A 67,650-nucleotide genomic window follows, 5' to 3' on the forward strand; every position below is an offset into this window, starting at 1 on the left:
AGGAGAAAAAGAAAATTGGCAAAAATGAGCCCTCGAAGGCAGGGCGGCCGCGGGGCTGGCGGGTGTTGTGCGTGTCGCCCGCTCCCAAGCCTGCTTTTCCCTTCCAATGAAAATGAACGTTTTGGTGGGAGTTGGAGGCACGGGAACAGAGGTCACTTTGTGTGCTGCTCCGCTTCCCAAGGAAACCGTGCTTGGTGGACTTCTCTTCCTGCCCTAGCCCTTTGCTTTCCAGAAGAGCCCGAAAGTGTCTCCCGTTCATAAAAGCGGCCACTGAGAGATGTTCTGTTTGCCTGTTTCTCCTTCCAGTTTGTCTCTGGCGCCCTTGCACAAGCGCGCAGTGTTCGGGCTTATAAGCGAGGGAAAGGGAGGCGATCGGGACTCAGGCTTTGAATTTCGGGACCGGTTTTGATGCCAGCTGTGGATCGCTGGAGCCGGGCGGCCAGATCCACTCGGACGCCGGAGCATGCGAACGGGACTTGGCTTTCCTGAGCGGACCGTCACCCGCTCGTCCCCCGCCTGAGCGGCGGCCAGCCAGCATCGCTGCCCCTGACGAGGGGCGAGCACGCTTCCGAGCCGAGGGCGCCCGCACCCCGCGCTCCGAGGGCTGCCTTCCCCGACGGCGGCCGCGGTCCCCCCGGAGCCCGCGGAGGGCCGCGGCCGGGCGGGCTGGGCGGCGATGCGGGCGGGGGCTGCGCGCCGCGGGGCTCCGCGCCGGGCTCGGCGGTGGGCAGGCGCCTGCCCGGGCGGCGCGGCCCCAGGTGATCAGCCGCACCACCGACGTGTGTCTCATCGCCTGGCGGAGGGATGAGGGGGAAAAGCGGCTATATTTGTGCAAACGCCGCGCTCGCCTGTCTCTCCGTGCTGGGAGGGCTCTTTGGAGAGATCTTGGGAGCCTTTCCGAGGGGCTGATATAGATATAAGGACATTTCTACATCGCGTCACGTGACATAATTACCACTAGAATCAATCAAGATGAATTGCACGTCAGCACACGGTGGGGATTTTTTCTTAGTTGATCCTGTCCAAACCCTCTTGTGCAATAGATGGATCTTGTTCAATGCATTGAAGCCTCCTGGTTGCTTGCAATCGCAAAAAGGAAGACATGACTGAGTTTGACGATTGCAGTCACGGCACATCCAATATGTATCTGCCAGGGTGCGCTTATTACGTCTCACCCTCAGATTTCTCGACGAAACCCTCTTTTTTGTCGCAATCGTCGTCCTGTCAAATGACTTTTCCTTATTCTTCTAATTTACCTCATGTCCAACCTGTGCGCGAAGTAGCATTCAGGGAATACGGATTAGAGCGCAGCAAATGGCAGTATAGGGGCAGTTACGCTCCTTATTACTCAGCTGAAGAGGTGATGCACAGAGACTTTCTGCAGCCTGCGAACAGGAGGACGGAAATGTTATTCAAAACGGACCCTGTCTGCGGCCACCACGGACCGTCTCCCGCCGCCTCCAACTTCTACAGCTCGGTGGGGAGGAACGGCATCCTGCCGCAAGGCTTCGACCAGTTTTACGAGGCAGCCCCCGGACCCCCGTACCAGCAGCACTCCGAGGGCGAGGGGGACGCGGACAAGGGCGACTTGAAAGCCCAGAACAGCACTTGCAGTAAAACACCTTCCAGCCAGGAGAAGAAAATGACACCAGCACACAGCGCCGATTCCCCTTCTGGTGAGGCTGTTGCAGAGAAGAGCAACAGTTCAGGTAGGTATCAGTAGTAAATTGGGGGCAAGAGTACAAGGCCAACACTTTGTCAAGCCGCATTTTATGTGCAATTTTATAAGCATCCAAAGGATTTTATATATCCTATAAGATTTCCTTTACCGTTGTAAAGCGTGTTTACGATAGGAAACCAATTTAGGTGGGCTTAAGGTATTCTTGGAAGAGGATATTAATTGTTATTAAATTGTTGATTTGGCGGGGGGGAGACGGGGAGATTTCACAGGTAATGCTCAGGGCTGCCTTCGGTTTAGAGCTTAAGATCTTCGTTTGTTTGGGGCGGGGGGGGGGGTGTGAGAGGAGTTTGAGAAACTTGGAATTTTTCCAGCCCATTTAAATATCTCTCTGTATTGCTCGAAGTGCTCTCTTTTAAGGAGAAGTTGGGAAATATTCTCTTTCTTGCTAAGTCACACAGAGAGCAAAAGACCCAGGAATATTTTTTTGAACTGCTAGAGGGCTGCTTTCCAGGCAATGGGATATTGTCAAAGTCTCTGATCTCTGCCTAGCTGAGCATGTTCGTAGCAGCAGCATAAATCAGTTTCTTCTCTCTTGAATTTCAGCAATTCCCCAGCGATCAAGGAAAAAGAGGTGTCCCTATACCAAGTATCAGATAAGAGAACTGGAACGGGAGTTTTTCTTCAACGTGTACATAAACAAAGAGAAAAGACTGCAGTTGTCCAGAATGCTCAACCTTACTGACCGGCAAGTTAAAATCTGGTTCCAGAATCGAAGGATGAAAGAAAAGAAACTGAACAGAGATCGACTCCAATATTTCACTGGGAATCCCTTGTTTTGAAAAAAAAAAAAAAGAAAGAAAGAAAAAGAAAGGAAAAAAATTTTAAAAAGAGAGAGCAAGAGAAAAGGAAGAAAGAAGAAAAACAAAGAATGTCTCGCTTTCTCTGACCTGCCATCCGAATGCAAAAGTAAATTGGTTTACATGACGCATCCACCCTGCGGAACTCAAAGTTTCATTTTCATGTGCAACTCCACACACTGAATGGCCACTGGAGATTTCGGGGCTTGGCGGAGCAGATTCCTGATAAGGGGAAACTAGGGTAAATCCAACTGTCCACTCTCAAGTGTTTCTCGCCAAAGGTGCTTTTTTTCCTCTCGCACAGTACCAGCAATGGACCTGCAGTGTGTCTGGTAGTTTTTGCTTACAATTCATTGAGTTCGGGGGGGCTCTGTTGTTGCTTTTCAGCTAGGATAACACTTTCCTCCCTTTAAGTGAATGCGGTTTATTTAAGAGATGGTAAATGTACGTTCGCTATATATAAATATATATATATATGTTTCTATTGTCATCCAAAAGCATGGGCCACTGTCTTTTTCATGTGAATAAATGGTTTCTAGTAAAGTTAAGGTTATAACTTCCGTGCACTGTATGGATTTCCATCTCCGAAGGATCCTAGCGCTTCCCGGGCTAGAGCCAAGTTCAGTTAAATAGTAACGGGAGGAAGCCTAGTCGGGTTATTTTAAATGCATTTTAAATAAATAACAGTTTAGATGTCTAACTCTCCCTTTGTAGGTGTGCGCAACCTTCCCTGTTCGCTGTGAGGCAGAGCCAACATGGCTGTCTGCAGACCATCACTTCTGATGGTGCTACAATTACTGTAAACAACGAAAAAGGCTTTTTTTTTAACTGGTCAGGCTCCCAGTAAGCCCAGAATCCCCAACGCCAGTCACCGTTTACTTGTTAGTGAAGAGTAAGGCAGAAAGACCGAGGGCTCGGGGCGAGTCAGGCAAGAGGGAGCCATAAACAATTGGCACTCGTGGGGGGGGGGGGAAGCAGAAAACTTTGGCGGCAGAGGGGTGGATCTCTGAAAAATCCTCCCTCGGCAGGGCGAGCGGAGCGCGGCGCTCGGCCGGGAGCGCAGCCCGCTGCCCCGGGGCGCGGCCCTGCGCCGGGCGGTGTCCGGCGGGGGTCCGCTCCGCTCCGCGCCGCTCTCTCCTGCCTGACCTGGCTGGGCTGTTTACAAAACCTTGAACTGTCTAGACAACACCATAAAACCCGAGGTTCTAAACAGCTTAATTGGGTGATATTATACACCTTCTGGTGGGTGAAAAAGAGATTTCCGCAATGTGCAATAAAGGCGAGGAGCGAGGAAAGAATTTGCCTTTTTTGAATAGGACGGAGCGGCTCTCGCTACGCTCGCAGGCAGGGAAGGCAAAAGTGCCCAAATAAGTCAGGAAAAGCCCAAGAATTCAAAAAACCGAGAGGTGGCAGCGGAGGGAGGCATGACTAAAAAAAAAATTTTTTTAAACCCTTTAGCAAGAAAAACATAAGTGTATGCCTTTGAACTTCCAAAATGTCAAGGTCATCACCTTTAACCTTTCTGAATAATTAGGCGCCTTAAGGTTCCTCTGTTATTTTCAACCACCACCCACTCTCTCTCTCTCTCTCTGTCTCCCTCCCTCCCTCTCTCTCACACACACGCACAACCACACACACGCTTATTACCGCATAGCTGGCCATATTAGCAAATGCACCATAACGCAACGAAAATCCCAGCTGGGTCGAGGTGAGCTCTCCGTGGCGTGGCGGGGAGCGTGCCCCGCTCCGGTCCCCTCCAGCCGGAGCCCGGCGGGCTCCCCGCTTCCCTCGCCTTTCTCTTCCGCGCCCTGGGAATTGTCCCCGAATCTCCTTTTTTTTTAAGCTCTTAAAAAAAAAAAGAAAGTTTTTTCGCTCAAAAAAAATGATGCGGGGGCTGTAGGAAATGCTTCCTAATTTAGGGAGAAAGATGCTGTTTCCACGCAGCTTTTCTGCGGATGCGCGTCTCCCCACAAAGCCCATTAATTAGAAATGCGCAGAGTCGCGGGGAATGTCTCGAAGCATTTGGCCTGACCTTACAGCAAAATTCTCGCGTCTCTCCCGAGCCTTAATCCACAGGGCGAGAACGAGCCGTGTGATTTTCTCTTCCCCGCAGCGCTTTAACAGCCCCGCCGACGCCTTTAAAAGGCTGTGGGGCACCGCGGGCCGCGGAGGCCGAAGCGCCCCGGCATTAGTCTTGCCGGAACGCTGGGTCACAGCAGGTTCGGGTGGCTACTCGAGAAGGAAGGGAGAAGCCCGGGAGGGAGAGCCGGCCGAGCGGGGTGCCGGGCGCGGCGGCAGTCGGCCGGTGCCGGCGGGAAACCGCCACCGGAGGGCGCGCGCGGGCCCCGCAAGGCCGCGGCCCTCCCGCCGCTGCGCCCCGCTCTTCCCCGGCGATCACCCCGCCGCTAATAAAATGCCTAATATATAAGTAACGATAAGATTTCAGGGCCTTCCAAATGAGAAAATAAAGCATCAAAAAGATTTATTAAACAAATAACCCGTCAGCGGGACGGGAGGGAGAAATATGCCGCTTTAAAAGATTTTTTTTTTTCTCTTTTGGGTCGTAATCTTTTATAATGCATCCGAGCTTTAAAAAAAAAGCCCATAATTTTAAGGGGAAAAAAACCCCCACTACCCAGTGATATTCGGAATTCGTTCCCTAGAACGAAAATCCACTTACTTCTTTAAGGACAGTCTTAACGCGGATGGAACAAAAGTAATATAAAACCCATGCGTTTCCACAGTTTATCTTTCGATTCTTATTCGAGGCTTTTCTTAAATAAACCTCTAGGTGCAGAAAACATAATTTTAAAAGCGTATTCTATTTAAAGGCGAGATAAGCGTTAGATCCTGAGAATGCTTGGGTTTTTAGAGAGAGACAGAGAGACTAAAGCGAAAAGAAGACATTTTTAATATCCGAACATCACCTTGCCAAGGCTTGGCTGAATGAAATCCCTCTCCTTTAACAGTACTACGGAGATCTATTAAAATGAAACTAGAGATCAGAAAATTAAAGCGAAGCTTATGAATTTCCTGGACGCTCTCCAGTGACCGAGCATGTTCCGTTTTTCTGGTTTTCTGTTTGATTTTTTTCCCTCCAGTGCGCACTTCTGGTCAGAATCTGAGGAAAGAAAGGGCTCCGCTGCTTTCTGCTTATTTGCAGAATTCATCGAAATCTGTTTCACGTTGGCTCAGCCATATTCCGCTTTTTTTAAAGCCCCGTCTCTCGCGAAAGCAGTTGTTGGCACTTTGTCTGCTGTGTTGTTGGGTTGGTTTTTTTTTTAGAAGTTCATTGTTAACAGTTTCCTAGAAGTAGCCTTTCCGTCGGTAATAAAATGGCATTGTACAGTCTGAAATCCCCGGCATCCCTGACGCCCAAGGTACCCCTTGCAGGCGCAGCCGGAGCCCGAAGGAAAATCCCCTGGTGTCTCGGTGGAGGTACCCACTTCGAGAGGGAAACGGCCAGCGAAGTTTGCGTGTGTGTTTGTTTTTCTTGGCGTGAGAGTGCTCCTCCCGAGAGCCCACGCCAACCCCAAGCCCGGGAGGCTTCATACGAGGTGCTTTAACCCCTCGCAATGACAGTGAGGCCGATCCCCGCGGGTGCGGACGAGTGGTGGGAGCTAGGGTGTGATCTTCATTTAAAAAATATACCGGAGTATGGAAACGCCGCTTTCTTCTTTTTTGAATCATCGTGTAAATGTGATGATTCTATGCAAGTCTATAGTGCCTTCTATTCTTTTTTTTTTTTTCTTTCCCACCCCTTTCTCTGTTTTATTCCTTTAGACAGAAAGGGCTGAGAGCTAGTTCCAGATGTCTTCGGGCTTGTCCTTTAAGGGGAACGAAAAGGGCATTTGCTTATTTTCTGATTAAACTACAAATGCGGCAGGAATCTGCCGAGAGATAAATGTGCAGCCCGAACACTGAGGCTGAGGGCAGAATCGGCCACCCGTCTGCACGCTGAAATCTCATCACACCAGAGACGCACTTCTGTGTCCAGAGAAATATAGAAATAGAGGAGAGGAAGGGCTGAGGCTTCGGGCGAAGCTGGGAGTACAGTCAGCACTCCTGTGCGAGCCCCACGCTCAGAAACAACACCTTTGAAGAAATGGCCAGCGTGCTGTTTTGTTTATTTTATAAGCGTTCATATTCAGGGAAAAGCATAATATCATCAGTATGTTGTTGTTTGGTGTGTGTCCCCCCCCGCCCTCGGTCAAAAAAATCCAGGGAATCTGAGCCCTCAGCCCAGACGCCGACTCTTTCTATGAAAATATGGCACATAGAGATCTGGGCAACGTGACAGTTGCATTATTAAAAGAAGACAGGACACAATATTGTAGCCAATTCTTTTCCCGTAAATAAAGGGTATTCTTCAATCTCCCCGCAATATAACAGCGTGGCATAAAATATACAATCCGCCCGTTTAAAGGCAACCTAAATAAAATGCTGGAATCGAGTAAATGAAAGGATATTTCACGAAAAGCTTCCTGGGTTCCAGCCTGTTTTTAAAATAAGGTATTTCTCGCAGTACCTTTGTTACTGAAGGCATCTGCAAAATATCTAGCCTCTTTCGTACCTCGCTCCCATCCCCCTCCCATAATGAGACACAAACACAGCAAATTGCAACTGTGAGAATCCTCAGCACAGCCGAGAAAAGAAATAATCATATCACCAGTAATAAGGTTTAGGAAGATAAGGCCGTGAAAATTAAGCCCCGCTGCCACGTCTGGTAACCTCAAGTTTTTAGCCCTGACATTTGCTAGAGGAGAAAACCGTAATGTCCACCTATGCTTTATTAGAAACAGTAATTTACATCTGCATGGACCCATTGGTTGGGGCTTTTTTCCCTCCCTCGTTCGGAAAAATATGGGGCTCTGAGAGCAAAACCTTTATATTAATGTAGATTGTATATCTCATTTATTGCACAATATTGATTTATTTATTAATGTTAATTACTTGATTCCATTTTAATATGATTTAAAACAAGAGTGACATTAAATGCCCAGAGCCTAAGTCCCCGGTTCCCCAGTGGCTCTCGCATGTTTATTCAACTTCTATTTACATCAAACTTAAACTTTCCTCCTGTTCATTTTCAATAAAAAATTGCTGCCCGTTTCTAAAACCCCTCATGATTCATGGTGAGCGAAGGGTCTTACGGAGCTGTTTACCAGTCCTGAATATGATATTTAAATCCTCATCATCACAGCCACCATCTGAGCTTCCGCGTAGGGACATGCAGAAATTCATATTTTCAATTAAAAAAATCAAAGAGCCCTCCTGTCTCATCAGGAGCCGAGCAGCGGGCTTCCCTAGCCCAGCGAGGCTGGCGTGGAAGGCAGCTCAGCATTTGCTGACTCTTTTAACTTTAGTGCTGGGCGAAACCCGCTGCAAACCTCCGGGCTAACGCTTCGGCCGGGATATTTCTGGGACCCCCTTTTCCTCAAGTGTAAATAAAGATTATGAAAGAGCCATTTGATGGGCATAAAATTCCTGATTAGATTTAACAGTCCGGTCTTAAACCGCGTTCAGGAAAATAGTATTTTCTTTCCTTAAACTCTGTGGGTCGCCCGGGCTGTTGTTGAAGAAGAGGAAATTGCTAGAAGGCGAGGGGGGGATGCCGCGCTCGGAGGGCGCGTCGGGCTCCGCCGCGGCTTCTCTCCCGGCGCAGGCAAATCTTAGCAATGGCTCTGATCATGATCTTAAACAGGCTTCTCGCCGGAGCGCCCGTCTCTCCGCTCGGCCCCCGGCGGCGGCGCGGCGTGCCCGGGGAGGGCAGGGGCTGCACCGGGCGCAGGGGTGCTGCGGGCAGGGCTGGGAAGCGGCGAATATTGCCGAGGTAATATTTAAACTCTCCGGCAGCCCAGGAGCTGGAGACTGCGGCCATAAAAGACGCTGGCTCTTAACCTGACAATGATGTTGTATTTGAACAGCTGCGATAAGGTTTTAAAAGGTCTGTCTCATTGCCACAGCGAAATTTCAAATAGGGTTATTGTTTCCAGCAGCGTAAAGCGTACGGTAAAGTGCAAAACGCCCAAATGCCAGGAAACGGGGGAAAACGCAAGCCCACGCTGGTGGAAAAGGCATGTTTTCAGCTGTGCGAAAGACGCAGTTGAATTTTTTCAGATCCTTTCACGTGCTGCCTGCTCCTGGGGATCTGAAAAGGTGTTTTGATGGTGGAAAGGCCCAAAATAAACAGGCGGATGAGCCCGAAAGAAAAATTATCAACAAGTTCACTTTGTCTGGACGAGAGTCCTTGACAGCATTAGTCCCAGATAAGAAATACTCCAGTTTGAGAACAGTTTAAAAAAAAAAAAAAAGAAAGAAAGAAAGGGAAAAGAAAGAAAGGAAAGGAAAAAGGGTAATAAACGACTTGTACCATCATTATTTAAAATGTAATAGCTGCGGGTGTAAATATGGGTACGAAGTGGGGGGAAAAACAGTAAAACGCGTTTAAAATGTTGGGACGGAAAAATCTGATTTGCCATGTAGACGGTTACTGTTGCCTTCGGTTTTGTTTGGTTTTGTGGTTTGTTGGGGTTTTTTTGTTTTTGTTTTTGTTTTTCTTTTTGTGATGCAGATGCATTTATCCTTCTTCTTCAAAAAAAAAAAAAAAAAGGAAAGGAAAGAAAATAAAAGAAAAGGGAAAAGTTGCTCGAAGAGTTGCAGTGAGGATATGAGTTTCTGTATGTTTTTTAGTGAGCGAGAGTACAGAAGGAGGAATGATCTTTGTGATGCTTTCAGTGCCCAGGGCAAGTGAAAACCCCACTTTCTTTCCCAGGCTGTCGGGAGAGAGCGTTGTAAAATAATTTTAGGAATGCAGCCTCCCTATAAAACTCGAGTTATGACAAAAGTCTAGCTTTTAATATTTGACGATTTGTGTTAAAACAAAAATTGACCTTCTGGGCCAGCAGCGAGGAAAAAAATCAATAGCATAACTTTCAATAATTCATAACGCGAACGCCATTATGCTAAATCTTAACTATTAATCTTATCCTTTACAAAGTCTCGATTGATTTGTTAATAAAATATCTTCCCGTGCGCGGCAACAGAGGGTATAACTCTTGAAAAAGCTTCAGAAGCAAGAAAATTACCGGGTAGCCCAAGAATGCAGATGAGGCTTTTATCGATCGCCCCCGATTCCCCCTAATACGCATTAATAAATCCCGCAACCTTTTGTCCCCGCACTTGTCAGAAGCGGGGCTGCTGCCGGAGCCGCGGCGGGCAGGCGCGTTTCTCCGCCCGCCGCGCCGCCGGGGGGCCGGGCCGGCGGAGGCTCCGCGGCGGCTCCGCGGGGCGGCGCGGGGCGGCGGGGCCCGGGCCGGCTGCCGCAGCGCGGCCGGCGGGGCGGTGCGGGGCGGCGGGCGCGGTGCGGTGCCGGCGCGGCGGCCTAGGGGTCGCTGTTGACCGCGGCGGGGCGCGGCGGGGCGGCGCGGCGGGGCGCGTCAGCGGCGGGGCGGCGGGGCGCGGGGCGGCGGGCGCTGCCATTGGCCCGGCTGTCATGTGGTCGCGCGGAGGCATCCGCAATTACACGGGAATGTTTTCCTAGAGATGTCAGCCTACAAAGGACACAATCTCTCTTCCTCAAATTCCGCCCCAAAATGTCCTTTCCCAACAGCTCTCCTGCCGCTAATACTTTTTTAGTAGATTCTCTCATCAGTGCGTGCAGGAGTGACAGTTTCTACTCCAACAGCGCCAGCATGTACATGCCACCTAGCACAGACATTGGGACGTACGGGATGCAAACCTGTGGACTCCTTCCGTCTCTGGCTAAAAGAGAAGTTAATCACCAAAATATGGGTATGAATGTACATCCGTATATACCTCAAGTAGACACTTGGACAGACCCGAACAGATCTTGTCGAATAGAGCAACCTGTTACACAGCAGGTCCCCACTTGTTCCTTCACTACCAATATTAAGGAAGAAAGCAATTGCTGCATGTATTCCGATAAGCGATCCAAACTCATTTCTGCAGACGTCCCTTCCTACCAGAGGCTGGTGTCTGAATCATGCCCCATTGAGAACCCCGAGGTTCCCGTCCCAGGATATTTTAGACTGAGCCAGACCTACGCCACTGGGAAAACCCAAGAGTACAATAATAGCCCTGAAACGAGTTCAACTGTAATGTTACAGTTAAACCCTCGCGGCAGCTCCAAACCGCAGATATCTGCTCAACTTCAGCTGGAAAAGAAAATGAATGAAAACCCGAACAACCAGGACAGCACCGCCAAAGTCTCTCAAGTGGAAAGTCCCGAGCCCAAGTCCACGTTGCAAGACGAGCGGAGCTGCCTGCCCGAAGGCTCCGTGTCCAGCCCAGAAGTCCAGGAGAAGGAGAGTAAAGGTCTGTATTACCGAGTTTAAGCCGTGCCGTGGTGTAACTCCAACACGCCAGCACCATAAAGCACGCTCGAATATACTCGCGAGCACCACAGCCATCACATTTAATGCTAAGGAGTATCGGGCTGCAGGTGCTGTCTCTCTGAAGATTTTGGCAGGCAAAAATGCTACACAAAAGGGTCCGAAGGTTTGCTGTAGAGCTCTGCCTCTCTCGTGCATGCAGACCGCCTCCGTGATGCGGGGAATATAGCCGTGTGCTCCGTAATGCGCTGCAGCAGCCAAAAGCAGCCCCATACCTCTAAAAAAGCAGGTCTGGAGGTTGTAAAATACGACCAGCTCAACTTTTCTCTCGTAATATTTCGCTGATTTGGGGTTTTTTAAAATTATTTTTCTTTCACCGAGCCTTACTGCCGTTTGATTGCATTTAAAGTTAATTACGATCCTATTAAAATAGGTGAGGAATAGGTGCTACCAGGCTGGGTAAAGTTGGAAACAAATGCACGATGAAAGCAGCAGCCCGCTATCTGCCTGGTCCAGAGGTGGAATATTTCAGTGTGGTGCTTTAGGTAACCTTGGGTTGGTCTCCAAAAGTGCAACAGTATTTTGAATTGCTTTTGAAAGCTGGAGGTGGTGGCAATCTGATTTTATTTTCCCTTTAAAAGTGCACTAAAGCCTTCCTTTCGAACGGCGTGTGTCGAAGAATCCCAAAACGGGTAATTTTCTCCTAGCAAAATGTACTTTGCAACCTCTAGGTCGATTTTTTACCCTACGTGTGCATGGAGATTCTTTTTATCTGAATTATATATTTAATAGCCCAGGTCTAGGTCGATGTGGGGCAGATTTCTTTCTGGTGGGGAAAAAAAAAATCTAAAAGGAAAATTTAAAAAAAGAGACAAAAAAAATCCGAGGCAGGGGGTGTTAATTTCTTGTGCATCTTTTTGGCTGGGAAAACGTCTGCGTCTGCTCCTAGGTGTGCTGGTGTGATTCAGCTGATGGCTGGGGGGAAGCTGCTTCAAAATACAGGGCGAGTGTATTTTGTAATTGGGATATTTTCGTAGCAAGAGCCGTGGGAGCCCGAGGCGGCCATGGCGAGGCTAGACCCGTTAAAATGTGGCCGTGGGGCTGGTGGCAGGTTAAATATTGTTGAAATGCCAAACGCCAGCTGAAAACTTGAGAGGCCGTTTCTGGAAGGGCAGGAGAGCGGGGGGCTGCAAGGCAGGGTGCTGTGTGGTGGGGACGGGCGAGCCCAGCCTGGCAGCAGGTCCCCTCTCCGTGCCCACACCTCTCCCGAGCTGTGTTTAATGCCCACATCCACCATATCTGCCAGACACTGCAGAGGAGGGGTCATGGCCAAGGGTACACTCTAACAGCCTGAGGTATTTTTTATTTTTTTTCTTCTTCTTCTTCTTTGATTTTGATAGAGGAAATCAAGTCTGATACTCCAACAAGCAATTGGCTAACTGCAAAGAGTGGCAGAAAGAAGAGGTGTCCTTACACTAAACACCAAACACTGGAATTAGAGAAAGAGTTCTTATTCAATATGTATCTCACTCGAGAGCGCCGTCTAGAGATCAGTAAGAGCGTAAACCTCACTGACAGGCAGGTCAAGATTTGGTTTCAAAACCGCAGAATGAAGCTCAAGAAGATGAGCAGGGAGAACCGAATCCGGGAACTGACCGCTAATCTGACCTTCTCTTAAACCCTAACCCCGGGGCGGGCACCAGTGAGGAATGGGCACAGCACCGCCACTGGGTAAAGGCAGGAGAGACTCTGGCAAAACCCGGCATTTTCCAGTTTTGGTTTGGTTTGGTTTGTTTTTTTTCTGATAGAATGTGACTCTTCGTCCTTCTTTTAGCGCTGCAAGTGAATATGTATTACTATGATGAGTATATATAAAACCTAGCACGTGTAATTTATTTTTGTTCTCATCGTAATGCAGGGTAACTATTATTGAGTATTATCATTTGGTCTTAACTTATTGGAACTGTCGAACATCCAAGCAATGTGACTTTTTCATGTTTTTACTAACAAAATGGTATTTATGTGGGGCTGTTACACGGGCCATAACGTTTTGACTACATTCAATACTTTAAGAAAAAAAGGGGGGGGAAAACTTTGGGGGCGGGGGGAAAGAGAAGCACATTATAATGTAACTATCCTCGCAAATGAACTTAGAGATTGTCCTTCGTAAAATGGAATATTTCCTTCTTCTCCATTGTAGACATTTCCTTGTGGTGCATATGTGGAATAGTAGTCGTTCAGCAGCAATATGTCCTTCTTGTGCATGTTCTGTTCGCATGTATAATGCAATAAACTCTGTAAACTACTGCGGTTCCTTTGGTTTTCTACAAATGGTTAAAATACGGATGCAGGTTGGTCTCCTGATCTTTCCCTATCAGCAGCTCTTCGGACTGATGTACCTTCTTGGCCATTTTCTGGTCTTTGTGTGTGTCTGCCTGGTTTTCTTTCTTTCTTTTTCACCCTTTTCTTTTTTTCCCCCCCTTCCTTTTTTTAGGGGTGGGGTGGAGACTGGGGCGGGAAATGATGTAAACCTAATTCATTTATAATTGTGCCTGTAAACAAACTATTAATTGATAAAATGTTGTGTGATGTTCGCAGTCTGACAAACTAAATGCAAAAAAAAAAAAAAAAAAAAAAAAAAGAGACACAGAGAGAGAGAAAGGAAAAAAAAAAAGAAAACCGTAGTAAAATATTATGACCTAAACTGGACATCCTCATCCAATCAACTCATAAATGGTAAGTGATAAAAAATCTTTCTACTACAAGCTGTCAGCAATATGTGTGTCATTTTGTTTGACGTTCGTATGTTGATTTAAAAAATATCAGTCACTGCGTGCTTACAATGTGCAGACTTTGATTTCGTGTCTTTACTCGCTTAAAAAAAACCCATCATACCGAATGCAAAGCTGGGTATAAGTAAATGTTAAGGAGTTCGATTCTTGGTCAGCTCAAGAGCTTTCAGAAGATGGTGGCTGGGAAAATATTCCCTCAAACATCTGGCAGGGCTGGCTTTTTTGAGCAGAAAGGCTCCCAGGCGTGCTTACAAAAGTACGCCAGCCTCTTCAGACCTACTTTTGTCACCCTGCACCGTTTCTGTTTGCTCGGAGATCGTTTTATTTCGCGCAATTCCATTTTAGTAGCACACATCCAGATAATGAAGTTCACGACTCTTAACCCTTTCTGTACGTAGCTGAAAAATGTTATTAGCAGGGCTCTGCTCTGGAAGCTGAGGAAGGGCGTGTGTGTGCGAGAGCGGGTGAGTGCCTGTGTGAGCAGAAATACTAAGCAGAACTGCAAATGGCTTGCAAATGAACATGACTCCAAATTGAAGTGCAAATACTTGGGCATGCTTTCACCTTCAAACAGTACTGGAAAAATAGCGCGGCTACTGTTTGCGCTGGGAAAGCAGCTCGCTCACAATCAACGCCCATTCCTCCCCTAAGCACTTTCTAAATCGAGAAATTAAAGGCAAGATAGTGCCAATGTTGTCTGACTTGGTGACACTGATACTGCTCATATTGCAGCTGGTGGCCTTGTATTTTGCTCTCTTGTCGATGATATTTAATTTAAGCCAATACTTTCTCGTGGGCACCTTTACTCGCAGGGCAGAGGTATATTTTCCTCAAGCTAAAGCATCACCATTTTGAAGCTGCGGGAGCCGCAAGCACGTAGGTATTTTGTGCTCGCTCTCGTTTCGAAAACAAATAACAAAACGGTGCTCAAACCCTCCCCCCCCTTAAATATTGCATACATTTGAACCGTCTTTTCTTTTCCTTTAAAGATACTCGCTACATTACCAAAGAAGTTTCAGTAGTGGGAAGTAATTAGCTGGCTCCATACCAAGTGTTTAACGTATATAAAAAAGGAAGGTCACTATAATGTGCCTGCTTTATCAATTTATATGTGTGTGAAGCCAGGGGCAATTTTTCGCCATGCCACAAACCCTACTTCTGGAGAAAAATATAAAAGAAGTATGAAAACGCAAAGGAAAGTACTAAAGGGAGATGACAAAAAAAAAAAAAAAAAAATCCCCCAAACCCAACCCACTTTAAAAAAAGGGGAAAGAAAAAAAAAAGAGAAGAAAAAAGGAAGAAAACAACTTGAGAGAGTAATAAATCATTAAATAAACAGGAATTTCAGTCCCTTCCTCATCCCGGCCCGCGAGTAGGAAGTGTTTGCTCCGCGCTGTTGTTTGTGCCCTCGGCGGGCTGTGCTGCGGGCTCTCCACTAACTCTGTGCGTTTCCTCCAGATCCCGACACAGCCACCGTCCCTCGCTCGGGAGAGCAGGCATGGGCAGAAGACCATGGGTAATCTAGTTTTCCATACTAACCGGGCACCGTTCCGCTCGGGGAAGGATAACCGGGCCGGGGAGGGAGAGGAGAGGAGAGGAGAGGAGAGGAGAGGAGAGGAGAGGAGAGGAGAGGAGAGGAGAGGAGAGGAGAGGAGAGGAGAGGAGAGGAGAGGAGAGGAGAGGAGAGGAGAGGAGAGGAGAGGAGAGGAGAGGAGAGGAGAGGAGAGGAGAGGAGAGGGGATGGAAGGAAAAGAAAGCAAAGCGGGCGAAAATCCCACGTAGGCATTGAACGTGGCCAGCGCGGCCCGGCCCGGCTCCCCCGGACTAGGGGCAGAGGAGGCAGCTCTGCCGGCGAGCGGGGGGCAGCGGCAGCCCCGCGGGCCGGAGCCTGCCTGCCTGCCTGCCTGCCTGGCTGCCTGCCTGCGCGGCCCCTGCCCCGTGGCCGCGGCGCTGCCCGCTGCGGGGGCAGGCAGCCTCCTCCGGGCAGCGTCCGCCCGCCTCCCCTCCCGGGCCGCGCTGGGCACCATAAGGGGGGCTGTGTTGGAGCTGTGTAGCCCCAAAGTTTCGCAGATACAGGAGCGTGTGTTCAGCCACACGTCAGTTGTGCTCGGAGACACAGGCTTAGCTGTTTCCATCCGTCCATTTTATTAGGGACACATTAATCTATAATCAAATACACCTCATAAAATTTTTATTGAAAGGCATAAAATCATTACAGAGGTCTTCCACCTGTTTTAAAACAACACAATGGGCATCTCTTTTAAAAAGTGTATCCTTTCCATGGAAACTTTCTGTCCGGGGCGGGGGGGAGCGGATAATAATGCCCGCACATGCTCTGAAATATGGAAGTACCGCAATGTGCTTTTACTGTAACATTTTCCTGTTTTATGAGAAGTCGTTACAGTCCCAGCTTGCGATGGTTTGTTTTTACAGGCAAGAATCCCCCTTTCCCAGCGGGTTTCCTCAGCAGCTTGGAGTGTGATTAGCAAGCCAAGGCTGTTGGATTTATTTAAACACCCTGCCTCTCATTGATTAAGAAATGAATGGCAGAAATCACTCAAAGGAGGTGAAGAAATAGTCCGCGCCCGCCGCGGCCGTGGGCTGCCAGCACGGCCACGCCCGCCGCGCCCCGGGCAGGCAGGGCAGGCAGGCGGGCAGGCGGGCAGGGCAGGCAGGGCAGACGGGCAGCGAAGGCGGGCAGGGCAGGCGGGCAAGCGGGCAGGGCAGGCGGGCAAGCAGGGCAGGCAGGCGGGCAGGGCAGGGCAGGGCAGGGCAGGCAGGGCGGGCGGGCAAGCGGGCAGGCAGGGCAGGCAGGGCAGGCAGGGCAGGCGGGCGGGCGGGCGGGCGGCCCCGGCGCTGTCCGGGCGCGCAGCCGGCGCGGCGCGCTGCGCGGGGCCGTTGTTGATGATGATTTTTTTTTTTAATCACAGCAGCCCCAGTTTAGCGGATTGATTTACTCGCAGTATTGGTAAATATGATCACGTGGGCTCCGCAACCAATGGTTGAGGGTTGCAGTCTGCAAAATACTACGATTGTTCTCCGGGAGGGTATCATATACAGTTAACAGTGTAACCTTTTATATGACTAAGAGGGGAGCCTAAAATGTCGTCTAGTGGCACCATAAGTAACTATTATGTCGATTCTCTCATAGGCCATGAAAGCGAAGAAGTTTACGGGAGTAGATTCGTCCAGGGAGGTCACAGTGCGACCTCCAGGCCATCAGGTGTTGCAGAGAGTTCAGATTTTTCCTCCTGTAGCTTTGCACCAAAATCCACCGTGTTCTCCACCTCCTGGTCCACGGTTCACCCTCAGCCGTCTGCGGCAATGACCGGGATCTACCACCCCTACATGCACCAGCCCCACTTAGGGGCAGCCGACGCCGGCCGCTACGTGCGCTCCTGGATTGAGCCCTTCCCGGGCTTCCCGGGCGGCGGCGGCGGCAGCGGCGGCGGCGGCGGCGGCGGCGGCGGCGGCGGCGGCGGCGGCGGCGGCTCCGCGTCCAGCTCCGGCTCCTCCAACGGGCGCCACTACGGGATAAAGCCGGAGACGGGAGCAGCCGCCTCCTCGTCTTCCTCCTCCTCCTCCTCCTCCAAAAGGACTGAGTGCTCCTCGTCCCGGGAGTCCCAGGGGATCGGTGTGCCCGAGTACACGTGCAGCTCCTTCCTCCAGGAGCCCCGGGAGAAGGCGGCTGCCGGCAGCTCCAAGGACCCCGCCGCCTGCAGCCACAACCCCAGCCCGAGCAGCGATCTGAAGGAGGAGAAACAGCAGCAACTTGACCCAAGTAAGTAAAAAAAAAAAAAAGGAAAAAAAAGATAAAGGGGGGGGGGGAGAGAGAGGGAGAAAGCCAGAGAAAGGGGAAGAGAGAGCGAGAAAGAGAGAAAGACAGAAAAGAGAGAGGAAGAGAGAAAGAGAAAGAGAGAGGGGGGAAAGAAAGCAAGCAAACAAGCAAGAAAGAGAGAAAGAAAGAAAGAAATTGCCCCTTTGATTTATTGCCGAAACCTGTAAGGCTCGAATGTGCAAAACTGATAGTTTTACTAACCTATAAAAACGTCTAGACGCCTACCCCAGCGCAAGCAGCAGCAAGCACCCATAAAAGACTCCACATAACCACCTACCATCAAGACATCATTTGTACAGTAAACAGACTGGGGCATTAAGGCTTTTATGATAATTCCTCCAAAGTTGTGAAAACAGTCCATCCTTCGTTAAATTAATTTAACGACCTTTCTCTCCCCCCCCCCGCCCCCGCCCCCCGTTCCCTATATACCTCCCTTCTTCCAGATAACCCTGCAGCAAACTGGATCCACGCTCGTTCAACGAGGAAAAAGCGTTGTCCCTACACAAAGTATCAAACTCTGGAACTGGAAAAGGAATTTCTCTTTAACATGTACCTCACCCGAGACCGCCGTTACGAAGTAGCTAGGATTTTAAATCTCACAGAGAGACAGGTCAAAATCTGGTTTCAGAACAGAAGAATGAAAATGAAAAAGATGAACAAGGAGAAAGGCAATAAAGGAGACTAACGCTGGGGTAGAAACGCAGTTGGGGAATATTGCTTTAGTTTTGAGTTTGGGACTTTTGGGTTTTGCTTTGGGTTTGGGTTTTTGGTTGTTGGGTGGGTGGTTGTTGTTTTTTTTTTTTGTTGGTTTGGTTTTATTCTTCCCCTGCCCCCTCAGTCCCCCATACGTTTCTGTTGTTGTTCCTCCTCCTCCCGCGCCCCCCCCCCCCCCGAAGTTTAAATCAATCTGGTCTTTTTTTTTTTTAGATAGAAGTGAAACGTGGTCTATGTCAGGTATTTGGGGAAATTTTGTCTTGCTCGCCAACGTGTTTTGCAGAGTCGCTTCATCCCCCCCTCCTCCTTCCCAGACCGTTTGGTTGATGATATTGTGAGTGCACGTTAGCTTTGGGAACTCCATCTGATGTTAAATGTTTGACATGTTTCTTAAAAGTGATGTAGTCTAGGTAGTTACTTTGCCAAAATAAAGGTAAGGAAATTAATTATATTTACGATAATAAAATATATATTAAATTACAGTCGCTTAAATCAATGGGGGTGCTGTGTTGTTCACGATTTACTAAGAGGAAACCTTACCCAAAACCTCTGCTTTCTAGGTCTGAATTTCGCTCCTTCGCAGTAGATGCCACAGCGAGGCCACGAGCTATTCCCCCCCTTTAGTGCACTGTTAGGAGGTTGTCTCATCCTTGAAGCCGTTCGCAATAGGCCTACCGTCTCCCGGCCCCCCGGCTAGCCGCCGTCCCTGCCCCCGGTGACTGTTGTATTAATTAACCACCCCGTGTCTCGAACTACGGACCTGTTGTAATTGTTGTCAGTTATTGCACAATAAAGTCTGCCGTGACCGAACGACAGCGCTGCGGTGAGAGGAGAAATCTGTGCGCCCCTCGCGATTCCCTCCGCGCCGCCGACCCCACCGCGCAGCCCCCGCGCAGCCGCCGCGCAGCCCCCGCGGGCCGAGCGCTGCCGGGCCGGGGCCGCGGGAAGCCTGGCCGCGCTGCCGGGGCAGCGGCACCTCCGCAGCCACAAAGGCCGGAGGAAAATCAGTCCCTCCCCGCCCCAGAGGCAGCTGCTCTGGGAGGTCAGCGGCGGAAAGGCCGGCCTCGGCCTCGGCCTCGGCCTCGGCCGCGCCGCGGAGGTGCGCCGGCCGCCGCGCTGCTCCCAGTGCCTTAGTGCGGGCCTGGAAACGCCCGCGGTCTCCCGGGGTAATTTAGGGAATATTCCGCAGCCGTCCTCCAGAGCCAGGGAAGCAAAATGATGCCTAGTCGCTTAAACTCCCCCCCCCCCGTTTGTAACCTCTTTCATCTGAAAGTTGGGAAGCTCTGGGGGACACGGCTGCTTCCAAACGCCCGGCTTTGCTGGCGAGAGCTCGTTTAGCAAAGCGTCTCATGCCTTCTGCATTTATAAACACACATGACTTTATCAAGATAATTGAGATGAAGTTCATTGTAAAAAATGCTTTGTTTAAAGAGCAACCATTAAAATGAAGGACCCGTAAATATTTACGAGCAGTTCGGTTAATTCAAGATTAAGGGGAGAGCTGAGAGACCTGGTGTTTAATGTTTTTTACCTCTATTAAAAAAAAAAAAAAGGCAAAAGCATGCAGTGCCAGGAAAAGGTGTTGCATTGCTTCCCATCCATTGTCGAGAAGATACCTATAATTCTTTTAAAACAGGAAGAACCGTGGTATAATAAAACCATTGAGATGGCTAGACGTCTGGACCTAATGAGTTTACGATATGCTATGGCGCTTTTCTTTGAAACCACCTTATTTTGATGTTTGTGTTTGTTAGAGGGGGAAAAAAGCCAAAAAAATGCAGACAAACTAGGTCTTAAAATCTTGGACTATAAATTTCCGTGTGTCAACGGTGGGCCAAGGCAACAGACTCGAAAAAGACCCGAAGGTCACGAAACTGAGAGATTTTACAAACTCCACTGATTTGTTGAAATGTATTTTATTGGATATTCTACTGCCATGAATCCCACGATGTTAGCCTCCATATTTTCGAAAATAAACATGGAGGGGCCGATCTATAACTAACAACACATAAACAATATTCTTGCCACACAAAACTCTGTTATGTTGATTCTAGCAGAGGCTCTGGTAAGAAATCGTCACCAAGCCCACACCATCTCTTTTTAATATTTTATCTCAGGCAGATTGACAGATTTTACCTTGTATATTTTCTCCCCCCCCCCCGCTTTGTTTACCTGTTTCTAATATTGTGTGCGTTTATTTCAAAATGTCAGAAAGAAAACCAAACGTCTCGAACGACGAAACGCAGTTCTTCCACGGAAATTACTTTTAGTGTCAAACTGAACAATAATTTAATCCTACCCCTTGGTTGTGTTAATATATGTTTGTACATATGCACAGTCGCGTGCATATGCACACGCGTTATACCGAATAATTCACAGGCATCTGTGATTAAGGGGGGGTGAACAAAGATTCATCTTTACTTTCGTTTACATAAATCAATCCATAAATACATGAATGCACGGGCAAACAAAATAACATGTTCAAGACAAAAACGTATAACTCTGAAACTACCACACATGGAGAATTCGTGGTGTAATGTGTGGGGAAACATGATCGAAAACGCGATAGCAGCGGTCTTCAAAGCTCGGGCGTCTTTCCTGGCTGCCATGTGTAAACGAGGCGCATTCTTTGTATGTAGTTAATTATAGCACTGGCAAAAAGAAAAAAAAAACCCAGGGTCACGAAGTTGTGCTAAGAAAATGGCACTGTGAACGCCGATCGACCAACAAAAAGAAGAAAAAGAAAGAAAAATAAAAAGAAAAGGAAGAAAAGCGGCCCAAAAAGGGAACGCGAAGAGCCGCTCACCGCCGAGCGCCCCGCCGGAGGAGCGCAGAGCCGCGCCGCTGTCCCACAGTGGCACCGGGGCCTGCCGGAGCCCTCGGGGTCTCTGGCGGAACCACCGCCCGGCGACGGGGCCGGGAGATTCCCCGGCAGCGCAGGCAGCGCAGGCAGCGCGGGGCGGGAGGGCGCTGCCTGCCGCCGCCGCCGCGCGCCGCCAGAGGGCGCCCGCGCTCCACCCTAGCGCCGCCGCCGCGCCCCGCTCTCCGCGCAGCGCTCCGCGCACCGCGCACCGCGCACCTCGCTCCGCGCCCCCCGGCGGGGGGAGCCGCGGCTTCGCCGCTGGCACCGCAGACCCAGGCGGTGCTGGCCCGCGGGCCTGGCGCCCGGCGGGATGAGCGTGCGGAGGCGCGGGGGGCCGCGGCGCGGGTGCGGGAAGCAGCCGCTGCCCCTCCGCGCCCCTCCGCAGGGTGAGGGGGTGTTTCTCTGCCGCCGCGCCCGCCCTGCCTGGCCTGGCCTTCTGCCTTCCCGCTGCTCTCTCGCGATGGGCTTTTGCTGCTGTCTGTCCTTCTAGCACCAAAAATCCGTGTGCCCCTGCCCCCCCCCCCCGCCCCTCTCCCCCCCGCCTGGCCCCGGGCTGCACGGTGGTCACGAAGCCCCCCCCGGCTTCCCAAAGGCGTGTGGCCCGAGCCTCGGGGCCCCTGGCCGGGCGAGGGTGTCGCTGCGGGCCCAGGGCCCGTCCGGGCCCTCATGTGCGGGGCAGCCGGGCTGGTCAGCTAGACAAAGCGACTTAATTGGCATGGAGGCGGGGGTGGCGGTGAGGGGAGCGGTGTGTGATGGGGAAGCAGCCTGCGCTGCCTTTTATGTAACCACAAATATTTGTTGTCAATTCACACCAGACGGTCACACGTGGCTCTGGCGGGGGCCGTGTTATATTTCACCTACATTTTTCGTCTCTCTTCAAAATAGGGTGGACTCGAGCTCCTGGGGGTGTCTGTCCGAAAAGCTGGTTCCCACTGCAGGACGAAGCGGAGAAGAGAGGACTGGAGACCGCGCTTCTCGGAGCGCGGGGAGCGGGGCCCGCTCCGGCGGCCGGGCCGCGCTCCCCCCGCGGGGGCGGCCGGCCCGAGGAGCCGGGGCAGCGCCGAGCCTGCCGGGCAGCGCCTTCCTTCCTTCCTCCCGGAGAACAGGGCTCGCTTATTTCGGACCGCGTCCCTGAGCGGTGCTAACCGCTCACCCACACATCTATTTTTTTCTTTCCTCCCTCTCTCTGCCTCGGTAATGACGCCCACCAAGGGTGAAATGATGGAAAGTATATTCATAGGCATGATTTCCATTAAGTATCAATTAACCTGGAGCCTCAGCCATGCGTGCACGGCGTCAAGGGTAAATGTGCATCTCATTTCCCAGCGCTCTGCTCGCCTGCAAGGAAACGACCCGGAGGGCCCGCTGGCACCGGGGCCCGGCCGCTGCACGCTGCCGCCCTTCGGACCCCCCCAGCTGCCCTCGCCGACACCCCCGGCTCCCTGCGCCGGGCATGGGCTCCCGCGGCGTGTCTCTGCCCTTCCCGGCCGGCGGTGCAGGCCGCGCTTCAGTGCTGAGCCGCGGCCCCGAGCCCCGGGGCAGCTCAGCCTGGGCGGGCCGGGCGGCGTCCCCCCGGGCAGCGCGCCCGCGCTTATCGCGCGGGATCTGCGCGGCCGCCTCGCCCCTGCGCGGCGGGGGCTTCAGCGGCTGCTGGCGAGGGCGCACCGGCGGGGGGAGCGGGGCGCCGCGGCTGGGGTGGATCCGGGCAGGGCTGGGCCGGGCTTTTTTCTTGCCTGAGGAGCGGCACATGTAAACTGAAGCCAAAAGTCCCCCCTGAGCTCATGAGCGTGTGTGTGTGTGTGTGTGTGTGCGTGTGCGTGCGCGGGCTGCTGTGTGCCTAATAGGAAATAGTAAAAGCAGTGAGGCAGGTCATTTTGAGAGCGATTATATTCCAGTCCTGGTCACCACATACGCGGAGAGCAGGAGCGGGGAGCGCACGGGTGAGCGGCGGCGGCATGAGCGCGGCGTAGAGGCACCGGCGGCGGCGGCGGCGGCGGCGGCGGGAGCAGCGCCCCGTGCCCGCGCCCGCGCCCCCGCCCGCCGCTGCCCCCTCCCCGATGAGCTCCTACTTTGTCAACCCGCTGTACTCCAAGTACAAGGCGGCGGCGGCGGCGGCGGCGGCGGCGGCGGCGGCGGGGGAGCCCATCAATCCCCCGTACTACGACTGTCACTTCGCGCCCGAGGTGAGCGGCCGCCACGCCGCCGCCGCCGCCGCCGCCGCTGCCGCCGCCCTGCTCTACGGGAACGGCGCGGCCGCCGCCGGCTTCCCGCACCCCGCGCCCGGCGGGGCGGGGGGCGGCGGCGGCGGCGCGGCCGCGGACTTTTACCACCCGGCCGGGGGGAGCCCCACGGCCGCCTACCAGCCGCCTCCTCCTCCCCCCGCCGCGCCTCCGCCTCCTGCCCCCTGCAGCGGGGTTACCTGTCACGGGGAGCCCGCTAAATTTTACGGATACGATAACTTACAGAGACAGCAGATTTTTACGACACAGCAAGAGGCCGAGCTGGTACAATATCCTGACTGTAAATCGTCCAGTGCTAATATTGGCGAGGAACCAGACCACTTAAATCAGAGCTCGTCTCCTGCTCAAATGTTTCCCTGGATGAGACCACAAGGTTGGACGCAGTCAAAAATTTGCTTCCATCTCACGTCTGAGTTCGAAACTTTCTTTTCCTCCTCCTGCTTCTTTCTCGCTGCCTCTCGCTCCCTGCCTCTGCCTCCCTCTCTCCCTGCCTCTCTCCCCGCGATTCCTATCACCGCCGTGGCTTGCGATAATAAAGCGATACAAGCGATAAAGCAAGAGAAACCTCTGCAGGAGGCGGCTGCCACTCCAAGAGTAGCCTGAAAGTCGCCTCTCGGACACAGGCGCAGCTGACCCGCTCGCCCGGCTCCCGCCGCCGCTGCCTGAACGGGAAGGGTGCGGGGCCGGGGTGCCGGTTACCGGGCAGTAAAGTGACCCCAGGCAGTAAACTCGGTCCCGTAAACCCCGATGCAGGGGGAGAGCTGAGGCGCTTCGTGCATCCGGTATCGCTGCTTTTCCCGCACTCGTGTGCAAAGCTCCGGGCTGCTCCGCGCCCTCTGCTTTCTCTGCCCGCGTTTCTGCGGGGCTTCTCTCGAGGGATTTCCAGAGGGGTTCCAGCCCTCGCTCCCTGCCTGCGCCTGGTTTTGAACGACCACGCCAACTTCCAAAACCCTGTGTTTTTGTTTTAAACAGCAGCGCCGGGTAGGAGGAGAGGAAGACAAACATACAGCCGATTCCAGACTCTAGAGCTGGAAAAGGAGTTCCTCTTTAACCCTTATCTGACCAGGAAGAGGAGGATCGAGGTGTCCCACGCACTAGGACTCACCGAGAGGCAGGTAAAGATCTGGTTTCAGAACAGGAGGATGAAGTGGAAAAAAGAGAACAACAAGGACAAATTCCCCGCTTCCAGACAGGAGGGAAAGGAAGGGGAGGCCAAAAAGGAAGCACATGATCTGGAAGAAGACAGAGCTGAAGGCCAGACGAATTAAATTTTGCCCTAAAAGCCTTTGTGAAAGGCTATAAAAAATAACCAGCGTCGTAGCCCGACATCTCGGCTCGTCTCCCCCTGTACGTGGTCCTGCCGTGGGACGAGTGACCCCGTGTCCCTCCGCTTGACATTTCTCTGCTTCGGGTGCTTCACTTGTTTGTGGTTTTGTTTTGTTTTGTTTTGTTTTTAACCGTATCCGGAACAATCTCTAGATTTAACAGTTCATCTACTTCTTTTGGAAATTTGATACAGAGTTTGTAGCAATACATTTCTAATGATATATATAAATACATACTTTTTTGCAATCTTAAAAGACGGTGATTGCGGGAAACGACATAAACTTCCTAATAATAAATACCCATAAGCAAGACATTTAACAATGCTTTATTAATCAAGACAAGTGCACTTGTACTATTTTAATTCTTGTTCTTATCTTATGTTAAGTAAATTAAATAAATTTAATAAATTTGAAGAAAGATCTGAGAAATATATTTAACCTTCTGCTATTGATATTTGATTAAAATAAACCAAATTTATTCAAATATAAAATGTATCGGCTTCCTGATATCCTTTTTGTAATCCACTCCTCCAGGAACCTCCAGAGCCTCTCCGCGTCTGGACTAACTCTCTCCTGCGCCTTTCCCCCGTCCTTCCTCCGACGCTGGGCGTTTCTGTGGGGTCTGGGAATGGCACGTTGCATACAAAACCTGTATGTTTGCGCTCCCTGCCGCCTGCACACCCTGCCACCGCCGCCGACGTTTCGGAGGCCGCCGGCCACGGGCTCTGCGGGGCCGGGCTCGAAGCCGCGGCCAGCGGGGACTGCGGCCCCACCTGCGGGCTACGCCTGCGCTGCGGCCCGGCCCTCGACGTGCGCGCCTGGGCCCGGCCTTCGCCCTTCCCTGGGCGCCCCCGGGGCGGCGGGGCAGGGGAGCCGCTGCCGGCAAGCACGGCCCTTCACCCCGCCGAGCCGATCGCTGCCAGCCCGGCCGGGTGGAGACGGGACCGGGCCGCACGCCGGGCCCCCGCCGGCCCCGAGTGCTAACCCGACCGGTGCGGGGCTTCCAGCCAAGCCGCGGCCAAACCAGACCTAGCCTGCCCCGCGGATGGCAGACGAGCAGAGAAATGCAAAGTTTTTGTGGCCTTGCGTGGGGCTGCAATGCTCTGTGGTCCCGAACCATGCGTAACCGGAAAAAAAAAGGGCATTTTTGCCCTCCTAAATACTATGGCACTTTTTGGGTGCGTTTCCCAGCGGAGGCCGCAGCCGGCGAGGGCAGAGCCTGCCGCAGGGTTCCCCGCAGCCGCGGGAGAAGTCCTCTCTGATCAGTAAAACGGTTTAATTTATCTCCCCCTCTCCCCTCCCTCCCCTTTCTCCGGCTCCGCGGCGGAGTCCCGCAGACCGCGGTATCTGAGAGGATGGCCGAGAGCAGTCCTTTTTAGGAACAGCAGGCAGAGGGCTGAGGTATGAGGTATAAATCCCTACCAAGATTTCTGCGTCATTTTTTCCCCACCGCCTCACGCCCCCGTGAGTGATGGTTCCGTGAAATGAACCGCAGGGACGCTCCAGCCGCTGCGACAAACACGACAAATTTATATTATCTGCCCGAGAAACGAGCGTGCTCCCGACGGAGCAGGGACCGAGCCGGGGCCCCGCTCGGAAGCGCACATCCAGGGCCGCTTTTTGGGCCGCTTTTCTTCCTTTTCTTTTTCTCTTTCTTTTTCTTTCTGCCGTGCCCGCCCGGCGTGGGACCCTTCTCCGCACCCACGGCTCCGCTCCCGGGAACGGACCCGGCACGGCGGGAACCGCCGTCCCCGGGGTCGGGATTTGTTAATTTCGTTTCCCTTCCTCTTCCCCCCTCCCCGCCACCGAGCCAGACACGCTTCCACTCCTGCAAAGCGCCAGCTCTAGAGGGAGGCACAAGCAAGCGGAGCTATTGTTCTGGGTTTATTTTAATCGCGTAATTGGTTAAAGGTTGTAAGCGCGGGGAAACTGCAGCAAAGCGGTGAAGTAAACATTTTGCTGCATGGATTTGCATAAGTACACCGGTATCCCTAGTGTCCAAGAGGGATGTGGGGCTGGTGGCGGCAGGTTTAAGGAAGCCCAGTCGCCTGACACTGAAAAACCCCTCGCTTTTCCAAATAACACCCGCTGCCAGTGGTACCGGCAAGTTGGGTCTCCGGGCAGGGAATGAGCCTTCTCCTCCTGCTGCGCTTGCGGCCGAGGCTGGGCGCAGCGGGGTCCCGGCGGGCCCTGCCGCGGGGAGAGCCGTGCTGCTGCCGCCCACTGCAAACCCGGGCTGCCTGCGGGGGGAAACGCATGACGGAGACCTTCACTTCCAAGCGGAGCAGTTACTAGGCTAATATTTGTCCGGGAAAGAGCTGCTGCCGTAGTCGGTTTTAATTTCCCGACAAGGAGAACAAAATTAAAATACTCCTGACGAAGTTTCCGTTAGCGTCGCTCTCCCTGGGCCGACTGGGAACGCAGCCACGCAGGCAAAAACTGACTTCGTTGCGCACACATCACTTGCGAAGGCCTAGTGGTAACTGGGATCGTCCCTGTCTTTTTTATTAAGAAAAATAAAAAAACCCCCTGTAGTTGTTAAGGTATTTCCCCCCGTAGCCCGGCAGCTGAATCTCTCCCTCGTTCGCACTTGAAGTCTTGCTACGAAAAAGAAAAGCGAGCCAGAAATTGGCCCGGGCGGTCGGTAAACCCCCGGTAAAACAGGAGCCATCGAGCTCCGGAGCAAGCAGCGGTATTTTGGCAGGGAAAAGCCGCGCTGCACGGGTCGCGGCTGCAGCGGCGGCCGGAGGCCGCCTGTGACAGCCGCAGCGCGGATGTACCGCGCCTTTGGTTTCCGCGGAATTTCTCCGTTCCCACGTCGAGCAGCTCTGCGCGGGCGTGGGTGCTGCAGAGCCACCGCGAAAGGTGCCGGTGCCTCGGCCGAGGGACACGCTGCACGGGTGTGATATTCACGGGTGTGCAACTGCCTGAAGCAGAGTTTTGAAAAGACCCTACAGCTTTAGGAGTGTTTATTTTTGTTAGCTCTGTTTTCGAGGCAGGTACAATCGACGCGGAGGCCACTGAGGGAGGGCTCTGGCTATGCCCTGGAATAAAAACTGAGCACGGAACACGCACAATATTCCGCCTCCGAGCCGAGCATTCCCTGTGGACGCGGGGCGGTTTTCAATCTTTTCGAGTACATCTAAGAGTCGGATTTTCCCTGTTGGTGCCCCAGGTCCGAGCGGCCCCGGGAAGGTTTTTTCGGGGGCGGGGGCAGCACCCCCCCGGGGAGGCTGCGGGCAGCCCGGCCGCGATGACAGCGCCCGGCGCAACCTGTGGGAACCGCGCACGGCGGGCTGGGGAAGCGGCTCGGACTCTTTTTAGGTCGGCGACGGCTTCGGCTTCAGTAGTGGGCGCTGAAGGAAGTGCGGTTTCTTTTAGGGCCCGGCGGAGCGGGGGGGGGGGAGTGCGGGTAAAGCCCCCTTTCGTTGTGGCGAGACACGGACACACCGGGGCAGCGCGGTCCCCCCCTTTGTGCGGCTCCGCGGCCGCTGCGTGGGGTCTCGCCCCGCTCTCCGCTCCCCGCGCGGATCTCCCGCGCCGCGGCCGTGCCCGCGGGGCCCCGCCACCGCGCCCGGGGCGCGCAGGCCGCGGGCAGGCGGGACCGAGGACCCCGTAAAAGAGCAGCGCGCAGGCGAAAGAAACATGGCGCTGGGAAGCAGTATGTGCAAAATCCGCAAGGAATTGCAGTAAATTCCTTTTTGTTTGAAGAAAATTTACAACTTGGTAATAGACCTTTTTATGACCTATTTGGGCTCGTCATTGGCTGCGGCTGGTCATGTGCAGGCAGCGAGCGCTTTCATGGCCTTTTCCTGATTTCCCTGGCGAATTTCCCCCTGCATTCTGCCTTCAGAGAGCCTCAGCCCCTCTTTTCCTAACCTTTGTCTAGGCTGAGGTGTATGGCAGTCGCCCTCATGTTTGTGTCCCGCTCCCCGAAACCCGCGGCCGGTCCCGCCGCCGCCGCTCTGACATTTCCCCGGCGCCGCGCCGCCTCCTCTCCCGCGCCCGCGGGGGGATGCGCGGAGCCCCGCGCCCGCCGCCGCGCCGCCTCCAGCCCCCCGCTCCCCTCCCGCCGCTTGTTGCCCCCGCCGCCGCTCTCGCCTCCGGCACACGGATTGCTACGCGGGCGCAAAATGGATTACAGCGACCCTCCCGGGCTCCTCCGCAGGCGGGCAGTGCCGCGAACCGGTAAGCACTCGGCTCCCCTCGGGCTGGCCGCCGGTTCTCCGCGGCCGCGCGCCGTCCCGCACGGCGGCACGGCGCCGGCTCCCCTGTCCTGCTGCCCCGCTTGGTCACCTGTCCCTCGGAGCCCCTCGTTCTTCTGTGACTGCCATTGCTATTATTGCTATCACTGCCGTTGCTGTTCTTGTAATCACCGTTGTTATCGCTATCAGTAATAGTTGCGGGCATGCCGCGGGGGCGTGCGGCTGCTGCGCGGTCTGGCGCGGAAAGGCGCTGCGGGCCGCCATGGCACGGCGAGCCGCGACCCTCCGCGCCGAGGGGCGGAAGGCCGGGGCGCCGGGCGCGCAGGCAGCGCGGGGTTTTTCCCAGTAAAAGGCCTTTTTTGAGGCGCTCGTCCCCCTGCCAGTCGGAAGCGCGGCGTGGTGGTGCTGTGGTCTGTTTTCCCCGTGGCGGAAGGGCGCTCGCGTAACTTTAAAGCTTAACAGGTGTTTTCGCCGGAGAACCGGGGTCAGCGCTCCCGCGGGGGCGGAGGGCGCGGGGCGGCCCCGCCGAGCCGGTCGGGCCGGGGGCTGTGCCCGGGGCCAGCCCCGGGAGCCCCCGCCCGCCCCGCCGGGAGGGCTGACCACATCCTTCCCCCGCTGTACCGTGCGTGAGCCAGGGCTGCGGCTCCGACCGGCTCGGCGGGAGGCACACGGGCCGGGCTCGGCAGCGGGCAGGCGGCTGGTGCCGGGGCGGCCCCGGGCTCCTCCTCGCCGGGCAGCGCGGGGGCGGGCGGCGCGGAGCCACGGCCGGGAGCGCAGCCCCGCAGCACGGCCGCTCACCCACGCGGAAACCACGGGGGGCTGAATGGGGGACGCGTTCTCGAAAAAACACCCCGGGTTTATTTTGAAATATGTAGAGGAGGTAGAACAGTCACGTAAGCTGTTTCTGCGTTACCTACGTATGTGTATATATCCATATCCGCATTACCTATATACGCGTAGACACGTATCTGCAACTCTACTTTTCTCTGTAGAACATACATTCTTTGGAAGTGTATTATTTTGAACGTATATATATTTTACACATCCCCTCTTCATTTTCAAAATGTTAACGCACAATCGAAAACCCACTGCCTGGTATTTAGCGTTTACACCGTTGGTCAGTGATGGAAATGCACCGAGCCATTGCACTGCAGGAACTTACCGAATCGCCATTTACCTCAAAAGCAGCCACCTATTTAACGGTAAAGCACAATGTCTGGTTAAACCGTACCCAGTGAGGGTGGAAAGGTGTGGGACGTGCCCCAGGTACATATTTTGAAGCCGCAGAAGAAATTATTTTTTAATCCATCCCCGAGCACCTCCTCAGCCTGCTAAGCTCGAGCCCCGCTACAGCAAGCGATGGGATGACTCTCCCTCATGCTTTGGCTCTTTGCACTAGCCGACCGCCCTGAGCTGCTGAAGGACTTGGGGATTATTTGGGAGGAATCGTTTTCAACATAGCAACAGTCTTCAAGAGTAACTTGGAAAGTATGTATTGCGTTAGGTTTCACTCTCAGAATCCCTCGTAGGTGACACAGTAATTATAGCTGCTTGGCTATAAATCTCTCCAAAAACTCCGAAGAAATCTCGTCCTTGAGCTGTTTTCAAATTATTCGCAGCCTGGGGGAAAAGAAGAAAACAAAAGCAGGATGTTCTAACGAATTCTAATGTGCATATGTGTGTCTGCGGGTCCATATGCTGACACATACGGATACACACATGCATTTATGATCCCACTGGTTTATGTGGGAGTTCGGCCCCTCCTAAACGGCTTCCTTCCTTTTTCTATTTTTCTTTTTTTTTTTTTCTTTTTCTTTAATTTCTTGCATTAACATTGAAGCACGCATAGGCACCTGTATGCTCTTAAATACACCTATGTGTGTGAGTATTCATAACAAACTCTGTATGTATGTGTGTATATACATACGGCATATATGAGGACCGTATTTTTATATATATTTGTACACCTATACAAAGTCAGCGCCTGTATGTGTCTAGATGTGTCGGTGTGCTGTAATTTTCGGAAACAGAATTCACATTCACATTTCTCACACCTGCTTCGTTTCCCGACGTGTCCGACAGAATTTATGACTCATCTCATTTTTTCTGTTGAAAGGAAACAGCCGATCCCTAACCCACCCTTCACTGACGCAGGGCAGGGAAAGAACACCACCACAGAATAGCCAGCGGGAAACGGCAGCCTCCGCGCCCCGGCAGTGCCCAGGTGCCGCTGCCGCCGGCTGCCATTTGGGAAGTCAGGTTGGGCTCCCGCTTAGCTGCTGCAAGTTGCCTGGAGGAGAAGTGCGAGAGACTGCTCCCCGAGTCTGGCAGGGGTTTGGTGCAAGGAGGGGAGGCGGTGTGGGCTGCGGACCCGGGGAAACCCGATAAGACTGAGAGAAGAAATAAACGTCGGTTTTGCGCTCTTAAGAAGAGCAAATCCTGCCGATTCGTTTATTTCCCAATAATGTTTCTCTTTCCCCAAACAAATATAATTCTCCCGGGGTGTTTTATGAGCGCTTGGGGCAGAAAAAAACCCGAACAAAGACAGTATTTCACCCCTCGGTTGGCAGGCAGCTGTTAAAGGTATTTACGGCTCTACTGCAGTGCGGCACTCAATGCTGCCGGAGCGGGAGAGGAAAAAACAGGAAGCGAAAGGAAAAGATGAGGCACAATAAACATTGCAGCGGGGCGCGGGGGCCGGGCGGGGCGCGGAGGAAGGGTCCCTGCCAGAGACAAGAGGCAATAAAAGTGCATTCAGCGGCAGCAGGCTCTGCCCAAGCCCAGCACTCGCCTCGCATCGCCCGCGGGGGCGGGGGCGGCCAGAGGCGGGGGAGGCAGCCCGCGTCGCCCAGCCAGAGCCCCGCGCCGGGGCCACCCGAGCTGGAGCCCGCGAGGGTGCGGGGTCCGCGGGGGGCAGCCCAGCCGCCCGCCCGGCCCCGCCGTCGAGGCCCGGCTCCGCCGCCTCTGCCCGCCGGTGGGCGCCCGCCCCGACGGCCCGGGCCGGGGTCACCTGCCCGCGGCTCCCGCCCTCGGGACGGCCGGGCCGGGCGCGGAGCGGCCGCCGGGGGCGCGGCAGGCCCCGGCCGCGGCCACCAGCCATTTTGTCTCCACGGCCTCTTCCAGGAGAAGGCGCTGTAGGACAAGCCTGGCCGCTCTCCCCGCCTGGGCGAGGGGCCCGCCGCCCCCCGCCGCCTGCCCCGGGACCCGGACCCGGCCGCCGCCTGCCCACGGCAGAGGCCCACCAGCGGGCGGGGGGGCACGGGTGGGGCTCTGCCAGCCTTCTCGGGCGTCCCCGGAGCCCTCCCCAGCTGGGCCCCGGTTGTCCCACTACCTCCAGCGCTGCGGCCTCCCGCCTTCCCCGGGTCCGCGGGCCCTTACTCGCACCCGTGCGTGCCCTCCGCACTCCCTGCCCTCCCCACGGTGCTGGCGGGGCTCACCTCGAGTGCCCCGCCACCCTCCCGGTCACCGGCCCGCCCTTTCATGTCGGGCAGCCACCTCTTCCTTCCCTGCCCCTTTGATGTGGGTGCCAGAGCACCGTGGCGGCCCACACCCTCCTCCCCGCCGGCTCCCTTCCCCCGGGCAGAGCCCCCGGTCCCCGCACATCCCCCCTGCCCCCTGCAAGCCGGGGCCCGGCAGATTTCCCTGCCTCCGCCTCACCTGTTGCCTGCAGGCTTCATCTTCCCCAGCCGTGCCCGGACATGACCCTGGCGGCCCTCGGCCCCCCGGGCCGTGCCTGCCCCAGCTAGACGCTCCCACGGCCCCCGGCCTCCCCTCCCTGCCCCGGGCTCCTCGCCCTCTTCCCCCGGGGGCCCGGGGTGCCGCCGCCGCTGCCCTCGTTTGGTGTCGAGGCGCGGCTCGCCGCTGCCCGGCCCGCTCCGGGTCTCTGCTGCCGCCGGCTCTGCCCGCGGGCGCGGGGTGCTGCGGGCGGGGGCCTTTGCATGCCCACGTCCTGCTCGGCGGGGACATAGGCGGTGAGGTGACTGCTGAAAAGTCGGGGTTATAATAAAGCAGAGAGGGCTAATGCGTTGGACGCTATCAAGGCGCTCGGTAGGTCTTCAAAGTCACAGAAGGAGCCTGTCATTTTCTGGCGGTGTGGTCCTCGGGGTAGGATGCTGGTCTTCGTGTCTGTCAAGTAGCATCGAGAGCGATGGTGGCTTACACATGCGATTCAATTTTCCCAACCCTTTTATCGCAACAATTACCAGAGGCAAAACAATTATTACTGGGTTACTTCATTCCACATCTTATCCATCTCCAGATCGCCAGCCCCGAATATGAGAACTCGCATAAAAGCCTGGAGGGTGAACTGGCCAGAGCTGCAAAGTCAACTTTCACATCTGCATTTTAGAATAGGAAATGCGAAAATCCTCCGAATTCCCTCTTCCAAATCTCAGGGCTAGAATTATTCACTTGCAGAAACATTCATCTTGCCCCTAGATCACAGGGAGCTGAGTCTCTCTCATCAACTCCTCACCCTCCCACAGCCTCAACTTTCCCAGCCCCAGACTACTTGGCCCGAAGCACATGCAGGGCCCGGGCCGCAGCTCCCGCCCCGTTTGCCAGGGGCTGATGCTTCGGCCGCCCGCCCACAGCGCTGCCCCGCCGCCTGCCCCGCCACGGCTCCGCTCCTCCCGCACCCGCTTGAACAGAGCTGGTGGACAGTACCCTGTCCCGAAACCGTGAACTTCTCTTGCCCACGAGATGCGCCAAGAAGCGATCGCAGACACGTGGGGAGGGACGTGACACTCCCCGTGCCGGCACAGGGGCTGGAGCCCACCCATGGTCCCCGCTGCCCGGGGCGGGACCTCCGCCGCACCCAGCACCCGCTGCCAGGCCAGGGGCAAACGCGTTTGACTCTGCGTCGTGATTCTTGTCGTCCCAGTCCGTTTTCCCCACATTTGGTTGCACGTTCGCGTTGCACCCTTCCCCTCACCTCCCCGTCCGTAGCCTTTTCCCCCACCTTCCCAGGGGACGGGCATCCTGTCTTTTTGCAGCTGCTTGTCGCTGAAGCCGTTTCCCCGAAGGCCAGTGAGGACGGGGCGTTGGGGGGGGAGAGGGGGGCTGGAGGCTGCCAGGGAGCCTGGTCCAGCGCCTGCCGTGCCCAGGCCCGGGTGCCTGAGCAGGGCGCGGGGTGCAGCCCCGTGGAGCGCTTCCCCCTGCCTACCCGGGGCTGGGAGCACGGGCCGTGCTCCAGCTGAAAGCGACCCACGAGTCAGCCCCACGCAGGGCAGCCCACCCCTCTCCTGGGGGCGCCTGGCCGGATCTCCCGGGCTTTCATCGGCCGCCCGATAAAGTTGCTGAAATGTCACCTTACGCACTGCCCCTGCCAGCTGTGCTGGGCAGGGGAGGGCGCAGGGAGAAAGAGCCATTCCCCAGCTTAGGCCATTAATAAAGCCCGAAGGTGATGCCGTATGACTAAAACGTTGACACAGAGCAAGGAAAATAGAGGAATGCAAAATAACCCCGCATAGGAAAGGAGCAGGAAAGGAGCTTTCTTCCTCTCTGGAGAAAAACAAGTGGGTCAACTGTGATTTCAGCCACGGAAAGAGTACGGCGAGAGCTAAGCTGCCCCTTTTAGGCAATTTCAAACTCGTATAGCCAGGTTCGGTAGGAAATGGTCAAGTAAGAGCAAGACCAGGAGGGACCTAACTCTGGCGTTAGGCAGGCACCACCCAGCTGGTGCCAGCTGGTGCCACCACCCAGCAAGGAGCTGAAGCTGGCTCGCTTTTCAGAGCTGAGCCCCTGCACAGACCCGCATCCGCACCCGCGGGCCGGGGGAGCGGCCGGACCCCTCTGCCCGCGGCCGGTCCCCGACGGGGCGGACGCGGCTCCCCCGCCTCTGGGAAAGGGACAAGCCCCTCCTTGGAGGCTCCAGGAGCTGCTGGCCGCTCCGACTTCCTCCTCTTAGCCGTGATAGATTGGGAGCTGATGCCCGGGTTCTTTATGCTGTGTGACTGCCAGGGACATTTGACTTCCTGTGCTCGGGCTCCTTGAAATTCTCATTTGCTAGCTCACACCCCGCTCCCTTCACACCAGGGCTGTTTTATTGTTTTATAACCCTCCTTAAACTTCCAGTCCTCAAAGATCTCATTGTGGCAGGCTTCACACTTTCTCCCTTTCCAAAGCCCGGTGCCCTCGCTGTTTCCAGCAGTTTGGTCGCTTGCAAAGGTCCGCGGGTGCCTGGCGAGCCCGCAGCCCCTGGCACAGCTCCCCGAGCAACGGCTCAGGAGGCGAACCAGTCAAAACCATTTTCCGGGGGCGCCTGACCAAAATGCCATAAACATCCCGGGAAGGGAGAGAGGGACCCCCCTCACCGCAGTACCTCTGGGTTTTTTCCTGACTATGGGCTTCCCTGTCCCCTGAGAGCTGCAAATAAAGGTTTGAACGGGTACCCACGGCAAAATGCACCCGGATCCCTTCTCGAGAGCAACTTGGGAGCGCTACCTCTCCTCCTAGCTGCTTTCCCTACAGCACGCTCCTCAAAAAGGCCGGCATAACGCCGCGGAGCTGACCTTCCGCCCATCCCCGCTATTTCGACCCAGTCCCGTTTTACAGGACAGATTCAGCGAACCTTTATTTAGCGAATAAAAGTTTAAAGCTGAAGGTTATTTATGGTTCCACAGAGATAGGTCCTGAGTGGCTATTTAGAAGCACGTGATTCCAATAAACTTTGTTTTATGGCTTGAGAGTTGACAAGCCAAAATATAATTCCCACCATAAATTAGTTTAAGAGCATACAAGTGCAGATGCTTTCGTTCCTGGAAGCAGTAATCGGGAAAGTGTTAGCAGGGAACCGTCTGCGGGAATGCGGCCGTGCAGGCACCTCTGCTCCCCGCTCCCCCCGGCCGGGGGGGCAGCGCGCAGTAAGTCCGCGGCAGCCTGCCCACGGCCACGCCGCGCTCGGGCTCTCCTTGTGCCCCTGGAAACTCCGTGGGAGTGGGGCACCGGCGCTGCTCCACCCGGCAACGCGGAACGGCTTTGCTGGGGAAAACGGACAGGTAGAGCTCAGGTGGCTGGGGCAGCGCCGGGACGAGCGGGCTGCTCCCCGCCCGAGATTTCTGAATTTAGTGGGACATCCGAGCTGAACCTAACCTTTGCCATTAAAAAAAAAGGACAAAAAAGGAAGGAAAGGAACGGTACGGGAATGTGTAGTGCCGAAATGCTGATATTGCTCCACTGTCCTCGCAGGCTCTGAATGCTACCAAGAACTAAAAAAATATTTTTTTAGCGAAAGCAGTCTTGGGAAGCTCTATCTGGTGAACTATTTATACCGAGACAAGCGCTCTCTGTGTGATACAATAATTCTCCAAGATATCGTAGGAAGGCAATAGAAGGGGTGAAAAATCGCTTACAGAAAAGAAACCCCCAGTGTTAGTATTTTACTCTAAAATGTACGATGCGTTCCAGGAGCATTAGACTGAGCGCGTGTTTTTGTTTTCCTTAATGTGATCTTTGAAGGTATTTATCAGAAGATTTGAAGGAAAGTTCAAGTCAAATCCGTCCTTCTATAATGCAAACAAAGACGCATGTCTCGTGGTTACTGTTTGGTTAATTAGGTGATCTTAAAGGGGACCTTATCCTAGAGTAATCCGAGATTTATTCTGGTAAAATTGTAGTTCTTTCTGTGCTCAGCATGGATACGGTGCTGCATGGCATATTGTGACATTTTGTGGGTAATGGTTTAGCAAAAGTGATCTGAATATTTCATTTGTAAGTGACTGGAGTGCCACAGAACAAAAAAAAGGCCTTTGTTATTCTTTTTTTCCATCAGTGAAAGAGGGAGGTCTGACTTTTCATCCCTTTAGAAATTATCCGGTATAAAATCTAGACTATGAATATTAAAAGTGAAAGATCACACCCCGGACACAGGGAAAGCATGTGTTCATAAAAAACTGCCTGAATGCAACGTGGTCCTCATTCGGAAGGGGCTTCCACCCCACCACTCCGCTGCTCGCAGGATTTACCACCAGCTCCTCTCTGCCTTCATCTGTCAAACGTGGTCTGTAACTGTTCTCCAGAAATATCACCCGTATGTGGAATACAACAGTAACAAACGTTTTTATTGCAACAGGTTCGGCAGCATGGAAGGACATCCACGGTAAGTAACCTCTTTTTTCTTGTAGACTTTGCGATGCTTGGAAACCCTGTTTCTCCCCTTCAGGCTGGAAGAATCAAAACTGATGCATCCCTGCTGAATACTGCTACCAAAAAAAGAGGAAAAAACACTATGTCAGCACGTGAAGGCTCTTGCGGAGTCGGCTTGTGGTCCCATGCCATAATCCTGGCCGGCGTTAAAAGCAGAGGTGCAGTCTCCTGAGGGAGCTGGCAGAGCTGCTGGGGGCTGCACAGGTGTCCTCCTGCTCCGCACCGCTCCGGAGCAATGAGCAGCCTGCCCACGCCGGCTGGCGGGGCCGCGCAGCGCGTCCCCGCGCGGAGCCCGGGCGGGTCACGTTGTGTCCCCGCGCCTCAGAACCTTGGCTACTCCCCCTCTTTTCTCCAGACGGGATTCAAAGCGGAGCTGTGCCTGCTACCCAGCGCTAACAGCGTTTGGCATAGCCCGGTGAAGGAGGGAAGGGGCGGCGGGCTCTGGGGGCTGTCAGCGCCAGCCAGCCGGGTCAGCCCACGCTGCAGCCGGCTCCTGCGGGGCGGTAGCGCCGGTCCTCTGGTACTGGGTCTCTCCGGGCAAGGGAGATTCAAACGTGGATTCAAATGCTGTGAGGGCACGGAGGGGAATGGGTATCTGAGCTCAGGAGGGCAACCTTCTGCTGTAGGGGTTTTCGCATCCCCGATGGTCCCGCATGGGCTGCGCTGGGGGGACCGAGGGGAGGGCAGCAGATCAGTGTGTAGCAGGAAATGCTGTTGAACCTTTCTGGCTGCAGTAAGGAGCTAAGTGCATTAGTCTTGGTGCTTCAGACTGAGACCGGCTTGTCTGTCAAGGAGGAAATGAAAGCCTGCGATATTTGGAGATTCATTCACTAGGTCTACATCGCCCTCCCTGCTTCTGCCAGCCCCGCTCTGGCCGGGAGGGTGTCGAGGAGCGGAGCTGTGTTTGTTTGCGTTTCTCCCTGTTTCCTTTCCCTGCTTGCTGATAAGTTATCTCTTTCACTGCTTGTGCCAGGCTTCTCCTTCTCTTTTTGCCTTACGTGGAGATATTGGCTTTCGAGCCCTTTAAATACGAACTGAAGAATGCCTCCAGCGTTGCAGTTTTAATTGTGTTCCATAGGTAACTTTCCTCCCCCCGTAGCTCAGCCCTGCGCTATGTAGATGCCCTTGGCATTTTATTCCGGGGCCGGCCCTAAATGTATGGATTACTTGTTTTCTGCCAACGTACATTTAGCATACTGATTATGAAACAGAATACAAAAAGCCTGATAGATCAAAAGCATTTTGTATGGGCAGTTGAACAGGAGGTGAATATATAACGCTTTTGTTCATCAATAACTCTTTGGCTTTGACCTGTCTGAGCAAGTCGTGCAATAAGGTGAAACGCAGGTCACAGCGTCTAACAAATATGAAAATGTGTAGTATTAAGCAGAGCGGGGAGCTGCTGCTTCCCCGGCCCCATCGCTTCTCCCCGGGCAGCCCTCGGCGGGCTTGTCCGCTCCCGGGGGCTGCCCCAAACGCAAGCTCTCTTTCGGTGGGGGGTGTTACCCTGCCAGTTCAGCAGGGTGGTTAATACCCCCCCTCGGGGGGAGGTATCCCCCCTCCCCTCAGAGAAAGGAGGGGAAAGCGGGACGAGCCGCTTAAAACAGTTGGGTGGAGATTTAAATAATACGGGGGGGGGGGGGGAGATTAGGGGCACAAAGTCGTTTCGAGTTGCACTTGCTGTGAAGAAGGCACCACCGCAGTGCTAAGAAAGCAGATGTTTAAAAATAGCATCCCCCAGATCAGGCAGCTGGGAGTTGGAGGCAGGCAAACAAACCGGTACACATCGCTCGGATAAACGCAACACCCCCAAATCTGCCCTCCGCAGCGGTTGGATGTATCACACCCGCACCATTATTTGTCCTTATGGTGCCTGTTTTAAATAGTGGAAGGAGAAGAGGTTGACCGCAGGACAGCAGTGAGGAGCTGGGTCAGACACAATTCATGAACTTTTGTACTCCTGTGTGCCGCTGTCGACAAAGTAAAAATAATGAAACTTTGTGATATGCTTGTAAATGATTTCGGCTGACCTCTCGCCCTGCCCTTCACCATAAACGCTACGGCGGGGAGAACCTGGGAGGGTGCGAGGTTGCGGCTCGCAGGCAGCTCGCGGGGATAATAGCTAGACCAGCATAATGGGATGAAGGTAAATTTGGACACTCTCTTCTTCCCGAGACCGACTAACCCCAGCCTTTAATCTCCTCTTTTTCACCAATCGCTGTTTCTGCTGTCGGCTGTTTTACTTCTGTTTGATTTTTTTTTAAATTCTTTTTTGTCGGGGGAGGGGGGGATTTCTAATTATAGAGAATCTCTTCAGATTCGGGATAGCCTAAATAGATAAAGGCTTTTTTCTAAATTATTTTAACCATTACTATTCTAAATAGCGCAATTTGACCGGTAACGTCCGTTTTTCGTAGCGAGGACGTAAGCGGCAGAGCATTTAAAGTGCGCAGCAGGTCTTTCTGAGAATTTGGTAGGCGAAATTCATCGCTATAAATTGGTGGAGAGTCGAATAGCTCTGTTGCAGCAATAATAACAAGCGTGAATCTTTTCTGAAATCCCACCTTCCTGCAAATCCGTATTTCAGAACTGAGTCCCAGCAGAATAGTTTGCATTCCTCAGAAGACAGTGAGGACTAAGAAAATTGCAAAGACCTGCTATATTGTAGATGAAAACAGAATGTTATTACGTTGTCTATATATACCCTGTAGAACCGAATTTGTGTGATATTCATATAGTCACAGATTCGATTCTAGGGGAATATATGGTCGATGCAAAAACTTCACCTTTCTGCAAATGGTTAGAAGTTTAAATACTGGCGGAATCAAAAGGCATGTGCGTGCTGAACACTCAGAAATTATAAAAGTTTTGCTGCCTCGCTCCTATTTGCTAGGTTTTAGGACATCTCTTAAAATTTCAGTTGTCGTTCAGTCACAACTTTCACTGACAGACTGTGAATTTAAACAGTTAATCTCACCAGAAGTTACAAATTTCCTGAAAAAAAAAAATTATCTACCAATCAATGAATGAATCTTTAAAAAGATCCTCATAAATTAGCTAGATATGCCAGCCGTTAGCAAAATTTTCCTGTCAAGGGTCCAGATCGCATCAAAATATTTACGACAGCAGCAAAAGCAGCATTCGCCTCACTGGAATGTGTTTACTTGTGCTCCTGGAATGATATTGATGAATGAAGACCGAATTTATCTCATTAAGCCCGTGATATTTTTAACCTAATTAAATGCCGTCTTCAGTTCAATCGCTTGAACTTTAGCGGTTAAAAGTGAACGGTTTCTCGCCATCTGTATGATTTTACATACATACGTGTACAGATTTATGTATAAACGTGTGCGTTTGCGTGTGTGCGCGCATACGTATGCACACATATATATTGAGGCTGGGAAGTGAATGAGAAGTTACTGATTGCCTAATTTCATTCAGCAGAACTAAATTCTGGTAACTTTTGGATGACCTCTGCGAGACAAAGACAGGACAGACCTATTGTACATCATATTGCCCTCTTCTTTGACGGCTTTTCTCTCCCCCGCCTCCTTATCAGTTGCCCCCCTTTTCGCCCCACTTCAGCTCCGCGCTCCGCGTGCTTCTTTCGATATTTTGTTTAAGGCGAGGTAACCCACGCCGGCGGCGGTCGCGGCTGGTGGATCAGCCGGCGGGCATCACCCATCGGGGCGGAGGGGAGCCCGCTCGGACAAAAGGCTGGCCCCACCTGCGGGCCAGGGAGGCGGCCGCCGCCCGAGGGGTACCCCCGCACCTCCGGTACCTGCTCTGGGGGGAGCGACCCGCCGGAGAGGGGGGTCACTCGGTTACGGGGATATTACCGAGTGAAATTGGTGGAAATGCTGAGCTGCGGAGAAATCCGGTGATCGGCTCCCGCCTCCCCATTGGCCGGGCCGGTCACATGCCCGCCTAACTTTATTCAGTTGACAGCAAGTAGGAGGGCTCTATGGCAGGGGAAAAAAAGACAACACGAGAAAAATTAGTATTTTCTACCTTCAGAAATTAATGGCCATGAGTTCGTATATGGTGAACTCTAAGTATGTGGATCCCAAATTTCCTCCTTGCGAGGAATATTTGCAGAATAGCTACCTAGGCGAGCAGGGGGCCGAGTACTACAGTGCCTCGCAGGGCTCTGATTTCCAGCACCAGGGACTCTACCCACGGTCAAACTACAGCGAGCAGCCCTTTAGCTGTAGCAATGCCCAAGGCTCTGCCGTGCAGCCGCGGGGTCACGGACAGGAGCAATCCGGCCCAGCGAGCCACTTCCCCGGCCAAGCAGAGCATTGTCCACCGCCTCCAATGTCCAACTCGCGAGCCTGCAGCCAGCAGCCGGCCCTCAAAGCCCCAAACGGGTCAGCACTTAAGCAGCCAGCAGTAGTTTATCCCTGGATGAAGAAAGTCCATGTTAACTCGGGTAAGGATCCTCTTCTTACTTTGCTCTTCTACCCTGCTTCCGATCGTCCTCAGCCACGCTTGCTCGAGTCCCTGCCAGACTCGTGGACGAGCTTTTTAAGCCGAGGTAGCCAATTACACTCGTCATAAATTTTTATTGCTGAGGAAATAGGCCGTTGGCCATGCGGGGCTTTGCCGTGCAGGAAAAAACTCCATTTTAGGAGCCTGCTAGAGGCTCCCAGCCTACCTAGCTGCCTGTGCCTGTGGTGCCTGCCTTAAATGAGGGGGAGAGCAGCCCGTCCATTGTAAGCAACTGGGACGAATCCAGCCCGGCCACATGCTTGCAGCTCGTAAGGTTTTCTTTTGTAAAGTCGAACCGGCAAGTCAAGATTAGCTTTGTAAAGTTCTCCGTATTTTCTTCCCAGTGAATCCCAATTACAACGGAGGGGAACCTAAACGCTCCCGCACAGCTTACACCAGACAGCAAGTCCTAGAACTGGAAAAAGAATTTCATTTTAACAGGTACCTGACCAGGCGCCGCCGTATCGAGATAGCCCACACTTTGTGTCTCTCTGAGCGCCAGATCAAGATCTGGTTTCAGAACAGAAGAATGAAGTGGAAAAAAGATCACAAACTGCCCAACACGAAGGGCAGGTCTTCTTCCTCTGGTTCAAACCCCCATTTACAGACTGGTTCCAAGGACCATCAGACTGACTTGACAACTTTGTAGAAGAGGTGAAATTTTCCATTTCATCCTTTGCTTCTGACCAGTACTGTACATAACTGACACTGCCCAAGCAGAACCTGCATGTAGCAGCTAAGGACTCGAGAAACTGTCATCTTTCTTTAAGGTACTGTTGTACAAAGGAGACAAAATGACGCTACTTTGGACTTTATTTTATTTGCCTCTGCTAGCACAACCTAAAAAAGGGGGGGGGGGAAGGGGGGAAAGAAAGAAAGAAAGAAAGAAAGAAAGAAAGAAAGAAAGAAAGAAAGAAAGAAAGAAAGAAAGAAAGAAAGAAAGAAAGAAAGAAAGAAAGAAAGAAAGAAAGAAAGAAAGAAAGAAAGAAAGAAAGAAAGAAAGAAAGAAAGAAAGAAAGAAAGAAAGAAAGAAAGAAAGAAAGAAAGAAAGAAAGAAAGAAAGAAAGAAAAAGAAAGAAAGAAAGAAAGAAAGAGAAAGAAAGAAAACAAACCATCATGCAGGCAGTGGGAATTGGGAAAATATTAAATGAGACCTTCTGTCCATAAAAAGTAATAAATCATTGAAAATGAAACTGTCCTGTGTTTCAGTTTTGAATTCGAAAGTGAAGGTTTGATGCTTTATTCTGGGATTTTTACTTTTAATTGTCTTTTTATCCCATGCAATTTCGGGAGGATGCATTTGGGCAAGTTGAGGACAGGAAATTTATAGCATAGTCTTTTATTTTGAACATAAAGACTAGTAATTGTGAACTTTTTGTGCTGCTTTACCTTTCTTGGTGTAATGAAAACACTTGCTCATTTCCATAACGTCTCAGAAGATGTGCATAGGAATTAAGTGAAAACGGGTTATTTTATATGCTGGTAGTGTTAGGTATTTATTTATTTGTTACGTAGAAGAGTGAAGACAAAAAGAAAAAGTCAAACCAAAAACGGGGAAGGGGAACTGAAATACAGTATTGCTCCTTCCCAGTCTCATGAACACATGTATAATGTTTACTTGTCTTGAACGTACACAACTTTCTTGTCCCTTTTTTTGAATTTCCTTCTTTGTGAATAGGAAAAGCATCCCCGCTCCTTACCGTGTGCCATCCAGGGCTAACAGGCTTGAAATCTGTTTCCAAAGTCTGCTCTGCTCAGCGCTGTGCTTTAAACCCTCGATACCTCACTTAAAAATGGAAGGGAAAAAAAAAAAGAGGGGGGGGGAAAAGACCACAAAACCCCCCAATCCCCGCAACAAAAAAATAAAAAGAAAACCCCAGAGTGAAAAATCAATGCGATTTCTGATATAACCTGAGCCATTCAAAGCTGAAATCTGAATGCATTCTTTCAATCAGATTTAAAATTTCTTTTCTGCCCAAGAGAGAGATAGGCTATGTGGGTTGCTGTTTTGTTTTGTTTTGGGGTTATTTTGGTCTGTTGGGTTTTTTTTTGAAGAACAGTGATTGTTTTTAAGTAAACCACGACACATAACTGCAGTGGTTGGAAATCTCCGCAAGTTGCTTTCAGGGAAAGGGGAAAGGCTTGGACGGGAGCAGAGCTGGTCTAATACCCACGGATTTGTCTCTGGCTGCTGGCTGCATCGTGCCAAAGTTTTAGTGCGCTGCAACTACCAAACCCAGCCAAACCAGCTCCCTCAGCCACTTACACCTCCGCTCAGGCGATTTGAAAGCTCAGCCCTTATCTCCTGTACCCTCAGGGCAGCCTGGAGAGGGACCGTATCATCGAGATTGTAACGAGATGATCCCTTTATGAAAGAGAAAAGGGGCAAAGAAGGAAACCCAGAGCAAACGCTGAAGGGCGGTGGGCAGAGCAGGGAGTGAGTTAACGTGCCCATCTCCAGGCTGGGTGCTTCCCACCGAGGACTCACTGCTTTCTGGGCTCGCTCGGGAAAACACTGGCCAAAATGGGCTTGAATGAATTCGAAAATAAAAGGCGAGCTTTTCAACAGGAGTGTATTCGGCAGCATTAACTGTGGCCAGCGGTTAATTTCTGCCCTTTTCTCATCCCTAGAACTCTGCAAAGTGTCTTGTAAGACTTGGTCTTTTGTTTTAGAGCCTGGAGAAAACTCTTTGTTCTTCCTTAGGGTTAGCCCAGTTCTCAGACTTGCACATGGCAATACTTGAATATCTCCACGTCGTGATATTAAAGATGGATATTCCCGCATTATTCGCGTCATTGTTTCTATGACAAAAAGCACCGAGTTCATACATAGTAAAGACGTCTTTTTTCTGACGCCTTCACGTTGAGAAGCTGAAAAGGTATTTTACTGAAGTTCGGCTAAATTGCAGGAACAGGTTCACCCAGAGGACAAATTTTCTATTCGATTAGTTGTATTTCAGCCGGGAAGAGTGACCTCTAAACCCTTAACCTTTTGGACCCAAACTACCCTTCCCTTTCTCTGGCATGGAGAGCAGCTAGCAGCAGCGCTTGAGGAGGGAATTCCTGAGACAAGTTTTCAAATTTTGTTACACCCGGTTCCTGCGGTAGCGGCCTTTCGTCTCCAGAGTTGTCCCAGGCCCTTCCTTTGCTCTTCATATGAATCTAGGGAAAGAAAAAAAAAAGGAGGGGGAAAAAAAAAAGAAGAAAGACTTCTCTGGCTGCTCTTCTTGAAAATCCTCCTCCCAGACCCCCGCTGTTTACTTAAAGCCTGCAATAAGTTGGCTGGGAGCAGGGCAAACGTGTTATTCCAGAGAGAGCTACCAACTTTGGCATCTGTGGTACAGTTCTGGAAAGTAATGGCCTTGGATAAGCAAATCCTTGCTTTGTGCTTCTTATCGACCGAGATGGCTCCCGAAGTTAAAGGGCCAAATTCTGCTCCCAGATTTCCTTCCTCCGCCCACTGAAGTCAAACAGGGATGTAGCTGCGAGCAGAATTTGTCTCATTGTCTTTTGAAATGTTAATATCTCTAGGACGAGTGTTGGGTTCAGCAGGCACAGCTCTTAAAACCCAGTTTGCAAGTCCCCTTTGAGCGAGGCTGGGGCACTGTAAGTTTACATGGTTGTAATTGTGCTGTAAGCCTGGAGAAGACGTGAACTGGAGGCAGAAAGTACCAAAAGAAATAGTTTCCAGCTGCCAGTGCTCTGAAGGGTCAGGAATGTCTGTAATAACGACCAGGAGCACCCACTGGTCATTGTCTCCCGTGGAAAAAGAACCTGAGGTTTAATTTTTATTGGTTTTTAACCCTCCTCCAGAGTTTTGTGTAGGAAGGGAAGCTGGTTATTTTTGTTTATCATGGGTGAAACGTTGTGCATTGGAGCCTTTGTTAAAGGGTCACATTGTCCAGCAATACTCTCATCTCTGTTAAAGTGTGATGCTTTTTATAGACTTTGCCAATGTTTTGCTGCCATTGATTAAAGCGTTATTTATACTAATTGTCGCCTGTAGTTTTGATGTAAGCCCTCCATATACATTTGAAATAATAAAAGGTGTAGAGAAATAGATTCTGGTTTGTACCTTGAACAAACAGTCCTTACAAGGTGGGTCTCTCTTCTGTGAAAATGCTGGTCCCTCCCATCATTACAGTGTTAAAAGATGAGTGACTCTGCATAGCATCCTTCCAAATGTCCCTTTGAACAGGTTTGCTGATTGCCCCAGCCATAATGGTGTGACTCTAGGCCAAGCTGGAGTCTATATTTACATTTAGGCTGCAGTTAAAAGTGCCTGCCATCCATTTGCTACTGCTTTGCATTTAACAAGCCCTCCTAGAATGACTCCCGGATTTATGCATGTGTGGCAGGAGGCAAGGAGCCACACCTGAAGCCACCTCGATCCCCACACAGATGTGTGCCTTTTAGGTGAGTCCTGGAACTCATCAGTTTAAAAAGAAATGGAAATTTGAAATGGAAATGCAGTGAGCAGCTTTCTCTGAGCAGTAAGCTTCACTTTTTCAGCCGATACAAATGAAAGATCACAAGAAAACACGAACTTGGAGAGTTTAAACTTTCCTGTCCACCTAGGCAAACATCATTTTTTTCTCCCCTGCGTAAGCACCTCAGACAATAGCACATACCTCTGGCCAGGAGAATTCGATTGCACTATTTTTGTCACAAGTATTTGTCACTGGGGGCTTGGCCTCTCCTGGAGCCTGGTCAAGGCAGGAGGCCAAAACGACAGCCTCCTGCTCAGCCGGGGAAAGGAGCGTGGTGCACAGGATGAGGCAGTGCCCTTGCTGCCTGGAGGGGCAAGGGAGGCTGCGTGTGCGTTTCTAAGCACACACTCTCTAAGTTTAAATATCGAGGCACATTTTGTGATTATATTTTCTCTCTCTCCTGTTTAATGGCTCCTCCTGTTACTCCCGATACATCAATACAGTTCTGTATATTATATCACCACTAGTCGTTAAGGTAAGAATGAAGAGGAAAGGCAGAGTCGATAGCAAGCCCCACTCACTGTACAGTACAGTAAATAGGGACCTCTCGGTGCAGAGCCACACCGCTCCAACGGCCATGTTTGTTAGCCCTTTCCCCTGATTCCTTTTCCTTTTTTTTTTTTTCTTCCCTCCCCAAGCCTAGAGACCAAAATAATCTTGCTAGGAACAGTCATAACAGGCAGAATTTCAAAGTGCAAGGAAGATGATAAGAATAGATTTCTACAAGTCCTGACCACGTGATTTGCGAAATAATTAATTCAGCACGTCCCTTAAGAAACACGGAGTCGTCATTAATCTGCCAAGCAAAGGACTCTATCAGACTTGAAAACTGAAGAGATCCCAAGAATATAATATACAAAGGGTGCAGTCCCTCTCTCTGCACACCTAGGTCTTTGGTAGCTGCCGAAAGAGACGCCCGGTACGTAAACATTTTTTACTTTTATTCCTTCTTATTTAAGCCTTAATGAACTCAGCTGTCAAACGCTTGACAAATAGGGCACGCCGCTTCCTGATTTCCAGCTCGGCAGCGGCCGGGAGCCGGACCGGGCGCAAGCGCTGACCTTTGCTTCCCAGGGAGCGGGGGGAAGAGGGCGAGCGCGGAGCGCCGCGGAGCCCCGCGGAGCCCGGCGGAGGAGGCAGGCTGACCGCCTCCCGGGGCGGCGGCGCTGACGGCCGCCGCTTGCGTGGGGAGGCGCGGAGCGGCGCGGCCGCCCGCGCGGAGAGGCGCGGAAGGAGCAACGCGGCTGCGGGGCAGCCGCCGCCTGGCCCCGCCGGCGCGGAAAGGCCGCGGCTCCTCCGCTCGCGGGGTCGTGCGCTTCGCCGTGCGTCCGGCCGGCGGGGCTGCAGCGGGGCCGGAGCCAGCGCCCAGCGCGCCGTCCCCGCCGCCCGCACAAAGGCCGGCCGGCCTCGGCCCCGGCCCCGGCCCCGGCCCCGGCCCCGCTCCCCCGGCCGCCGCCGCCTCCGGCCGAGCCTCCGCCCGGCGCGGGGCTGCGGAGGAGCCCGGGCGCATCCAGCCTGCGAAGCGGGCGCGCCGCCTTGCAAGCCCCCGATCAATAGCCCGGGCTAGGGGGAAACCGGACTCGTATTTTTACACAAAGCCCCTCTCGGTAAACTCCATAGACCACGGACAACGGGGCTGAGGTTTCTCGGTGAGATCCCAGAGTCAGCTGGAAATACTTTCTGCAAACAGGATATTCTTTATTGTCCCTGGCTGGGGTAATTTCTAAAAAGCCCTGGATTGTAGCTTTTTATTACTTCCGTTTCGGTGGCAGGACAGAGACAAAGTTTCCTATGTTATGAATTATACATTCAAACAATAACACATTAATTCAATTATTCAAAGATGACAAATGTTTATGTGCTTTGGTAGTGACTAAGGAACAGATTTGCTACTTCGCGAGAACTCCTACATTTTTATCAATGAAGTTTTATATTATCCTGTTGGTCCGGGAAAGGAACCAAACTCCACCAAGACACGCAGTAAAATGGACCCGAACATAAATCGCAGCCCTTTCGTAAGAGCGTTTATTCCCGCATATAGCCCGGGCTATTTTATCAGTTTGACAATTGCCGGAGTTGTTGTTATAAATCATCATAAGTAATTCCTGAAAGGGTGCGAGGCTGCTGGGGGGCGGGCGGAGACTGTAAATCTTTCTGTTTTATTGCTCTATGAACATATGCTCCGATTGAAGAAGTCTTAGATCCTTTACTGGAGACAAATTCGCGCAAAGCTGGAGTCCCACCAGCCAACGGATTAACATTTCCTTAATACTTCTTCAGGCCCCTTTACGATGTCTTAATTCTGGCGGTGGTGGCGAAGGTGCTCCTTTCTTTCAGCCGTCCTCCATTTTTACATTAAAATTCGGTTTTGGTTTTTTGTTTTTGGTTTTTTTTTTTTTTAGCCCTAGCCTCTGAAAAGACACCCGAGGGCTGTGGGGCTTTTTCCAGGGGGTTCCGAACTACCCTCCAAAAAGGCATTTTCTTCTGAATCCTCTTCGTGCTCTTTGCTCGACCGGTGCCCAACTTCTCCCTCGCACTTTTGTGTAGGAAGCGAAAGACCTCTCCGTCATCCAAAATGTCTAAAGAGCGGCCAGAATTATGTTCGGCTTTGTGTGCATGTACACAAGTACGCAGAACACGCTGTGCGTGTAGGGGTTGCTGTATGTACACACAGACACGCGAGCGCGGGGGGCTCTGCAAAACTACCCAGACGCCGAAATATATGGCTGACGGAAAAGGATATAAAGAACCATTACCTCTTACTTGAGGCGAGATTTAAGTGCATCATTTCGAAGAAATATAGGATTATAAATCCGAAGCCGTACACAATAATTTACATTGAACTTATGTTTCCATCACTGGACTCCAATCTTTTTATAACTGGTTTGCAAAGTCAGGAAAAGCAATGTAATTTAGATAAATGTTACAATGCACTTACGGTTAGTATTGTAAGGTAATACGTTACTGTCACATCCCCATGCTTTGGATGGTAATGAAATCATAGCAGATGTTAGATTAGGTGTGGTGTATTTATAGCTACAGATATGTTAGAAAAATCAAACCGAGGAGCTAATACACGGGTTTTTTTACCGAACTGGAATTGTTGGGGAGCTTTGTGAGCACACATGACGGATACACATCGGGTTTGCTCTATGTCTCTTCATGCACGCAGAGAGGGAAGGCAGGCTCAGGGCAAACACACACACGCACAAATGTCATGAGGCTTTTTTCTCCCAACGCTTCTTTAGCCTCCAGACAGGGATAGTCCCCGCTGCCCCGCAGCTCCCCGGCACGGAGAAGGAGAACACAAAAATTCGCGCACGCCAGCGAGCCCCGGCGCCTCTCCGCCGGCGCAGCGCTGCTGCGGAGCCGCCCCCGGCGCAGGCTCTCGGCTGCAGCCGCTCCCAAATACCTCCTCTTTCTCCGCCGGGAATTTCCGCGCCCTGGGATCACCCCGCGGAATCCACCTTTTCCGCGGCTCCGCCGGCCCCGCGGGGCGCGTAAGTGCGGTCGCCGGCGCCACCGGCACCGCCGTGCGGAGCGGCGCGGAGCTCTGCGGGAGGAGAACGGGCTCGGCCGGGCGGGCCGGTGCGCGGAGCGGAGCGCGGTGCGCGGAGCGCGGTGCGCGGGGGCAGCCCCACTGCGCGGGGGCGCGGGCGGCGGCGGGGAGCGCGCCAGGCTCGGCCCGGCGGGCTGCCTCTGCGATCACGTGGGCGAATATGCCTGTGTTTTAAGGCAGAGCCTATATTTCTGATTATAAAGGGGTTTCTCCCGCTCGCCCACAAAACTCATCAATGGCCGCACGATTTAAAACCAAAACAAAACACGAGCCGGCCAATTGCTGCCGTTGGTTCCAGGAGGCTGATGGCTAAAGGGTTGTGTGTTGATTTTTTTTTTTTTTAAAGCCCAACAAATTCCGATTTCCACTCGCTCTCTTTTATTGGTAGTTGAGCCCGAGCCTGTTTTCGTTCTATCGGGAATTCGGGTGTGTGGAAATGTCTGTAAAACCGCAAGATCAGGTTTAGGAGAGTATTGTCTGCAGACAAAGGGTGAAGGATATATTCTAAGAACTGCAAGCGCAGATCCTGAAAAGTGAGGAGCCCAGGTTTATGATAAATTGATGCACAGGTAAGCAACTGCATGACCAAATGGGACCTTTAACCACAGGGGCTGCATTATCGCCTTTACTCACAGACTGTCTGGAATTTGTTTGCAATCTCTGCCCACGACGGCTGCAAGCGCATGGAGTGGTCTCCACCTCCTTGAACGTTTTAAGCTGTATCTTCTTTTTATTAAGCTCTTTAAATAAACAGTGGACTCCTTCCCAAAGGCTAGGGGAAGACGTTTATCCCTCTCCTATTCCCAATTTTCCGTGGTTTCAGGAAGGGAATTACAAATAAGCAGAGAAACGAGGGAGAGACAACTTTGCTGGATGCTCCCGTTGCCAAAGTAAGATTGAGCATCACGTTAATGCGTTGCCGTGGATAGCCGGGCAGGGGGTGGCCGTGTTGTTTTGTAAAGGGCTGTTTAAAATAGGCTCATCGGTAATGTAGCCCCTATATAGGGTCTCTTAAATATTCCTGCCAAGTGCCTTCCCGAACCTTTTCCCCTCGCCGTGCATTCGTGTTTCCTCAGTGGCGGTTGTTTTCCTCCCCCAGTTGTTTTAGTGTTGATATTACCGGTATGCTCATGCCTTCGAATTACACACGCTGTTTGAAGCACGGCTTGATATTTACCTACCGAGAAGTTTCTTGCCCTGCATTTGTGCGGTTTGATCAATAAGGCGGTGGGAAGGTGCCTGGGGGGGGACCGGTGCCTATTCTGGGCGGACTGGGGGGCTGGAAGCGGCCACACAGCCTCCCCGCAGACACTTGCAGCGCAGCTCCCTCCTGGCTGCTGCAAGCAGCCCGGGTCTCCCAGGAGCGCCTGTTTGCACTGGCTTGTGGCCTGCCTGGAGCCCGGGTGAACTCGCGGGTTATGTTTATTAGAGAGCCCACGCGTAAAGCCCGGCTTTGCGCTGGCGAGCAGGAGCGGGCGTGAGGCTGCGCCGGACCCTGCCCGTCCCGAGTCACCCGGGCGAGTCCTCCGCGGGGGCCGAGCCCTCCCGCGGGAAACAGGACAGGGAGGCGAGGGGAAGGGGAGAAAGTTGGGGCGGTTTTTTTCTTTCTGCTGCGTGTTGCTCTGCTCGATCAGAAGTTAAAGGCAGTGAACATTTTTCTTAGCTGTATGCCTCCAAGCTGCTGGCCTGCCAAGTTAGTCAGCTGAATCCAATTACTGCAAGCAGCATTTCATTTGGCTCGATGGAAGCACTCACTTATAACTTCACCTAAAATTTCAATAATACCTATACTGGGCCCACGCCTGAATAATTCTAAAGATTTCCCTGGGTTTAGCTCTGGCAACTCCTGCTCTGAGGTTGGCTCTGCAGGAGCGGTGCTGGGAGCAGAGCACAACCCTGGCATGCCCGGACTCCCCTCTCTGCAGAACAAACTTTGGGGGCTATTCATGTGGCTGTGGAAATCTCGGTACTTGGCCAAGCTCTCACCAAGTAAAGCATGTCCGCAGCAAGAAGGCTATCGCTTGTGAGGCTGAGGAGCTGCTTCGGAAAGGGATGAGAAGTCAATAATTAATTAGGCACAAAATGAAAACTTACCATGTTAATCAACAGCAGCTAACAATGACTTGGTTTGCAATATTATGATCTCTTCTCTCAGGGGCTAAGGTGCAACCCAATTTACGCTGCCTTCATACACCCTGTAAAGTGCTATTTCTAATGAACTCTCCGTAAAAAAAAAAAATAAAGCACTTAAAGTTGACGTATGCCCACGTGAATATATTATATAAGACGTTACCGGGACAGGCCCGGGCCAAGAACCTGAGCAAGCATCATGTGTAATCATGAAGCTCCTTTTCCCTAACTCCAGTTTGCCAGCATAAATTAAGGTGATTTGGAAGAGGAATGTTGCATCCCACTGGGTTTAGGTAGGGAGAGAGAAGACTTGGTGGAAAGTTGTAAGGTCTGTTGTGTTGTGAGCTATTGGAGGCGCTTCCGTTGGTTGTTCATTAAGTGGTGAGTTATTGCTATACGAGCCAAAGGTCACTTCAAAGGCTTATGGTGGCTAGATATCGTCTTTATAATGACCTGGGCTTCTTTGTGGGGGATTTTCTGGCACTCAAGTTCTTGAAGTCCTGAATCGACACGTTACACAGCCAAATGCAAAATGCTCGTTTCGAGCCACAACTATGTGCGGTGTATTTTCAGCGCTGGGGTTTCTCTGCTTATCTTTCTCTCTGCCGTACCCGGGGGGGGGAGGGGGCAGGAGGGAAGAGCGGTCCGCGCTAGCTCCGCTCCCGCGGAGCGCTCCGCGGGCCGTGAGTGCGGGCGGCGGGTGCGGTGGCTGTGACCGACGGGGGTGACCGCAGCTCCCCTGCAATGGCGCTCCCGTGCCCCCGTGCGCCTTTTCTCCGCGCCTCGGCCCGGGCCGGGCGCTCGGGGAGGCAGGCGCGGCTCCGCGGCTGCGGCCGGTGCGCGGGGCCCGGCGGAGCGGCTGCCGCAGGCCGCCCTGCCCGGCTCCAACCCGCAGACGGGGCATTTTGCTCGCTTCTTTGCTGCCCGCCTCTCTCAAAGCGCTATTAATAAATGAAGAGAAGCATCTGCCCTTTGTCTGGTAAAAGATCTGACGCGGACGGAGAGACACGGTGAGGGGCTGCCCACGAGAGGTGCGTGCATTAACAAGGTCCTAAGGAAGAAAGTCCAAAACAAAGCGGTTTCCGCTGAGACTTCTCACTTTCGTTGCAGGTCCGTGCCCACGGATTGTCCAAAGGAACCTGAAGATTCTACCCACACAGTTAAAGTCAAAAATCAAGAAAAAACGTAAGTGTGGTGAGTTCTCTAAATTTCCTTTTCCACCCACCTCTCGCTCCCCCGGCGCCACAGGCCCTTCGCAGGCAGCAAAGCCCAAGCCCGGGCCCGGCCGCCGGCCCGCGAAGCGGGAGCGCTGCTCGGCCGAGCCCGGTGCCGCGGACACCCGGGGCGTGCCGCGGCCCTCCACGCCGGGTGCATAAGGGCCGGCGGGAAGCCCGGCTGAAAGCAGCCCGTGGTCAGAGGGAGCCGAGCCCGGCTGGGGAGCAGCCAAGCCCTGGACCCAGCCGGGGGGAGCGGGTGGCTCCCGCGGGGGGCTCCGTAGCTGGTTTAAGAGGTCCCACGGCGGCCCCCGCTCCGTGCCGGAGCCGGCCCCCCTCGCCGTTCCTCCGTCCGCGGGGCCCCTCCGCGCTCCCCAGTGCTCTCAGGCCCCCAAGGGCGAGACCCCCCGGCTCAGGCGCAGCCCCAGCGGCGGGTGCCCGGCCGCCCGTGGCGGCCCGCCCGGGGCAGAGTCTCCCCATCGCCCGGCATCCCCGCCCGCGGCCCGGCGCGGCGGCCGGTCCGGCGGCGGCTCCAGCGCTTTCCTTATATACGGGGCTGCCCCGGGCCGGCGGCCGGGAAACGTGCCGAGCGGGGGATTCTTTTGCCGGGCTCCCTCCTACGCGCCGGCTGCTTTGCACTTCTGAAAGTGCCGGGGCTTGGGAAGTGTTTTCCTTTTCATTCCTGGCCGGAGCGTTTACTGCCACGGCGCTAGCAGTCATAAATTTTGTTACAAACCGCAATGACAGGTGCATTGATATGCACCCCGAGAGCTCCGGCTGCTTTAATAACCGCTCCGCTGGCCGCTCTCACCGCCTCTTATTTATTCGGTATCATATTAGATATTGATCCTCAGCAGAATTAAGTGTAGTGGAAGTTTTAGTAGAGAACTGCTTAATATGAAAGTGTCGGGAGGAAAGCGGCTGGCAGTGCCGGGCCGGTGTCAGCGTGGGCCGGCCGCGCTCCGCGCACACGCGCGGGGTGGACGCGTGGGCTCCCGACTGCTCCCCAGATAGAGCCGGGGGGGGGTCGGCAACATCCAAAAGCGCTGGAACCGGCGGCGGGACAAAGACCCCCATTATCGTGTGCAAGGCCCGACAGTTCAGATGAGGTTAACCTTTCCGGAGAGGAGGAAGGGAAATCTGAAACACAGACATGGATACTTTGCGGTTTCCTACCCTCGGTGCCTCCGAGCCCACCTCCCACGGCTCGGCCTCACCATTTGGATGTCACTTCTTTTTTTTTTTTTTTTTTTTTTTTTCTTTTCCTGGAGGCTGTTTCTGGCCAAACCACCAAGTGTTGAGCCCCTGCTTTGGTGTTACCTATAAAAACATTACCCCGGGCCTTGCACTCGTGGAAAATCGAAATGTGGAAAGCTCTCCCTCTCCCTCTTTCTCTCCCTCTCTCTCTTTTTAAGATCTAAAGATGAGCCACCAAACAGTTGAGCATTGTCCATGTGATTTATGGCCCATAGCCTCCTTTTTAGGTTCAAGCAGAGTTCACAAGCAGTTGGTATTTCAGAAAAGAAATAAGGCTTTTAACAGCTTAACAGCAATATTCTTTCTTAAGATTCTGCGTATTCTTTTGGGAACTATATTTTACAAGGCACATAAAAGCCTACGCTTAAGGCAGTGTTGTGCTAACAAAAGTCCTCAGTCCAGACCGCTCCCGAAAATGTAGATGATAGAAGTGGAAACCGAGCGACGGAGTCATTTTGCACAAAAATACTTTCAAGGCTCGTCAAGATTATCACAGCGCATTAAAACTCATCTGAATTGCCACCGTCCATTTCCATAGACATTTTTTTTACTAAAATTTTCCAGGAGAGGAAAATAGCTCTTTTCCCACTTCCATCAGCTTCGCAGATCATCCCAGGCTTTTGTTCAGCGAAGAAAAGGACGGCGGCGGTTTGTGACAGGGAATAAACCGCCGAGAGCGGCCGCGGACCGCAGCTCTCTGAGGTTATTCTGAGTTACACAGACGTGTTTCCCGGTGAATTTTAGAACACAGATCAGCGGTACCTGGCGGTACCAATTGCTGCGGGAGAAAGAGCAGCACTGTGGTAGTATTGCTACCAAGTATGGGCTGGAGAATGATAGTTATCGGACACTGTTCAAAAATGTCTAGCTACTCTTCTCTGGTATGTTCATGGGCTTAAACCCTGAAGAAATACAGTGAACTCTTAAGATACGTTGAGTTACAGGCTTATGTTGACAGGTGAAGTATGTGCTAATTTATAAAATTACTAAAAATGTCGGAGAAACCCCCTATCCGGCAAGAAAAATAAGAACGGGAAGTACTAAAAAGCCGCAACAAAACTGCAGACGAGTTTCTGTCTTGCAACAAGCGCAGAGCAGTTTCGGGAGCAGCAAGGGGAAAGGTAGCAGCACCCTGCCCCAAAACATCTGCCCGAAGGGGACGGTGTCTTTTCGGTCCGAGCAGCCTGCTCGGGGGGCCGGGGGGCGGGGAGGGCAGCGCCGTCAGTTTGCAGGCTGGAAAAAGAAGAGAAACCCCGAAAAGTGATCTCCAGTGTCTCAGGCTCTTTCTACTGGGGACGAATAAAAGGGACGAGAAACGTTGGGTGAGGGAGTTTAATTCATCACAGAATTAAAATAGGGGAGCTGACCTGCGACTTCTTTTATAGTGCAAAGTGAAGGAGTGAATGGCGCCGGTTACACTTTAACTCCGGAGGAATCCGGGGGAAGAAGGAGGCCGGGTTTACAAAGGGGACGGGATTTTTCTGCTCTGCCCGGCCGCAGCCCGGGCTCAATCCATCATGTCAGCCCTGCGCGGCCGTGCGCACGCGTGGCGGGCTCTCGGCCGAGACGGCCGGCGGGGTCCCTGGGGACGGCACCCAGCGCCGCCCCGCCTCGCTCACCCACAGCCCTCGCCTGCAACCGCGGGGGCCGATCCAGCGGAATTTGTGGGGGAACGGTCCAAAGACAGAACAGCAAGAAAACATCCCCGCAAATGCCTCAGGAAGTGGCCTCTAGGAAGTCCCGCCAATGTGTCCCCGTTCCCCCCAGCACCATCGCTCTCGGTGCCGCCCTCCCCGGTGCCCCCCGGCCCTTCCCCAGCGTGCCCTGCTCTCTCCCTGGTGTGTCCCGGTTTGCCCTGGCTCCTGTCTGGTAACCCTCCTCCCTCCCTGGTGTCCCTTGCTCCCTCCCTGGCGACTCTGGTCCTTCTTTGGTGCCCCCTGTTCCTTCTCTGGTGTCTCCTGTTCCTTCCTTGATGTGCCCTGCTCCTCCTCTGGTGTCCGCTGCTTCTTCCTTGATGTCTCCCGGTCCTTCCCTGCTGTAACCCCGGTCTCTCCCTGGTGCCCCCGCTCCTTCCCCGCTGCCCCCCGCTCCCGCCCCGCTGCCGCCGAGGCTGGGGGTGCCGGGGTGTGGGGCGTGCCGGGGCCGGCCTGGCCGCTCCCGGCCGGCGCCCCCCACTGAAGGTCTCTTTTGTGTCCCCGCTGTCGCCCTCCCCAGGTGGCTGCGAGTGGCCCGGGCCGACGACGTGAGGCGCGGGGCGGCGGTCAATGTTATTTGAGCGGGGGCCGCGGGCCTCGGCGATCGCAGAGCGGAGGATGCAGAAAGCCGCCTACTACGACAACGCGGGGCTCTTCGGGGGCTACACCTACGGCAAGGCCGACGCCTACCCCTACGGCGCGGCCCACCAGCCCTACGGCCAGGCCGGCCTGGACGGCGAGTACCCCGGCTCCGCCTGCTCCGTCCAGGGCTCGGCGCCCGGCCGCGCCCCGGCCCACAAAGGCAGCGAGCTGAGCGGCAGCTGCATGCGGACGGCCGGGGGCGGCCCGGGGGGCAGCCAGCCCCCGGGCATCGGCGAGCAGCAGCCCCCAGCGCTGCCGCCCTCCTCCCCGCCCAACCCTCCCCCCAGCGCACCCCCTCCGAAAAAAGCCAAGGGGGGCCCCAACTCCTCGGGCTCGGCCACCGCCACCCTTAGCAAGCAGATATTCCCCTGGATGAAGGAGTCCCGGCAGAACTCCAAGCAGAAAAGCACCTGCGCCCCCTCAGGTAGCCCGACACCCCCGCCCCGGCCCATTGCCCGCCCGCGGAGCCGGGCTGAGCCCTTCGGGGTGAATCCCTCGGGCAGAGCCCCTGGCCCTGCGGCTTGTCCCCTACTCCTCCAGCTGCCAGCCCCCACCCCCCCGCTCGGGGGTCCCAGCCCTGCCGGGCGCTGCGGGTGGGGCAGGCTGGGGGCTCCCGCCCCGCTCGCCCTGCCAGCCCCGCGGCGGCAGGCGCGGCCCCGACGGGTCCCGGCAGCGCCTGGACGGGCGGCCGCTGGGGGCCCCTGGGGGGAGGCGGCTGCGGGGGGGTGTGTATGCCGGGCAGGGAGGGGTGGGAGGCCGCCCCCGGGCCCCCTGCGCCCCCTCCTCGAGCGCCGGCAGAGCGGGAGGGGGCGGCGGGGCTCCGGGGGACCCCCGGGGGGGCTTTCGGGGGGGACCAACGGCTCTTTGTGCCTCTTCCCGCAGGAGAGAGCTGCGAGGACAAGAGCCCCCCCGGGCCGGCCTCCAAGCGGGTGCGCACAGCCTACACCAGCGCGCAGCTGGTGGAGCTGGAGAAGGAGTTTCACTTCAACCGCTACCTGTGCCGGCCGCGCCGGGTGGAGATGGCCAACCTGCTCAACCTGACCGAGCGGCAGATCAAGATCTGGTTCCAGAACCGCCGGATGAAGTACAAAAAGGACCAGAAAGCCAAAGGCATCATGCACTCCCCCGTCGGACAGTCCCCGGACCGCAGCCCCCCGCTGAGCGGCCCAAACCACGTCGGCTACTCCAGCCAGCTCCCCGGCGTCAACAGCCTCAGCTACGACGCGCCCTCGCCCACCTCCTTCGCCAAATCCCAGCAGAGCATGTACGGGCTGGCCGCCTACACCGCGCCGCTCAGCAGCTGCCTGCCGCAGCAGAAGCGCTACGCGGGCGCGGAGTACGACCCCCACCCCATGCAGAGCGGCGGCGGCGGCTTCGCCAACCCCAGCCTGCAGGGCAGCCCCGTCTACGTGGGGGGCAACTTCGTGGACTCGATGCCGGCCTCGGGCCCCATGTTCAACCTGGGGCACCTGCAGCACCCCTCCTCCGCCAGCGTGGACTACAGCTGCGCCGCCCAGATCCCCGGCGGCCACCACCACGGACCTTGCGACCCCCACCCCACCTACACGGACCTCTCCTCCCACCACACCTCTCAGGGACGGATGCCGGAGGCCCCCAAGCTCACGCATCTGTAGCGGGGCGGCGGCCGGCGGGGCCCGCTCCCCTCTCGATTACCTCACTTTCTGACGGGACAGTGTGACTTTGCTCTCGAGTGCCAACAGTGTTAGTGGATTTGCCTCCCCTAGCAGCGCCCTTCTTTCTCCCGCAGCCCCGAGTAGGTCCCCGAGCAGGAGCCTTTCTCTTAGAGCTGTGTTAAGCATGACAGTGCAATATACTGCAAACCGAGGGACTGGTAAGCTTGATGTACTTGAAGGTAAGTCTTAGAGATGCCGTAGTCTTAGCAGCGCGTCATGCTGAGGTGTTTTAGACCAGTCGTGAGCGGTGGGAACTCGCCCGCGCGTAAGCTGATTTCAGAGAAGTTAATTTATGGATTCTTCCGTAACGCAAGGATCGCATCGGACTCAATGATACGTATTTATTATTTTAAGCGAGACTTTTTTGTATCACTGATTATTTATCCTCGTCCTAATGTATTTATGTGGGTATTTGTAGAGTTTCTTCACCAGTACTTCGGGAGAGCGATTCAGGTCCGTGGCGACTTACATTTCACCTATTTAGTATATTCGGTCTGAGCTAGTTGAGAGAGTAGTCTTGAACAGTTGTAACAGTGGCTGGTGTTTGTAGTTTATGTAAGGATTAATTAAGACAGCAAGTCGTAAGTCATTAATAGAGTAAAACAAACTGTGACATCACGCGAAGAGCCGTTACACTTTAAAACAAATACCGAAAGTATTTTTAAAGTATTTATTTCCAACCGGCGGGCCCCACCCCAGCCTCGGTGGCTTGGCTGGCAGCTGGCTCGGCCGGGTGAAGCCACCTTCGCTTGGAAGCGCAGCCGCTTTGAGGAGGCGATCGGCCTCGGTGAGGTTAACATTTATTTATTGACTGGGTATCTATCGCACATATTATTATTTCGGTGGGCTATTTCTTTTCTTTTTTTTTTTTTTAAATTACACTCTGGCTATCTGAAATAGGAAAGAAATTAGAAGCTTAGAACGCAAAAAAATTAGAAACCCTCTGATAGTGCTAATTTCATTAGGGTCTCCATAGCAATCCGCGCAGCAGCTGCCGCCTCCTTTGTTATTTATACTGTTGTCTTTACTCGAACCATAAATCAATTTTTTAGACGTCTTTGGAAGCCCGAGCTTTTCCTCTTGTTTTTCATAAAAATAAACCTTGAAAGAAAATTGACAATCAGCTATCCGCAGCCGAAGGGGAGCCGCGGGGCGGGGTGCGGGCAGCGGCCGGGCGCTGCCGCCGCGCTCCCCCCGCCCCGGCGAGGACGGTCCCGTCCCCGCTGCCCGCGGCAGAGGGGCACCGCCGCCTCCCTCTGCCACGAACGGGACCGCTAGCACGGGGAAGAATAAAGAAAAAAAAATTTAAAAGGAGAGGAAAAAAGAAAGGAGAAAAAAAGAAAAAAAAAGGACCGATGCTCTGAACCCGCGTGTTTCTTCCTCTCTAGTTACACGGCTGTGTTGAATCCCTCGCTGGATTTACAGAGATAACTTCTTTTGTAAACGTTGTCATTAAAGTCTCTTCCCGACGGTACGTGTCGCTCCGAGAAGACTATTCTTATCTCTTTCTAAAAGTGTCGAGTTAAAGATTAATCACAAATTCTGTATTCCCCACCAAGCCGCCTGACCAGCCACTTCCCAGTTTGACAAACGCTGCAGCTCCTACTCCATCCTCTAATGACAGGACCTGGCATTCCTATTGTGAGAAATACTTTAACTCCTCCAATTCTGGTCAACACAGACAAGTTTTCTGTCTTTCTTTTCTTCTTCTTTTCTTTCTCCTCCGTGCTTTCTTCCTCGCCTTCTGGTATTTGTGTTTGGCTGGACAGTAACGATTCACAATATTACTTAGGGTTTTATTTTCCCCTCTGTGCGATTTTAACAATGTCGTGCTACGTTGAGAAGTGTATCTTTTGTTAAATTTCACTTTTACCCGACCAAATTTGGATATATGTGTTGTAGATCTGTAAACAAAACAGAACAGAATAAACTACTTTGTTCGGAGACATATTTTAACCATTTTGAGCCCTAAAATTGTTTTCTATGGAAGTTTTCACACAAAGCGTTTCTTAGAAACTCCGTCTGGGAGTAAACAAAACATACAAACAATGCAAAAAGTAACGCTAAACACCACTCATGAACTATACTTCTATAATATTCCATAGTTATATATACATGTTTATATCTCCAAAACCTTCTGTAATCAATGTACCCACGACTGAAATTGTCCATGTAGGTTTTTTTGTGTGTTCCTTAAAACACGGTGTATTTCGCATCACCTGCTTCTAACTGCGAAACGGCAAGGCACCACCATTTCTGCAGGGCCGTCCCTAGTGTAACCCAATGTGCTTTTCCCAAGTGTTTCCCACCTTCATGCTCTCTAGGCTGTTCTTCAAACAGTGTCTGCTCTGACTTACACTATTAGTCCTTCATTAAATCTGTTAAGAACGAAAAGGCCATTTATAGACAGCCCTTCCCCAGATCTGAGGAAGAAGGGGGTTTCGGAGGAACCCTGGCCATAAATACGGTGTTACTGAGGCACACTGCCCTGAATTATTTTCATATTGCAGAGAGATGGGGTTTGCAGACTTGGTTTCCAGTGGGGGAGGAGGAGGAGCATGTGCGAGGGGGAATCTTCTTGTAAATAAATTCACTTTCTTCTCCGTGACTCTGGCAGAGGCGTCTCGTTTGTAACGCGATAGAAGTCTGTGATGATAACCTAATTATTAGAAGTAATGGTACTTTAGCGAGATCACTGGCATTTTTACAATGTTTGTACAAGCATCAGCAATCTAGAGGAGAGAGACACTTGGGCACAAGCCAGACTTTTTCTTGGACCATCATTTAAAACCCATAAATTACCAACAACCCCCTTTCACACTCAGTAGGAACTCAGCTCCTTTGCAACAGCATCTGATGTGCTGAACTCTGGTCACCCATTTAAACCACAACTCGTCAGCCAAGGCCAGGCCTGGGGCTGATCCCAGCCTTGCCTTTCTTTGCAAATAGGAGCCATAGCACCCCTTCCCCTCCTTACCTGCTCCCTACATCTGTTCCAGACCCATAACAGGGTCACTGAGCTAGGGCCTCTAAATGCCAGCAGCACTGCAGCAGTGTTTTGGATGGGGAGCTGCCAACAGCACCAGTTGAGAGGCATCAGGGGTGCATCAAGCTTCAGCGAAGCCATGCAGGTTCTCCAGATCAGTGGGTTTTGGGTCTCCACTTGTTGGTCTGGCCCTTGCAGTAACCCACCATTTAATGGGGCCTCAGCAGTTTCCCTGCTGCAAAAAGGAGATGAGGCTTTGTGTTAGCTCTGTGCAGTCAGTGCAAGGCTGAGCTGCCCCTTTGCTGCCCCTGTTTCTTTTGAGGGGTTCCCATCCATGTCCCTCTGTCTAGGGCCTGGTGAGCAGCACCTGGGTAGGGGGACCTAGGCATGCACAGCCAGGGGCTCCCAGGGATGCCACTGTGTTACAGGTGCCACTTGTGTGGGGCTGGGAAAACAAAGCCAAATGCCTCCTGCTCCATTAGCAAGTGCTCCCTGGGCAGAGCACAGCAGGCTCCCAGCCCTGGTCCCTGGGCAGGCTGGGGAGTTGCCTGGGTCACCCAGGGCTGCAGGCAACCTTGTCCATGGGTGAAGAGGAGGCAGCTGGCTGTACACCCAGGAGGCAAGGACAGGCAGCGGGGAGGCTGGCTAAGGAAGAGGGAGCCCACCAGCACCAACTAGAAGCCCCCTGACTTTCTTGGGGACCAGCTGGGTCGTTGGAGCTCCATGGCAAGAAGTCTGAAGGGAGGATCCACCACTGGGGTCTCTGCACCCCTCCAGCCCCATGGGAAGCCCTATGAAACAGCCTGCAGGGAGGTCCAGGCACAGAAGGGACTACTCGGCTAGGGAAAAAAGAGGGTAAAGGGGATGGGGCTGCTGGGCTAACACTGGGAGGGTGCCTCGCTGACAGCTGTCAGCTGGGGAGGGAAGGAGCTGCAGGTTGCGACGCCATCCTTCTATGTGCCAGCCTGCCGTGTGTGCCCAGCGGCTGCACACAATGGCAGCCTGGCGAACGCGCAGCATGCTGTGCGGCAGAGAGGCCCAGGCGTCCGGCACCACCACCGCAGACCTGCCTGGGAACAAAAGCTGGAGCCAGACGGGCAGCACAAAGGGGCTGGTGCTGCCAGGGCAATTAGGGCTGCGGTGGTTGGCTGGGCACCACGTGATATATTGATAAACCGGCCACCTCTGCTTCTAAAAGGCGCGAGGTGGGCTGGACCAGAGCTCTGTTGGCCGCAGCCACTTTCCAGGGACTGAGTGGTAGGTTAATCCCTGAACGGGCAATGTCTTTCCATTCCCATGTGAGCAGTGGCAGTGGGTATGCCGTGGTCCTCGCTGGGAGTGGGGCTGGCGGGGGGAGGGAGGAGGCTGGCTCTATTAAGGGTCATCAATCACATGATGAGCACTTTTCACTCGACAGCAGTTCCTCCTACTTCTGCTAGGGCCTGAGCCAGCTGGGACTTGACCAGAAACCCTGGCCAGCAGAGGCAAAGCCCAGTCCCGGAGCCCGAGAGCCATGGAGTAACGTGGCAGGACGGGACCAAGCCCCTTTGGTCACAAAGACTGAGATGCAAAAGGGGACACAGCGAGGTGTCTGTGCCTGCACATCCCCAGGCCTCTGCAAATGCTGCTCAGGAGCAGAAGTAGGCCTTTGTCTCCACCTTCAGAGCCCAGGGTCCTGGAGCTCCGTGAACTGCACTGGGATGAACCCCAGCAAGGCTCAGCGGCAATGACCATAAGCACAAAGCTGAACAAAATTAGCATGGGATATGTACAAGGGAGGACGGAGGTCTGCTGAGCAAAAATACTCCTGAATGTACAATTTGAACACTTGGGTTCATTTTCTCTTTATTTGCTGATGTGCAGTTTTTCTTGCAACAGCAGAAGTTTTGGGAGTGGGTAGACAATCCCATGCTGAGTGAGGTGCGTAGCCTCCATCTTTCCTCCAAGGAACCTGGACCACCTTTTAGGATTTGGGGGAGCAAGAAGGGCTAGGCAAGGCAGAAATCTTGGCTGCAAACCCTTTGACATCTCTGTTTTGCACACAGCAGTATGGTTTACCTTGATACCTCTGGGTTATCAATATGTGTGATTTTTCCTTCCTACCAAATTTACAGCCACAGAACAGGAAACAGGGCATTACATGGCACAGGGGCCCGTGTGGAATCACTCTTCTGGGGAAATCCTTACAGAAGGAGGGAGAGACTTTCCTCTTTGTGTTCATGCAGAGGATCTTTGTAGTTAATCCCATGTACTGGGAGAGCAGAGGTCCCTGTCCCAGGCCTGGTGAAACTGCCCCAGGGGTCAGCCAGGAAAGGGGAGCTTGTGGCAGGGAAATATTGATGGCAGAGGGAAACACACCTTCCTCAGGAAGAGCATGAAGTGCCCTGCCTGCCTGGAAGGGCTATGCTTGTGCTGGAGCTGATCCTGGCTCCCCTGGAGCGGCAGGACGATTCCCCTTCTTTGCCCTGGGGTCTCTGTACATCCCTGGTTTTATTCACACTTTACAAAATAAACTCCCCAGAGCTTCTCCTTTTGAATGCCTCCTCTGATAGCCTTCCTCCCAGGGGCATTTGGTGGTCTGCCTGTGTTAACAGGGCCACTGCTTAAATCCCCAGTGTTTGCTTACTTTGCTTTGGGATGCCCACCCATGCCCTGGCTCTCTCCACACCATGGATGTACATCCCCATGTACTGCTGAGAAGCAGCTCTCCCCGGCTGGCAGTGTCATGGCAGCAGAGGGGCAAGGACAAGGTCATGCTTGAACCAGACCTTCCACATCATTTTCCTGAGGGCTGGGGAGGGATCTGTTGAATCTCCTGTGTGTTAGCTATCGTGACAAGCACAGAGGGTGGAGGCTTGCTCCAGAGAGGAAAGGCAACATGCTGCAACCTCATAGTCCCTGTGACTCAGGACTGCCATCGCCTTCAACACACATGCTGCTCAAGCGGCCTCCCCAGGGCACTGCTGGTAAGTGTCTGCACCCAACACGGCTTAGGGCTTCTTGGCTGGGCTTGTTCCTACATCATGTCTTAATATCACAGTGGCTGTCTCAGGCTTTGCAGTGGCCCACATGTTTCCAGAAGCACGGTGGCACAGGGTTTGGTTTGGTCCATTGTTCTCACAGAGGTTTCTGCTCCAGCAGCTCCCCTGGCTCATGCCATCGCTGCACTGCTTGCACAGACGTCCCTAAACCTCCCAGCCATTCTCAAATTGCCTTTGACAGCATCATGTTCCTCCCACTCTTCTTTTTAACCCACTTTTCTTCTTCCTCCTTTGACTTCCAGGGACTCTTTCCCATTAGACCTCTTGCAAAAAAAGGGCTGTGGTCGCTCAACTTCGTATCACTGGGACTTAGCTATTTAAGTCTGAACACTGCGAAATTCAGGAGCACAGAAAATTGCATCCCCCTCAAAAGCCAGAGCAGCAACAAGAGACACTTTGCCTGTGTTTAGCCACTGATTTCTGCTTTCCTCATCCTTGAACAGTCCTGCAAAAACAAACAGGTAACAAACGAGAAACTTGGTAACAGAATCCATCTGGGTGAATGGAAAGATCATATGTTGAGGTGAACACGGACAGCTCTTCTAGCGCTTAAAACACAACTTTAGGTGTAATTAAACCAGTTGTGTTCTGCAAACAGAAGACTCAAGTAAAGCAGCAGCCCTCCTCTGGAGCCAGTGCTGTTTGCTTCACTGCAGGCAGGAGTTTTTACAGCAGGGGAGACTGAAGAGCACAGATGCTCTCCTGTGTGGACAGCCTTTCTCTGCTAAAGAGAACGCCTGGTGTTCCCAGGCTTCTGTTTTGTCAGAAGATGACCTTTCCCAAACTGGTCTGATTGCCATGGGTGTGCTGGGCAAGTTTGTGTCATCTAGAATTTAACCCCTCCCTCAAAATGTAGGTTTCCTGACAAGGGGTATTTGATTTAAACTGTTCTTCTAATTTATACCTGCATCCTCTGCAAATGGAAATGTAGGTGATAGCCCATTGTTAGTGCAGCAGGGTAGCACAGCCCGGAACAGTGAACAAGTCTGTGTCTGGAGAACACCTAACTTCAGGTCTTTGGGCCTACAGCGACAGCTCTGTCTGTAGACTCTGAGTCCCAAGCACGTTAAAGCAGTACTCTGTATAGCCAGCCTGTGCTCTGTCATAGTCGCTTTATAGCAGACGGGCTGGATGAGCTGGGGAGAAAGCGGGGCTGATAGATGGCCACGTCACTGGTCAGAGCCCATATGCAGGGAAGCGCTCCTGTGTCCTTGCGGGCTTGTGTCTGCCTGTCCCAGGGATGTGTCCGCTCAGGGCCTCTGCAGGAAAGAAAACCAGGCCTGCTCTGAACCATCAGCTGGGCGTAACAGTGGGGCAGGTGGGGCTGAGCTGCAGAGCACAAGTCTCCATGGGAAAGAGTTGAGGCTGAGTCAGTGAAATGGTCTGATTGTGCCTCCCCACGCTGTCCCTTCCCTGCCACCAGCCCAGCCCTCTGAAATCCGCAAAAGACCCAGTGGAATTTTTCCTTCTCTGGGGGTCCTGGTTGCCCTTGGGCGCTTGGCACCATGTCTGGTCCTCGCAAAATTTGTGGCCTCATCCTGACCACAGCGAGCAGCACTTTGGCCAACAGCTTGCAGAGCTCTTTGGGCTGTTGAGTGGAAGGCACTGGATGATGGATAAAGGCATTACAATTTCATGTTTTTATTTAGAAATAAAATATTTTTTTGATAAGGTACCACCCTTGCATTTCCCAGCTGAGTCCACATCCACCTCCTAAGACTTAGAAGGCTGCATGTCTAATTCAAAGCGGCATGATGTAGCCCTTCTTTGTGTTCCTTGTCTGCCCAGTCCCATGTCACCAAAGCCCAAGTGTGCTCTGCCCAGCACACCCTTTTGCTGTTCTGAACTGCATTGACACATGATTATCAGCTGATGAGTTGGATGAAACCCATCATTACCTAAATCAAGTGTGCGTGTAGCTCAGACAGGATGGTCAAGTGCCACTTGGAGCCATTTAGGGAACGACGATCACTTTTGGAGTCCAGGCTTCACATCCTCCAGGCTTGTTCCTATTCCTTGCCATTCTGGTGGAATGAAAACCAAGAGAGTTGGAGGGTTTGGCTGGGCAGTGCAACTTGCTGCACTCTCTGCCAGCTGTAGACGCTCAGTAAACAATGCCGAATTGCCAAGGGAAAAACGAAAGCCCATTAACGGGGTGAGCCCGGGGATTCACTTTTGAGAGGCTGCAGAGCACTTATCTGATGGAGCGAGGCCATTAACTGCCGCGAGGTGCAGCAAGCCCCCCCCGCCCCGGGTGCGGACAGCCTGGGGGTGCCTGCGCAGCCCGCCGCGCCCCCGGCTGCTCCCCCGGGCTGCGTGGGCTCCCGTGGGAGCCTCCGGGGGCCTGGCCGGCAGCGGGGCAAGGGGAGGGGGCAGAGCTGCCCTCGGACGGGAGCTCGGGTAGCGGGAAAGCGCCGGCTCATCCGCCCTCCAAACTCCCGGCAAGCGGCTCCGAAGTGCGCGGCGGCTCCGGCCAGTCCAGAGCGAGCGGCCCTGCCCCAGGGCGGGTCCCGGGAGGGCTCGGGCGGGCTGCCCACCCGCAGCCCCACGCCGGCCCCGGGCAGCCGGGTGTGGGCAGGGGAGCCGGCGGCGCCCGGGACCCCCGGTGCGGGCTCCCCCCGCCGGGCTCCCATTGGCCGCGGGGCGGGACGTGCCGCCCCGCTCCCGGCCCTATATTAGGGCAATATTGCCCCGGCGGGGTGCGGGGAGCGGCGCTGCCCCGCGGGCCATGGAGCTGGGGTACTTCCCCCTCGCCATCCCGCCCGGGCTGTGCCGCGGGACCCCGCAGCCCCCCTACCCCCGCCGGGGGGACGGCGCCTTCCTGGCGTTGGGCACCGCGGCCAGCGCCGCGCCCCCCCTGCCGCCTGCCTGCGCGGGGGCGGCGGGGTACGCGGCCGCCCCCCCCGCGGCGCCGGGCCCCGGCTACCGGCCGACCGGCGGAGCCGGGCCGCCGGGCTTCGCCACGTCCATCTTCCCCGGGAGCGGCTGCCCGCCGCCGCCTCCGCCGCCGGAGCCCGGTCGCCCCTGCCCCTGCCCCGGCGAGGGCGGCGGGGGGCTGCGGCGCCTCTCGCCCTGCCCCGGGGCCGCCCCCGCGCCCGGCTGCCCGGCCCCCGCGGCGGCCCCGGCGGCGCCCCGCACCTTCGAGTGGATGCGAGCGAAGCGGAGCCCGCCCGGGAGAAGTGAGTGGGGCGGCGGGGCGCGGGCGGGGGCTGCTCCCATCCCGGCTCCCCTCTGCCCCCCTCCTGCCCCGGGCCCGGCCCCCGCCCCACTCCCTTCCCCTGCCCCGCTGAAGCGCGGTGTTTTTCGGCGTTGCAGGCGGCGCGGCGCCGTGCGGGGGGGAACCTCCCGCCTGCCCCGCACGCACCAGCTTCAGCACCCGGCAGCTCACGGAGCTGGAGAAGGAGTTTCACTTCAGCCGGTACCTGTCGCGGGCCCGCC

At 53.7% G+C, this 67,650-nt stretch overlaps 7 protein-coding genes across 9 annotated transcripts in view; all 7 read left to right on the forward strand.

The window, feature by feature from the left end:
- The first annotated feature begins 1,102 nt into the window (after nucleotides 1–1,102).
- HOXD11 (homeobox D11) lies at nucleotides 1,103–2,520 on the forward strand. The gene is made up of 2 exons (XM_072874722.1): nucleotides 1,103–1,709; nucleotides 2,285–2,520. The coding sequence occupies exons 1-2, from the start codon at nucleotides 1,103–1,105 to the stop codon at nucleotides 2,518–2,520; spliced, it is 843 nt and encodes a 280-aa protein (XP_072730823.1).
- A 7,613-nt stretch (nucleotides 2,521–10,133) lies between these two features.
- On the forward strand, nucleotides 10,134–12,570 carry HOXD10 (homeobox D10). Its single transcript, XM_072874570.1, has 2 exons — nucleotides 10,134–10,875; nucleotides 12,293–12,570. Exons 1-2 carry the CDS (start codon nucleotides 10,134–10,136, stop codon nucleotides 12,568–12,570), a joined length of 1,020 nt encoding a protein of 339 aa, XP_072730671.1.
- A 4,216-nt stretch (nucleotides 12,571–16,786) lies between these two features.
- On the forward strand, nucleotides 16,787–18,207 carry HOXD9 (homeobox D9). The gene is made up of 2 exons (XM_072874692.1): nucleotides 16,787–17,465; nucleotides 17,966–18,207. Exons 1-2 carry the CDS (start codon nucleotides 16,787–16,789, stop codon nucleotides 18,205–18,207), a joined length of 921 nt encoding a protein of 306 aa, XP_072730793.1.
- A 4,949-nt stretch (nucleotides 18,208–23,156) lies between these two features.
- HOXD8 (homeobox D8) lies at nucleotides 23,157–24,607 on the forward strand. Of its 3 annotated transcripts, XM_072874574.1 has the most exons (3): nucleotides 23,157–23,282; nucleotides 23,565–23,712; nucleotides 24,312–24,607. In XM_072874574.1, exons 1-3 carry the CDS (start codon nucleotides 23,157–23,159, stop codon nucleotides 24,605–24,607), a joined length of 570 nt encoding a protein of 189 aa, XP_072730675.1. The 3 variants fall into 3 exon arrangements, with proteins under 3 accessions (XP_072730675.1, XP_072730673.1, XP_072730674.1); XM_072874572.1 differs by having other exon boundaries at nucleotides 23,157–23,712; XM_072874573.1 differs by having other exon boundaries at nucleotides 23,157–23,712; nucleotides 24,315–24,607.
- A 16,421-nt stretch (nucleotides 24,608–41,028) lies between these two features.
- HOXD4 (homeobox D4) lies at nucleotides 41,029–42,154 on the forward strand. Its single transcript, XM_072874744.1, has 2 exons — nucleotides 41,029–41,446; nucleotides 41,850–42,154. Exons 1-2 carry the CDS (start codon nucleotides 41,038–41,040, stop codon nucleotides 42,152–42,154), a joined length of 714 nt encoding a protein of 237 aa, XP_072730845.1. The 5' UTR covers nucleotides 41,029–41,037.
- A 13,754-nt stretch (nucleotides 42,155–55,908) lies between these two features.
- On the forward strand, nucleotides 55,909–58,134 carry HOXD3 (homeobox D3). Its single transcript, XM_072874452.1, has 3 exons — nucleotides 55,909–55,993; nucleotides 56,370–56,915; nucleotides 57,374–58,134. Exons 2-3 carry the CDS (start codon nucleotides 56,420–56,422, stop codon nucleotides 58,123–58,125), a joined length of 1,248 nt encoding a protein of 415 aa, XP_072730553.1. The 5' UTR covers nucleotides 55,909–55,993; nucleotides 56,370–56,419; the 3' UTR covers nucleotides 58,126–58,134.
- An 8,806-nt stretch (nucleotides 58,135–66,940) lies between these two features.
- Nucleotides 66,941–67,650, forward strand: part of HOXD1 (homeobox D1) — an 859-nt gene continuing 149 nt past the window's right edge. The window contains exons 1-2 of the mRNA XM_072875369.1: nucleotides 66,941–67,391; nucleotides 67,528–67,650. The exon at nucleotides 67,528–67,650 is cut by the window's right edge and continues 149 nt beyond it. Of these exons, the coding sequence (XP_072731470.1) occupies nucleotides 66,941–67,391; nucleotides 67,528–67,650 (574 nt within the window). The remainder of the gene's footprint in view (nucleotides 67,392–67,527) is intronic.

Source organism: Ciconia boyciana, chromosome 10, assembly GCF_034638445.1.
Source record: "Ciconia boyciana chromosome 10, ASM3463844v1, whole genome shotgun sequence".
Classification (NCBI taxonomy): Eukaryota; Metazoa; Chordata; class Aves; order Ciconiiformes; family Ciconiidae; genus Ciconia; species Ciconia boyciana.

Coding starts and splice junctions, on each gene's coding strand:
- HOXD11 (XM_072874722.1), top strand. CDS start 1,103: ATGACTGAGTTTGACGATTGCAGTCACGGCACATCCAATATGTATCTG. Junction 1,710..2,284: donor AGAGAAGAGCAACAGTTCAG/GTAGGTATCAGT, acceptor CTTGAATTTCAG/CAATTCCCCAGCGATCAAGG.
- HOXD10 (XM_072874570.1), top strand. CDS start 10,134: ATGTCCTTTCCCAACAGCTCTCCTGCCGCTAATACTTTTTTAGTAGAT. Junction 10,876..12,292: donor CCAGGAGAAGGAGAGTAAAG/GTCTGTATTACC, acceptor TGATTTTGATAG/AGGAAATCAAGTCTGATACT.
- HOXD9 (XM_072874692.1), top strand. CDS start 16,787: ATGTCGTCTAGTGGCACCATAAGTAACTATTATGTCGATTCTCTCATA. Junction 17,466..17,965: donor ACAGCAGCAACTTGACCCAA/GTAAGTAAAAAA, acceptor CCCTTCTTCCAG/ATAACCCTGCAGCAAACTGG.
- HOXD8 (XM_072874572.1), top strand. CDS start 23,157: ATGAGCTCCTACTTTGTCAACCCGCTGTACTCCAAGTACAAGGCGGCG. Junction 23,713..24,311: donor TCCCTGGATGAGACCACAAG/GTTGGACGCAGT, acceptor TGTTTTAAACAG/CAGCGCCGGGTAGGAGGAGA.
- HOXD4 (XM_072874744.1), top strand. CDS start 41,038: ATGGCCATGAGTTCGTATATGGTGAACTCTAAGTATGTGGATCCCAAA. Junction 41,447..41,849: donor GAAAGTCCATGTTAACTCGG/GTAAGGATCCTC, acceptor TTTTCTTCCCAG/TGAATCCCAATTACAACGGA.
- HOXD3 (XM_072874452.1), top strand. CDS start 56,420: ATGTTATTTGAGCGGGGGCCGCGGGCCTCGGCGATCGCAGAGCGGAGG. Junction 56,916..57,373: donor AAGCACCTGCGCCCCCTCAG/GTAGCCCGACAC, acceptor CTCTTCCCGCAG/GAGAGAGCTGCGAGGACAAG.